Below are 70,286 nucleotides of genomic sequence, written 5' to 3'. Positions count from 1 at the left end.
CGCAGAGTTGGAGATGCAGTGAGTGTGCAGCATGATTCAGAGAGAGGTCTGTCTGCAGGGACAAGGGTGGCCCGCTAGTCAGTATAAATTCGGTGACGTCCTCCCTTGCTTGCTGAAACATTCACATCCACTAGGGCAACCCCCCTGTTCCTGGACAAAAAGGTTCCCCCCCCCCCCCCCCCCCCATCAGACAGACAGTTAGGACTGCACAGGCAGTAAACTTCCCCCTCAAGGTGGCGATCAAACTGGGACAAACAGAAATGAACCAAGCGGAACCCCACCTGCGCATGCCTTTTGTTTTCAGGGCTGGCACTTCCTTTCTTATATATATATATAAAGATGTCTATCGTTGATACCCAGCTCTCCTGTTGAGTCCTGTGTGTCACCCACAGCACCATCCTGTGGCTTTGCATCTACGAGGTCTGTGAGCCGGGGGCGTCTCCGTCCAGGCTGAGGGCAGCGGGGCGACCCTGTGCCAACACTCCGGCAGGAACCGGCGCCTCGCTCACCAGGTTCTCGTACTCGCTACTGTCCTCATCCTCTTCGTCCTCATCCTCCTGCCCTGCAGCTTGTCTGTCCAGAGAGTCGGAGCTGGAACCGTCTCCGTTGCCCAGGTAGGGGGTGCTGGGGCTGGGACCAGCGCCCACGCTCAGGCCCATGCCCATGCCCATACCCAGGGGTCCGGGGGTGGGGTGGCCTGGGGAGCCCACAGCCTGGGGCCTGGGCAGCAGCGCAGCACTGGTGGGAGAGGAAGAAGGCAGCAGCAGCGAGTTGACCTGGGAGGAGAGGTCTGTGTAGGCAGGGGGGTTGGTGGAGGTACCAGGTCTCTCTGGGGCAGAGGGGGTGTGGAAGGCTACCCGGGAGAGGAGGGGTGTGTCTGGGGGCTCCATGTTCTCCTCCGGGCCGGGACGGGCCTCTGCGTTCTGGGCCTCCTGGATTCCTAAAGGTCAAACGGGGAACATTTTAAAAACTGGACTGCATTTATAAAGCGCATTTTAACAGCACCTAATGGCACACCCAAAGCATTTGCCTCTCATTCACACACACAGTCACACACCAGCAGGGCGGGCACTGGCCTGCCCACCAGGAGCACCTCGGGGCTCAGTGTCTTGCCCAGGTAAACTTCGACACATGCCACAGCCGCCCCACGAAACACGAAGAGCTGAGTTCAAAACAGCTGAGGTGAGACTGAACACAGTGTTTGTTACGCTCACTTACTTCTCTCTTCCTCTGCCGTTTTTCTTTTCCTGAGAGCGATTTGTTGTTTGAGTTTGTTCACTTCCTCCTGGCATTTCTCCTTCACACGTTCACTCTGTTCAACCTCTGCACACACAGCCTAGAAACATGAGAAAATTACATTTAAAAAAAGATTTATTTTGGGGTGTGGGGAGCAGACATCTTTTCCACAAAAACAACACTCTACATTTTGTAGAACTATATCTATACTTCCATTATTTTACCTTATGTAAAAAACACAATGTGGAACACATAAGATCTCACCTGTACTTTATCTTGTAGTGCACTGTAGACCTGGAATATTGTTCTGATATCCTTCATCACACCGTCCTTGTCAAAGAATTCGGCTCTGCAAATCAGATAAAGGTGTGAAGTAAGTTTCAGAGCACATGAACAAAGACAACCACAAGCTGTGACTCACTCATGCTCTTAACCTGCACCATGGCAACAGAGTGGCGGAGAGAGCTGAACTGTTGTCAAGGCAGCATATTCGATTTCCCCAGCGGGCCTCTGACCACACAGAGCTATCTGTCAGTGTCTACTGTATCAGCTGGAGTTTAAACAGAGAGCAGTGATCTCATCAGGACTTCCTAGAGAGGATGAATCCCTCAGTCTGAGGACTATCCCACAGCACTAAGCCCCAGTGAGAGTGACACTGAATACCTTCAGATACATTCATTCACTTATTTAACTATTATAAGTCCATCTAATGGCAATTCAGTATGCATAAGCCACTTTATCTCAGTATCCGATTGCACAATGTTGACCATTCACGATGCTCATTATTCTTATTTTTACATATATTTTATTTTACATTTAAATTGTTGTATTCTTAGATTGTTTAGTTCTTAGAAATAGTTAAACTTTTGTACTTTTGCTTAATTTAAGATCTGTATATGTTTAGTGTTTTGCACCTCCCTGCCACAGTAAATTCCGTGTTTGTATAACATACATGGCGAATAAACCGAATTCTGATTCTGATACACACTTAGAAAGAGACTTACATGCACATGCATAGAGACAGTCTTCTGACCTATCACAGGGAGGGAGTGACTGTGTGGGATAATTAACAGTATTCATCGATCTCTGAGTATTTGGGGGAGCCCTAAAATGTATATCTATGAGAAATCCCCCCACACACAACATTTCACCAGAAAACTTTTTTTTTTTTGTATGTAAAGGAGCGGGATGATGCTAAAATTGGGGGGACGATTCCTAAAGAAAGGCTCCACCCCTCCCTCTCCTGAAAGAGCCCCTTACCCGTGCTCTTTGATGACCTTGGCATAGTTGAGTGAGGTGTTGGGCACAGAGGAGACTTTGTACTCCTGCTGGCTGGTGTTGCCCAGGTTGGGGATGCTGAGAGTCACCTTTTGGTTGTACCTGCTGGATGGGAACTCAAGGTTAGCCTAGCCTAGCTTAGCATCTCATAGACTTATCACTGGAAGTGCACATTTAGCATTTACTTAGCATTGCCTGTATCCTCTCCTGGGGAAAATCAGCTTAAAATATTTGTGTTACTGCATGAGGTGCCCTCTGTGTGTGAGGCAGGGGTCTGTCCTACTCACTTTTGGAAAACAGCAGATTCTACACGTTTATTTATGAAGAAAAAACACAAATGTACCTGCTGTTGGGTCTGAACAGGACGTACTCCAGGGCGTGCGTGGAGCAGTTGGCTGTGGAGATGAAGCTGAAGAGGAGGAAGACGAGGTCAGGCATGCCGAGGAGCCGCGTCAGCTGCTTGTGGAGGATCTGTTCCCTGAACGACATCTGCTGCTGCGTGTTCTTCCTGAACCGGTACCAGCCGATGACATTCTGTCCCAGAACAGGAAGTTGTGGTTAAAAGGTTACCGGCAAAGCGTGTCGTTAAGGAATGAATACCCCGTTGTACTTTGGAAGAGAACACTTACTTTTCGTCTACCTTTGAGTATTCTATTAAGGCTTTCCTCGTTGACTTTGCCCGCGAAGTCATAAAAGCTGGAGAGAAATGCAATCAAGTATGTGTGAGAACAAAGTAACATGGCACTAGTGATTGTGATCTTAACTAGCCTGAGCTAGAGAGATTTAGACCTCATACTTAGTGGTAGGAGAGAGCCATCTACTGTTCAATGACAATACAAACACTCATTTGTTTTAGATGAAAGGCATCTGGTAACAAACCACATATCAATCTCATTTTAAGGATGGGTATGTCAATGGACGAATAATTAATGAGTATTTTTACAATATTAAGCCTGTTAGCACTGACTAATGTCTGGGCTGTGTCAAAAAGGTGAAAAGAACCAAAACCAACCTAAATAGTTGTGCACAAGGTTCATGATTATGGATTTCTGTGAAGGAAAGAGAACAAGCATTGGTATCAATATCACAGCTTTCCCTGTGGACCAACTATAGCTGCTGTGAGATAACGACACCTGTTCGTCTAGTTTGACAGAATTACAAAGACATTTAGTAAGCGAAAATGTACCACAAAAGGCTGGTTGACGGAGGTCTTACCTACGACTTGGAGCAGCTCTGCACTGCTGATCTGTGTGTCACTAATACTAACAGTCTCCTCTTGTCTGACTTCACCTAAAAGGAAGCCCTCCTGCAAAAAAAGAAACATATTCAAATTAATTTAACTAAACAGGATTGAGTAATATTGACATGAAACCAACACGTTAAATCCATAGCACATAATTTTTGTCGTCAGATCAAGTAACACGTTTCAGGATATAATAAGTCTTGAACTTCTCGAAAATGTACAAGAAAGACATCGGGTCATATGACCAATGTACAAGGAAAAAGGTGCCTGCTTTGGTATGCAAATAATGCGGAAAGCCAGCCAACGTTATCAAACACTTTCAAATAAATCCGGACACAACTACTGTACTGTATACCTAACAGTTAGCTCTAGTTAGCTAATAATACACTGGCACCACCATTCGACTCACCTTTCTGAAAATAATTCACTAATTGACAAAACTATGTGCTTGTCTACCTAAACAGCTAGGTAGAAAATGCTAACCAATTTGCTAACAGAGCCCCAGTTTGACAGGTTTTAAATCCCTGTTGAAGATAGCTTGCTAGCAGTACTGTACAGTAGTAGCACTGGCAGGCTAATCGAATGCCGAGCCACCAGCCAACTTGGTAGTTAGAACCAACTGACCTCGATGACACAGCACCAACACTACCTACTAAACAAACAGCTCAGTATTCATACGAACTATGGGGTAGCTAGCTAGCAAATAGTTTTGTTAAAAGATCATACAACAGCGAGCTAGCTTTACCAAAATGTTAGCTATATTATCACGGAAGTCAGTTGACAGCTATTTGAGCTAACTTGGCGCTAGGCTAGCTAATAGCAACAGGAAGACAGTGGGATCACCCAACTGAATATCTCCCAAAGACACCACTGTATTCACAAGTGCGCTCACTATCTGGTTACTAAGTAAACGCATTTTTGGTACTTACGTGATCTGAGTTGCTGTTAGCGCTGTGATAACACACAGAGCTAAAAGTATAACCCGAAATGGATGCCGCCATGATGGAAACATCCCCATCTACAGTTTCCCAGTACCCCCTGCGGTTGTCAACGTCAAACTACTGAGCGTCATGCACACGCTGAAGTTCCGGTAGGAACAAGATGAACAGAAACGCATTTTGAAGTGTACAACACTGACTGCATGCGGTTACTCTATATTTACCAGAAGTATGGAGTCCGAAGATTTTAAACCCTCAAAGCTGGGAACGAAGGAATAGTGAGTGTGCTAGCCAAATTCTACTTTTATAACAAGTTCGATCTGGACTACTCAAGCAGAATAGCTTGCTGGTTGTGTAGCCTACTGAAAATAATGCTGTGCTAGAAGAAAACAGATGGAAAAAAACATGTATCCAATGTGGTCATTGTCGCGTACCGTTTTATTCCAGCTGGGATGATGCATATCAAAGAGAGTTGCAGACGTTCAAAGACATTGGAGACGTGGGTGAGATATGGTAAAGATCATAAGGGATTTTATATGGAAGCCAATCAGTGACATAATAAGTGACATTTAATTTTAAGATGTTGAATACTTAATATTTAAATTTAAACACCACCGAATTTGTTGGTTTTGAATGCAGCTCTTTAAAACTGAAATCTTAATTTAATTAAATGTAAAACAAAAATTATACATATATCATCCAAAAATGTAAGGATCGGAAATTCCGGTTGCTCATATTGAACAGTAAAATTGGGTTGGAACATTCAAATATATTCACATTTCATTTTTAAAGAGATGATTTCAAAGCCAACACATTTGGTGGTGTTTGAATTTCAATATTAAGTATTCAATGCCTTTTTTTAATTCAAAACATTATATCACTGATTTGCTTCCATAATTTTACTGCACCACTCTTTGCTTGCCATGATTGACACATTTTATCTTCTGTCAGGTTTGGTGAAGAAAGCATGACCCGTGTTCTTCGGTGGATAGACAGGGAAAATATACCAGAAAATGCGGCCATACTTGATATTGGCACAGGGAATGGTATCCTTTTAGTTGAGTTGGTAGGAATAATTAATGAAACACTTCATGTAATTTTGTTGTGTAACTAGGCTAAATTTGCTATTAAAATGTACTTTAAACTATTACACTTGGTAACACTGAAACTGTAGCGATGGGACTTTTACTGAATGTTGCTTCTACAAGTCGCCAGCAACATGATAATACATTTGTTTTGCTTTTTTCTAGGCAAAACAGGGATTCACGAATCTCACAGGAATCGATTATTCCACAGCTTCAGTAGAACTTGCCAAGAGAGTACTGCAGACTGAAGATATCAATAATGTGACAATTAAGGTTGGTCTTTGTCACTTGTTATGGGTTTTTGGTTAGGATGTAGTTTACTAGTATTATAGTAATACAAATACTATACAGTACAACACTTACATCTACATAAGTGCACTGATCAATTATAGTAAAACTGAAAAACCTGTAACGTGGTGATTTGAAAGCTAGGCCTGCCAATGTCGTTTTTGAAACGGGGCAGTCTGAGACTGTAGAGGAAGTTAACAGCGTTTGCTAAATGCATTTAACGTTTAGCATTTAGCGTTTAGCGTCTGCTAAATGAATAAATGTAATGTAAATGTAACAGGTGGTGGCACTATTGGGCTGTGCAATGTTGAATGGTCTTCCAAAGAATTACATTTAAAAGACCATGTTTTACGCATGCTTCATAAAAACTTTAGTCAAGTCCACCAAATATTTATTCTGAAGTTATGATTGGAATCATGTATGGTATGACACAATACAAACTTTTTTCATTATAACGTTACGTAACTTAACATTGCGTAAAATAGTGTACTGTAACGCTGAACAAATGTAGGCTACATGTGCACAGCTTTAATCAAAACATTTCCACAGTAGTTATATGCATCCACATCAACGCTACCCTGCTCCATCCCAGTGTATATGCTAGTGCTTTCAATTGCTTGGAACCCAAGACCACAGACAAACACTGCCATTCATGGTGAGGTCTACATGAAGTCCCTCAGACAAACTAGCTTTCAGCTAACAAGCAGGTATCGTGTGTAGCTCGGGGCTCTAGCCAGGAGAGGAAACTCCATGTATAGCCGGCAAGGTAGAGGGAAAGCACAGGGGTGTTAAAGGCTGCCTGCCATGTGGATATGACCACCTTATGCCCAAGCGAGCTGACAGGATTTAACACATCTGCTGAAAAGTAGAATATTATTCTATTTCTGTGGATGAATTCAAGGCTTTTCTCCCCCGTGCGCACGAATATTCACACATCCATCAGCACATGTAAACATGCTACCTGTAAAACGTCTTCATAGAGGTGCGTGCTGTTCTCTGGCAGGGTGCTTGCTGTTGAAGTAAATATTGACCCAAGTGTAGATTCAGGGATGTGTGTGTGTGTGTGTGTATCAGATGTTAAACTGGCATCATGGTTCATACCACCAGAGTGGCAGGACACAAGAAAACTGTGTTTAAAGAAGGGAGAGAGAGACAGAGAAAGAGAGAGACACACAGAGAGAGAGAGACACACAGAGAGAGAGAGACACACAGAGACAGAGAGAGACACAGAGACACACAGAGAGAGAGAGAGAGAGAGAGAGAGAGAGAGAGGCTTTTGGTGTGAGAGAGGAGCCGTGGCCACATTCGAATGGTTTCCTACTAACATTCAGTCTGAGGATTCATCTCTGTTCAGAGGGAGCCAATCCCACACTTTGTCATCATTTCAGCAAACTGTTTTCCACTTTCTGACAGCTCACCCTCGAACTGGAGAATGTGACTCCGAGTTCAGTGTTATTGCATGGGAAAACTCAATCAAAAATCCTGGATCATATGCATATACTGTACATTTTCAGCAGTTTTCTTAGCTGATCCCTCATGTCACTCCCCACGACGATCTTACGTTTCTTTGGTGGCTGTTTGTTTTGCTCTTCTAGTCAGAAGTGGATATAGGAGAGTTTTGAATCGCTGCTCCACCAGCCTCCTTACAGATCAGTCTGACTCTAGGTGTGACCCTCGTTCTGTTTGTGATGTGGAATTGAAACCTTAGTTTGACCCTGCTGTAGATCACATGATCAGCTGTGAGTGAGAGTGTGGGCATCCTTCATTAGTCGAAGAACAGATGACTAAGTGGGAGGGAAACCCTAAACCCCCAAGATGAACACTAATAAACTCTTTAATTGTCTGCTCTGTCGATATCCAGGAGGTGGATTTCTTAAGCTGCTCAGGGGAGCTGAGTGGTTTCGACCTGTGCATCGATAAAGGCACCTTTGATGCTGTCAGTCTGAACCCACAGAACACAGAGGAGGGCAAAGCGGGCTACCTCCAGGCCCTGAGAGGAGCCCTGAAGAACCAGGGGCTTTTCTCCATCACTTCCTGTAACTGGACAAAGGTGCAGCTTCTACAAATGTTCAGTGAAGGTAAAGGAAGTTCATATTTACATTTAGTCATTTAGCAGACGCACTTAATCAGAGCGACTTACAGTAAGTACAGGGACATTCCCCCGAGGCAAGTAGGGTGAAGTGTCTTGCCCAAGGACACAACGTCATTTTTCACAGCCATTCTTGTCAGAGCATTCAAGAAGTAACAATGGCAGCCTTGTAAAGCTGAGAATCAGGGGATTGGTTTTTAGAGCTGGAGGTGTTGCTGTGGGGAAAGGCTCATCTGACGCAATGACAACCTGTCATTGCTGGCTGCAAATGCTACAAACCTACCAGTCAACTTTGTATTCTTTCAGTCAAACATAATGGGATGAATGGTGTCAGCCAGGGTTTTCGAAACAGGATCTTGAGGTTCCACATAACCCACAATTTTTATAGTAAAAAAACATTTAGTCTAGAAGACATTGTACTGAGATATGACCAGTTGTGCAGAGAGATAACTACACACTTGGGCTTTGCACTCTGTGTGTAGAATTTGTGTTTTTGTCTTTCATTTTCATTGGCTTGCTCTGCCACTTTCTGTATTCAACTTTCTTATATTTCGTGTGCCTTTTCAATGAAGGTGAGAATTCTAGTGTTTACTTCTGTTTCGTTGGAGCACTATTACGACGTATTACAGGGAGAGCTTGTTTTAACCTCTTCCCTTTCTGTCTTTTGTAGGGTTTGAGTTTGTTCAGGAACTACCCACACCTAGCTACCAGTTTGGTGGTAGAACAGGCAACAGTGTGACAGCGCTCATCTTCAAACGACTACACTGACGCAAACCTACAGATACTTTTGTATTATATGAATTTTCCATTGTTTCTACGGTAGTCATGATTGTTTTTTAAATATTCTGAGGACTGTCAAAATGATAGTAATAATTATTTTTAAATTTTCCATTGACTGTGTTTTTATTATGAGATCCTTGAATTCCTCATTATGCTAATACATTTCGCTGGACTTGCCAACACACAACTTAAAGGGTTTTAAAGAACGAGAAGTAGCCTGCCATTTCCTGTCTAGGCATTCTACCATTTATGTCAAAATCTGCCTTTAATTGGAATCTGGGCCAGTGGCCCAATGGGAGCAGTCCTTGCAGAGGCAGTCATGATGTTGAGTAAACACATGCAATGTGTTAGGAGAATTACTGCCTGGAAATTTACAAGGCACTAGATATCCTGCCTGGACGCACTGCAGAGGCAGAGCCTCCATGAAAACAAGAGGTTTCTCCACTTCATTACCCTCCTCAGTTATAATGTAGACTCTCACAACTTCCAGTCTTAGACCTCATGCTTGAAACATCAACTGCTTAATTTTAAATCACTTTTAATTAAATTATTTCAATTCAAAGGCTTTATATAAGATGACTAAGAATCTTTTTGCATCAAAATGTTGATCTCACTTCCTTTATTGCCTGAATCAGAATGGATTTACAACAAACCTGAAAGATAGGCAACCACTTTTTTTGCTTTGTCTTGATAGAATCACATTGTTCTGCATCACACACACAGTACAGCTTTGGGCTGAATGTATCGAAGGCCCTTGCTTCCTTGGAAGGATCACTCCCTTCCTTTCCACAGGTGCTGTTGCTTAGAGACACCGCCACAAATATGGAGGCTTGGGAGGCACCACAATCCTGTCAGCCTAAGTCATGTCAGGAGTTGTTCAGTCAACTTTTCCGTTAAAAATTATTTTCAGTGTCAGGATCCAAAACACAAAACCGTACTGTGAAATACTGAAAACATTGACCAGTGATGTACAACATGACACAAATATGGCAACATAGTTTTCGGTGAGTCGCTGATTACATTACTCTCGTAGCTTACTAGTTTTCCAGGTCCACGGAGGAATGTGGAAGTGGGGAAGATTCTTTCAAGCCATATTGCTGCCCACTGACCAGATCCCAGGCAACCTTCCACAGGCCACTCATTCAAAGTACTGTAGTCTTATAGAAACTGCCAGTAATGTACACGTCTCCATCTCTCATTTATCTGTTCTTCGTTCAACAATTCTCTATAGTTTCCCTGTCTACTCCAGTTAAAAGGATAATTCGACCGCACGAATGTAATCTGATCCGCAGTGGGCTGTGATTATCAGTGCTGTCCAATGTCTTTGGGAAAGTCATGGTCCACTAAGACATAGTAATGATGCCACTGTAAACAGAATTAACCCGACAGGAAGAGGAATATTCATGAGTACATTATTTTAAATGAACAAAAATATTCCAAAGGCATGCATTTGAATTACTCAATAATACCCGGACGTTTAGTATATTATAAGTTATTCAAACTAAGGACTGAAGAGATGTGAGACGTTAGGAATATAAAATGTGTAGGCAGAAAGCGAATTTACACAACCGTACATTTAGCTTTTACTACATCATCCACTGAGGTTGAAACCTTCTGCAATGTTGGTGTGAACGCTGTTAACAGTTGTTTTATTTAGGAAAATGACATGGGCGATACCACTTTGAGAATTGGGGAGTTAAGTGAGTTTTCGATATTTAAGGAGTAACTATATTCCAAGTAAATCATTTTAGATACCGAACTTAACCATGGTAAGAATGGTAAAGTACTGTATGATTGTAAGTTTGTCTTAGTTCCAGAGGGGAAAATAAAAATGTTTTTGGACGCACCACCCCCATGAGTGAGTAGCCTATGGTTTGGCTGAACGCGGATAATGTTACAATGTTGAAGCTGAATTTCACGGGGATCCGTAGTTTAGAGCATTGCCCAGAGTTACACTTTCAGAGTCGCATGTGTGGACGTGGTCTGTATTTGTCATCCTTTGTTGGTGAAGTTGAAGATGACTTAACTTCAGAAGACTCTGCTGGCCAGGTAACACTCTTATCAATATAAGTTTGTCAATGTCGATGTTTAAGCGACACTTATATAGCCTAGATAAGGGACACTTATATAGTCCTTATCTTGGCCAGCTTTGATGGAAATTGAACAAACGAAGCTGAACTGAAGGGTCTTTATATTGCTGATTTGTAATTGATATTGATACTCACCCAGGTGCCGTGACAGTCGTACCCTGTAAAAGCTTTTGAGGAATAGGCTCATGCGTTTTTAAACTGAAGATACGCTAAGTTTATAACTCCATGTGGATTGCTACAAGTTGCTTGGCACGCTCACAGCATCTACATCAGATCACTACAATGTTCTGTTGGGCAGTGCTGTTACGCAAACCTTCCATTCAAGATTGCACATTAGCTTACTCTACAATAGCAGCTAATGATATTGAGTACAGCCTTAAGGAATATTTAGTTTAACTGAGATATGATTTGCTTTGTCTGCCGCGGTGTGCTTGGCCACTGGGACAAGTCTACAACGCCTCTGCTCTCTTAACCCTGTTCGTTGCGTGCAGCTGACACGCAATCCGTCCTCCACTTTGAGTTCGTTGCCTCTTATCTTTTACCCTTTTCTCAAAGTGAGTTCAGTTTGTACTGAACAAGGAAAATATGAATTGAGCTTTTGCATATCCTGGTCAGGTTTACTAACGTGTGGCTGACTGTTTCACGTACCGGTATTAGTGTTTGAGGCCGGTGTGGTTTTATTATCTAACTACACTGTTATGAACTCTGAGCTGCATCCCACACACACACACACACACACACATCCCACACACTAGTCGTCGATCTTATCTGCAATTTTTAACCTTTCATCTTTATGAGCCCCATCTGTTATTATAATATTTCTCCGTAGTTCTGCTGTGAAAGCTCTTCAGTTTCAGGATGTCTCGATATGAGTCACTTAGTTTGTGTTTCTGCAAACCATAGACTTTTGAGAATAGTTCCTTAGCTATGAAGAGCATGGTCTTGCTCTCATTTAGTTAGAGCAGCCAACATTGTTTGTGCTCTCTAAGCAACATAAGCAGTGAGTGAGATTAACCCAATTGGAAAGCTGGCAGGAGAAAGGTGTATTGTTAGAATATTTTGGAGCAAGGTTTAAGGTGGTGGGTAATGTGTTTTGATAGAGATTTAGGAGTTTATACACACACACACTAAGCATGATGATTGTACAGTCTGACGACTAGTTTGGCACAAATGTTTTCATGACTTTCACTTTCATTCGAACTTTGTTATTAACATATTGATATATTTATAAAACTTTGTTGTTTCCCTTCTGGGACGGTGTAGAGGAGATGGTTTATCTTTTCATAACATTATAAAGAGAATACCAGGAAAAACTGGTTTTGTACCAGAATATCTTAACTGAAATGCTCTGGAAGTCGTTAGTGTAATTTTCATATCCAATCTTTCCTAAGACTGTTGTAGGTCATTCACTGAGTCAGAGACAGACATTTAGGTTTGTGAATTAGTAGTTTGCTTCTGTTATAGTTGCAGGTTACAAGACAGTTATTAACTTCCTTGGAGACTTGGAATATCAGTTCAGCAAGCAACAAGGAGAAAGTTAAGCTAAGATTTGATCTCTACCCCAAGTATCTAATTACAGGCACTTAGCTTTAGCCTACAGTATGTTGTAGAGGGTGAGGCCTATTGGACATGTTTTTGTTATGTTTCATATAGATTAAAATTATCTAAACTCATGCTCATAAACTCTGTCGGATGACTCTGAGCAAAGGATTTGGTAGGCATCTGATTTCCAAAATGAGCACATAATAAAATGTTGTCTTTTATACGTTTTAATTATCTTAATTATATTTTGACTTCTTGCACATGGATAACTTTCATTCATGTTCTTGAGGCATTGTAAAACATGTTACTGTGCAAGTACATACATGTTTTTTTTTTCTTCCTGTTCATGAAAGTAGAATTTCACGTTAGAATCAGCAGTCAAGTTATACTGGATTTCCTCAGATAGATAGAACAGACGATATGATGACAAGAGGGACTTGTTTTGGACATGGCATCGCAGTAATTTATGGAGGCCATTAAAGGGAGTTAGTTTTTAAAGGGGGATCACTCTATGCTGCTGTGTGTGCTTAAGACGTCCACATTTGCAAGGCTTTTGTGTGCGAGGCAAAAGGCCCTATTAGAGCTTCATTCTCTGAGCGGGCAGCTGGGTGCCTATGTGTGAGGCTGTGGCCCATTCTCTTTCTGTCTAAACTCTCTCTCTTTCTGTCGCTCGCTCTCTCTTGCTCTATCTCGCTCTCTCTCTCTCTCTCTCTCTCTCTCTCTGGTGCCCAAGGAGTTATGCAAAGCTTCCAGAAAAAAGAGGATTGTTAGCCATGCCTGTCTGTGCCTATGTGCTGCTCACAACTCATTTTAACGACGGATCATTTCTTGTGTGACCTCTAGTCATAACTGCTCCGCTTCCGCCTCCACTGCCCTGAGCGTCTGAAGCCCGGCAGCAGAAACAAACAGTGCTGATGTTTGTTCCCCAACGTTTGAGTGTTTCTGTGTGTATTCCACCCTCGTTATGATGATGCGTTTGTAAGACGTCTTTCTTGACACCCACAAACCCAAGACCTACTAGTGAGGAGGAGAAGAAGAAGAAGAACAAGAAAGGCATTCTCACAGATGCCAGAGCAACCCTTCTCAACCCCAACCCCTGGCCTGATCTGGACACGAGATGAATGGCATTCTGGGAAGGGCTGCCATTTTTAGTCAGACCATTTTTTTCAGAGCGCTATGTTGGATTCCTTATGTTTTTAGCAAACATTCAGGTCATGTTGTGGGTTAAAGTCCTACTTATTTGTCTTTACATGAAAATGTATACGTTTTCCATTGATGCTTATTGTTTCCAGAATTCAACATTAGCTGCCTGACAATGAAGATGCAAAAAATATAAATCTTCCAATAATATACCTGTTCAGGTGACTGAAAGGTTATTATATTATCCTTTTGACTGAATCCACAGCCGTGGTTGCAAAGATTTGCCAACATATTTGGTTACAACAAAAACTTTTTTTTAAAGATGTAAATTAATAAACAGTCAAAGTTACTTATCAAAGGTTGGAACATCCCCATGGTGGAGCGAACGTGTATGATTGACTTGTACAGTTTGAGTGTGTGTTTCTGGGGACTGCAGGGAACAGCTTGTATGAGAGAGGGTGTTGGTGCAGTGATGTCTGAGGGGAAGAACGTTGCCCTCATGCCGTGTCAGCTGCGTTCTCCTGGTAGGGCGTCTCAGACACTGGGGGTTATCTATTTAAAGGAAAGCACCTGCATCTCTTTCCGTAGTCATGGATATGCATGTTTTCGTGTTGAATGCATGAGTGCGGATTTTGTCGTGTGTGTTGAGGTGGTCCGAAATGACCTCATGTCTTATCGTCGTACACTGTCATAAGAATCCTGTTATGAATGACAAAGGAAGTCATTCTCCTTAATTTCTCAATTGCTTTCAGCCCCTGATTCCTTCTCCATAACCACACTGCATATCTCCTCATCTGAATCATACAGGGTTTACTTAGCCTTAGTGTTCATTGTCTAGTGTCTGATCCCTCCAAAAGCAACGTTTTCGCTAATATGTGTCTTGGCTTTGTGTGGCATGTCTGCTAAACATGCATAATATCCATAGTATATTTACATTTAGTCATTTAGCAGACGCTCTTATCCAGAGCGACTTACAGTAAATACAGGGACATTTCCCTGAGGCAAGTAGGGGGAAGTGCCTTGCCCAAGGACACAATGTCATTTGACACGGCCGGGAATCGAACTGGAAACCTTCAGATTACTAGCCCGATTCCCTAACTGCTCAGCCATCTGACCCCCCGTAATGCTCATCTCAGTGCTCAACAGGCAGCTTCTGGGTTTCTCATGTCATCAGTAGATGCCTTCATCTCACGCAATTCCCAAGTGTTGGAGTGGAGTCAGGCGGCTGAGCGGTTAGGGAAGCGGGCTTGTAATCAGAAGGTTGCCAGTTCGATTCCCGGCCGTGCCAGATGACGTTGTGTCCTTGGGCAAGGCACTTCACCCTACTTGCCTCGGGGGAATGTCCTTGTACTTACTGTAAGTCGCTCTGGATAAGAGCGTCTGCTAAATGACAAAAAAAAAGTGTTATTCCCAGACCACGCTTCCTATTGACAGCTTAGCGCTACACAAACAATTATCATTGTTTGTCTGGAAAGCTGAATCTCACCTCTCGTCATCAGAAACCGAGACTCGGGCTCTCTCTCTCTCCTTCTGGTCATCAAGAAACTCTCTCCGGGTGTCGGGGTTCAAACAGCGGTAGCACAGGCTGTCGTTGGAGGTCAGTGTTCATATAGAGGGTTGTGGAAGGACGCATACTCGTTGTCGTCTAGGAGACGGCCGTAGGAGGAACGCCTGTCATCATCATCCCCTCTCACATGACACAAGTACATGGGAGTCAGATGGCTGAGTGGTTAGGGAAGCGGGCTAGTAATCAGAAGGTTGCCAGTTCGATTCCCGGCTATGCCAACCAAATGACGTTGTGTCCTTGGGCAAGGCACTTCACCCTACTTGCCTCGGGGATGTCCCTGTACTTACTGTAAGTCGCTCTGGATAAGAGCGTCTGCTAAATGACTAAATGTAAATGTAAATGTACATTGTGTTTCTCTCTCGCTTTCCCTCGTCATCCCACCACCTCCCCCTCACCAACTCAGACGAAAGGTGTCACGCAACTTCCTCGCAGTGCTATACTTGAGACGTTGGGTGTTGGATTTGTAGTGGCCATCTGTATAACGTCACCCACTCCCAGGCGGCAGGACGGGTCCCCTCCACAGGGCTGTGCTTGGGGGAGAACCATCACAGACAGGCCTGGAGGCTCTCGTGTTACCTAGCCCTGATGGATTAGGGCCTGGCTAGTGTGTATGGAGCAGGCCAAGCTTCTCCTGAGACATGGGAGACACCACAGCCGGAAGGGAGGGGTGGGGGAGGGAGTGGAGGGGGTGGGGAGGGAGGGAGGTGGGGGTGGGAAGAAGGGGGGGGGGGGAGGGGTATAATTAGTGTGGTACCTGATGTGGAGAAAGAAGTCTCTTGAAATGCAAGGGTCGTTTCAGGGGGCGTGGGGCCCTATATGCTGCCTTCTCAACTCAAACTCTCTTAACACCTGGTTCTGGTCCAGTTGGATCATGAGACTGTGCATGGAGAAGATTAGGACTGGAATGACAGAGAACTGATTGCAAACCTGGGGGGGAGTGAGTAAAGCTGCTGTAGGAGGGCCTTTCCATGTATCAGCGCTGGGTTGATCATTCATGTGTTCAACGTTACCTCTCCAACTTGAGTTTCTATAACCCAGAGATAAGGAAGTGATGAGGTGTCTAGACTTTGTGTAGACCTTTACTATGTCCAGGTCATAGGTTGTGCTTTCCACATCAACAGCTGTTGTGCATGTGTGACAGCCACCAGGTTGCCATGACCACCCTTTTAGAACATGAACGAAGTTGACAAAAGATTGTGCTAAAAAGCTGTTAGATGACAGACCAGAAGCAGGAACTGTATTGCGATTGACTAATATTAAATATTTATGGAGACTAGGAAGCTTCAAGTAACCAACAGGTTTTTCCACATGTTCATAAAGCACCATCAACTCATCTTTAGCTACTGCTAAAGGAAAAATGCGGATGTGAAATTGCTGGGATGTTTCCTTCATGTCCTCACTTCCTCCTGGTTCTGGAGATGGACTGGGTATGTTTGGTATACAGAGACTGCATATTAACTGTCGCCTCACAGTGACTTATGAAGTGCAGCTGACTTTTGACCGCAGGAAAAGAGATGCATAGAAACAGTGAAGGGGGGAAGTGTGTGTGTGTGTGTGCGTACGTGTTTCTTATCATGTGGGGGACTTGTTTTAGACGCAGTAATGGGTCTCTGTTCTACTGAGTTTATATTTTCACATTGTTCTCTAGAAGGGGATGTGTCTTTCGAAATAATCAGTCTTCCTTTTGCCACAGGTCTACAGTAGGTTATGTTAAAGCGACTCTTTGAGTGACGAGTAAGACCCATATAGCCTGACAGTTTTTGGGGAAATTCACAGTCTCGGTTGTTACAGAAACCAAACTGAAAATCCTCAAACGAGGCCAAAACTAAACCACACAGACGAAGGACCTCTGTTTGATGGAATATTCAATGAAACCTGTTTCTTTGTTTGTGGTTCTCTTCTGCAGATCTTATTGCATGTTATTGTGTTATTGAACAAAGCGACCAGCCAGTGGGTGCTGGGGTGATGGCCAGAGGCAGTCTTGGTATGTCTTGACCTCTCCAGTCCAATTTAACGATCTTGTCCTCAGATCACGAGAAAGGCCTGGCTGACTATTAACCGTGGAATGCCCCCGCAAGACTACTGAGACTTGCACCATAGTGGAAGAAAACGACTCAGTCTTTCTGTCCACACAGTAATGGAAACATGTCCCTGGTCATTAGGATGGATGAACGAACACTCTTTCAGTCCATCTGCAGTCCCTTCAACCCAAAGGTCTGACCAGTAATAGTCAGCTGTGAAGTGCCTCTTTCGGGGTTGCTGTAAAACATGCATGTTTATGTCTTCTTAATCTAGAGCTGGCTATTCATTTCCCCTCTTCATCTATCAAGCCCCATGCCATACAAGACTGTACACTGTCAAAGGCTTCATGCTGATTAGAAACCAATAAATACATTTATTTGGCTAATTTGTTTGCTTACATTAGTATAACCTGGGAGCAAAACCACTGCATCCAATCAAAAGCCACCTATCCAGGCTAGGACAACAGACCTCCGCCTCTCACTTCCTGTATGCCGTAAGCAATCACGATGGACAGCACCCTACCACAGGAACTCATGGACCTCTTAGGCGTCCAACTGTTTGCCTGTGCAGATTTCATCCTGGGCATGGAGCCATGTCATCAGCTCTGGCCTTTCAAGTGCTCTTCCCTGGAGTCACCCTGCACTGAGGTTTAGCCAGGCCCTGGCTGGTTACATTTACATTTACATTTAGTCATTTAGCAGACGCTCTTATCCAGAGCGACTTACAGTAAGTACAGGGACATTCCCCCGAGGCAAGTAGGGTGAAGTGCCTTGCCCAAGGACACAACGTCAGTTGGCATGACCGGGAATCGAACTGGCAACCTTCGGATTACTAGCCCGACTCCCTCACCGCTCAGCCAACTGACTCCCTAGGCTGGTTAGCATTACTGGGAGAGTAAGGCCCCTATGGCCACGGATCACATTTAGCTTCCCGTCCTCCAGGGGATTTATAAATCAAATTATTATTGCCGTTTAAGTATGTTTCTTTTTCCTCTAACCCAAGCCAGTGGGACGCAGCGCAGTGTAATTTTCTCAGACTGGAAACACGACGGAACAAGTGAGGGATTACAGGGATGCAGTTCAGGATGTGCAGCAGAAGCACGTCGATAGCCTTTTGGTCCGTACAACTCTGTGGTCATATTCCTCATAGTTTAGCCCCCCCACCCCAACTCCTACACACACACACTCCCACACACACACACTCCTACACACTATAACTTGTGTTGTTTTACCCGTACCTCCTTGTCACATTTAATCAGTAATATAATCTGGGAGTCTGATAAAGAGGAGTGTTCACCCTCCCCTGCCTCCTGCCTCAATCGGCCCTCGAGCACACGGAGGCCCAGTCCTGCTCCACTGGCTTGTAGGCATAAATGGAGATAATGGGAGTCATATGCTGGCTGTTGGTTAGGACTAGCCCACATGAAACATTAGGAGGCTCCATGGAGACACGAGACCACTGACGAGGGGGCATGTGTTTGAAGAGACCAGAGTGAGAGGAACAGAATCTTCTGTGTTTTTATTAGCCTGCTCTGGTTTAGTGGACGTCATAATCTGTCTGTCACAGCCCTAACGAGAAGTATGTTTGCGCTTGTTTCGATGTGTCCTATTATGCGTTTTAGGAAGCAGATATTGTATTTGGAGCTTTTGTTTGTAGTCACTGCAGAGGCCATAGTCATTTTCCTGTTTTATCTGCTAATTGGGCCAAGTCGTTCTCATGGTACGGGTTGGGTTAAAAACATATGTGCACCAGTAGACTTATCTGGGTTTTTTTCTGGTATGCTGCAAAGGCAGACACGTAAACCAACACATAAATACTTACAAGCACGCACATGTGCACACACAAATGCACCTACACAAACCATACTTGTCAGCTTACTGTGGCACTAGTACACTTTTCCACTATAAGCTTTTCCACTGTCAAAGCTAACACCACTCTCAACACGATACAGGTGTCAACCATAGGTGTCAACGCCTGCATGCTGCATGCTCAGTCACTCTAAACCCTCTTTGGTCCTGCGCAGGGATTGGCTGAAGAGTTCGAGACCTTCCCAGACCGCCGCAGGGTCCGCTGCAGATGGGAGGCGGGACTTCCGGAGACCTTTCAGCCCCTCGGCTGACCTTCCTTATGGCAGCACTTCCTCTGCACTGGAAACCACTGGAGCGGAGCTGCGCGTTACCATGGTGATCATCTTCTCAAAAACACTGGAGACGAAGAAGGGGATCGATGATGTGAGATCCGAGGACTCTGAACCGCTTATGGTGAGAGAACCTTCACTTTAGCGACTTTAGCTAGGTAGCTAGCTATCTGACCGTGGGAAAGTACAACTCCCTATACTTATTTGTTTGTTTTTGCTATAAACATTTGTATGCTTTATTAGACAGTTTGTAAGTGAAGTGTGACAGGAAAGACAGGGATGGAGAGAGAGGGGAAGACATGCAGGCCGGATTTGAACTCAGGCTGAATTTTAATTCTGTCCATTGCGGTAAAGCCTCAGCTTGACGCGAACACGTTAGCGATGAGTTGAGTTCGTATCCAAGTGAAGGCAGTTACTTCGCTTTTAGCATGCATCTGCCGTCAAACCATGAAGACATATTCATGGTATGAGGGTGACGGGAATATATTTTTAGGCAGATTTTGTGTTAAAGTTTCAGGAGTTAACCAGATGCTCATTTGAGGTAAGCAGAGGGATGTAGAAATCCATATAGTTGCCTGGCTTGGCAGACATTGGAGCATAATTAGCCCAGGGTCCAGTCTTGGAAACTCCACAATACTACCTATTGTAGTTTTTGGCACCAAACTGGTGATCGAGGATTTACTTTATTTGGGTGGTTGACTGACCCCTGATCCTCCTACCTGCTATACAATTTTCCCTGTGCCGTTAATGGTATAAAAGGGCTGAGTTTTGAATCGGGCAGTCAGGCGAAAATGTTCCTCACTGAAATTGTGCCAACTGAAGCAGTTTAAGATTTTATAGCTCCTAGTGTGTACGTTGTTGCGTTACATTTTGTTATGGCGATGAACTTGGGATGACTTGCTGTAAAACTTAATGAGTTTGCCCCCCTGTTTTTTTCTTGCTTTCTCTGAAAACAGCAGAGAGATGCCAGGCGTCAGAGTTCAAGGGATTAGAACACTAGATGTGTGTGTGTGTGTGTGAGAACACCAAGCTCTTTGTGAGTCAGGCCAGAGTTATGTATTGACGCGTATCTGAGATACAGGCCCTCACGCTCTCTCTCTCTGCCTCTGTCTGTTCCTCCTCAGCACCAGGTCCACAACATGAGTCGAGGGACCACTCTCATCTCCTGTGGGGCTGTGGGTGAGTACCTCCACCCTCCTCAGCCCTCTTCCGCCCTCCTCCACCCTCCTCCAGGGGCTCCAGATCCCAATGATGGGAGATCAGACCCCTCCCTCTCTAACTAGTATTATTTACAGAGGTTATTCCAAACTACTCTGTTCTCTGGCATGGCCCCTACAGACCATAATAGTTGTGTTGCCCAGCGTATCTCCTCCATAACTGTCTTTGTTTACCTCATTCTGTCTGTCTCTCTCTCTCTCTGCCTCTCTCTCTCACTTCCCTCTCTCCACGCAGCACTCGTTCCTCTCTCATGCACAACGTGCACCTGCCTCGTTCTGGCGCCTGTGCACTGCCCTGCATGGCACCGCCCTGGGCGCAGTTTGTGACAGGGTGTTGTGTTGCCAAGGGTGTTGCCAAGGGTGTTGTGTAAGACAGGATTTAGTCAAATGTTTTTTGTCAGCTATTGTGGAATTATATAGCGTTGCCTTTAACAAGATTAACAACTTTGTAGTTACCAGTAATTACAAGGCAGTTCGGAAACTAAGTAATAAACTTTCGAGGGAAAAGTGTTTCCAAGGATCTGAATGTCCAGAGCGAGTCTAGTACTTCAAATTAGTAAAACCTGAAGGTTGAATCATATTTTGTTTATGTTGACACCACCAGTGGATACCCTGCCCTAATTCCTCCAACCAACATGTCTGACAGACTGAGGAACACATTCTTCCTCAATGGACTTCAGCAGCGTAGCTTCACGGTGCGCTTGTCAGAGGAGAGGTGGGGCTGTGGTGTGAATGGACTGGCATCCCTCCAGGCTGTGTCTGGCTCTTACACACAGTAGAGTTCTGGACCCTTAAAAAGCTGTGTTTGATATGGAGCTGTCATCATCGTTGGTCAAACCATACTTCCCTGGAACCACTTCTGGTCCTGGGCTTCTCATAGCTCACCACGTCCAAGCTTCTGTGACGTGTGTGTGTGCGCGCGCCTCGCAAACGGCTAGCAAAGTGTCGATCACTAGTCGTGCTGCACGTTGAACCAATATCGTTAAAGGTATCGTTTCCCTCGTGCGTGAAATCATCATGCGACCCCTCTTGAACAGTCCGTGCACGAGATGGCAGATCTGAGCCCGTCGTTCTACATCATCCGTCCTCCCAGGCAGCAGGGGGCGCTGGGGCTGCTGTCTGACGCTCCCGAGTCTGACGCTACAGAGTCTGACGCTCCCGAGTCTGACGCTCCCGAGTCTGACGCTCCCGAGTCTGACGCTCCCGAGTCTGACGCTCCCGAGTCTGACGCTCCCGAGTCTGACGCTCCCGTGTCTGACGCTCCCGTGTCTGACGCTCCCGCGTCTGACGCTCCCGCGTCTGACGCTCCCGAGTCTGACGCTCCCGCGTCTGACGCTCCCGCGTCTGACGCTCCCGAGTCTGACGCTCCCGAGTCTGACGCTCTTGTGTCTGACGCTCCCGTGTCTGACGCTCCCGTGTCTGACGCCCCCGAGTCTGACGCTCTGGTCTGCCTCTCCTGTATTTCAGAGGCAGACGTGTGGCTGGACCTGGGCCGAGGCTGTGCCATCCAGCGGGGGGCACCGTGCCAGGCCAGCGCCAGCCTGGACAGCCTGTGGGACGCTCTGCCCGGGTACCAGAGGAGGAGCTGGGCTCGGGAGGGCCCGGGCACCGCCTCCACCATCACCAGCCTGATCCACGAGCTCAACCTGGGCGACGCCAAGCTGGGCACCCCGCCCTCCCTCCCCTACGCCAGTGCCACGGCGCCCCCCAGCAAGCGCCATTGCCGCTCCCTCTCCCTCTCCGACGAGTTCGGACGGTGCCGGTCGTCGTGGCGACCGCAGGGGTCGCGGGTGTGGATGGCGGTGGAGAAGAGGCGGTGCTACAGCGGGGGCAGCGTTCAGAGATACCCCGGAGGAGGGGGAGGGGTCGCGGGGATCTCCGGCGGCCATTTTCCTGCCATGCAGCGCAGCTCCAGTTTCAGCCTGCCTTCTCACTCCAGTAGCCCCACAGACAGGCCCCTGGAGCTGCCTTGTTTCAGCCCACACCTGCCCCCCCTGTTCACTGCCCTGCCCCGCTCCCCCTCTCACCCCCACCAGCAGCTCTCCCTACGCCCTCTGTCGCAGTCCCACGAGCAGATCAGTCTGCTGGAGCCCCGGGCCGGGGACGCCCCCGGGGCCAGCTCCCCGGACTCAACCCCAGAGATGGTGAGGCGAGGTGGGCAGAGGCCGGCGGGGGCAGGGGGTCTCTCCAGGAGCAGGTCACAGCCCTGTGTCCTCAACGAGAAGAAGATTGGGATGAAGCGCAGGAGAGCAGAGGACCCTCAGGAACCAAGACCCTCCCTGGACCTGGCCAAGATGACGCAGGTTAGTAGAGGAGATGACACACACACATGCATACTCACACTCACACACAGGAGAAAAGATCACATTTTGAGAACTCCAATCTGACTCCAGCAATTTCAAAGAGCTTAGGCTTGATTTTCCTGTGATTAAAGAAATAATCTGCCATGAGTTTGTCCTAGAACAGCCTGATTCCTTGGAGCCTACCCTAGCATATCGGGTTAACCCAGGGCCAAAACAAAATCACCCAGACAATTAGCTCTCTGTTCTTCCATGAGCAGAGTTCAACAGCTCTTCTAACTCAACCTCCCTCCTACAGTTTGATCTGGCACCAGGTTAAATCAAGAAGAATTAGGTTTTCTGGGCTGCTGGTTAGGAGTACACAACTAAGTGTTTTTTTTTTTTTGCGGCTCTGCGCGCGTGTGTGTGTGTGCGAGCGTGCGAGAGCATTCCTGCTGCTCGGTCACGGTGCACACCGTCTCACAGCCTAGCCTCCTGTTATCATTTCATTGACTCTGTTGGGTAAACAGCTGATCCAAAGGTTGAACCTTCATCGGTGGTTCCTCTCCCCACCCTTCCTCTCTGACAGACGGCTGGCCGGCCAGCAGGGCAGGGGTCACTGACCACGGGACGCTGAGGTGACCTCTTTCCCGGAGGGAGCAGGTTAGGACCTGTATGCGGTCCAGGGAGGGTTCAAGTATTCGGAAGACTCTATTAGTCCTATTATATTAAGATCTTGTTTAGGCTGACATGTATAGCTGTGAGGTCTAGATAGAGGGTCTACAGGACTGAGAGGGGGGGGGGCAGCTGGATGTTCAGCTCTGTGTGGAGACTCACTGTGAGAGAGGGGGGGGCAGCTGGATGTTCAGCTCTGTGTGGAGACTCACTGTGAGAGGGGGGGGGGCAGCTGGATGTTCAGCTCTGTGTGGAGACTCACTGTGAGAGGGGGGGGGGCAGCTGGATGTTCAGCTCTGTGTGGAGACTCACTGTGAGAGAGGGGGGGGCAGCTGGATGTTCAGCTCTGTGTGGAGACTCACTGTGAGAGGGGGGGGGCAGCTGGATGTTCAGCTCTGTGTGGAGACTCACTGTGAGAGAGGGGGGGGCAGCTGGATGTTCAGCTCTGTGTGGAGACTCACTGTGAGAGGGGGGGGGGGCAGCTGGATGTTCAGCTCTGTGTGGAGACTCACTGTGAGAGAGGGGGGGGGGGCAGCTGGATGTTCAGCTCTGTGTGGAGACTCACTGTGAGAGAGGGGGGGGGCAGCTGGATGTTCAGCTCTGTGTGGAGACTCACTGTGAGAGAGGGGGGGGCAGCTGGATGTTCAGCTCTGTGTGGAGACTCACTGTGAGAGAGGGGGGGGCAGCTGGATGTTCAGCTCTGTGTGGAGACTCACTGTGAGAGAGGGGGGGGCAGCTGGATGTTCAGCTCTGTGTGGAGACTCACTGTGAGAGAGGGGGGGGCAGCTGGATGTTCAGCTCTGTGTGGAGACTCACTGTGAGAGAGGGGGGGGCAGCTGGATGTTCAGCTCTGTGTGGAGACTCACTGTGAGAGAGGGGGGGGCAGCTGGATGTTCAGCTCTGTGTGGAGACTCACTGTGAGAGAGGGGGGGGCAGCTGGATGTTCAGCTCTGTGTGGAGACTCACTGGAGAGCTATTGAGTGAATGTAACACTTATAAAAGTACCTGATGGAACTTCTTAAAGATAGATCTAAAGTCTCAACTATTCAGCCTAGGTTCTACCACAGAGCCTTAAAATGTGAATAATGATGACTCAACAAGGTTCGACTTTAGTTTATGAAAGCATGTATCGTTCCTTGTTTCCCCTTTAAAGAAAAGAAAATAACCTTAATTAAACCAAAGATGTTGAATAATGTATCACTCAATTACAATTTACATGTACAGTTACTGTGAACAAGGATACTAGCCACATATCCTGTCCGCAGACAAATACATTAGCTGTTCTTACCAAATTGAAATAAACAAAATAAATGTAGATGTCACAAAAACGCAATACTTCAATTCACAAAGAACACAACAATGACTAGACTATGACAATCATTGTAATTTAACTTAACATGAGTGATGTGGAGTATCGTAATGAAAATACTCTTGATTTGTTGCACTATGTGTTGCAATTGTGGTTGGTATAGATTCCTACCACACCGGAGTACAATAGTTTTTAAGGCAGTCCCTTCCGAGGAAAGATTAATCTTCGCATGCAATCTTCGTCTTTTCTCTATCCTTATGTCGGGCGGATCGCCATCCTTGGAACGGAATCCTACACTCCTTACACTCACAAAAGACCCAACCTGTTTTACAACAGGATCAGAAGACATATATTGAAAAAAGGATATTCTTGAAAACTACTGTCGAACTTATAAGATAGTAAACTGGTCTAGGCATTACAGAAAATGTAACATTAAAACGACTAAACGCACGTGGAATAAAATTGCACGTGGCGTGAACAATGGCTAGCCTGGCTAACACACCGAGCAGGCTAACTTAGACATAGCAACGAAATAGCTAGCAAAAGCTATGATGAACTAGCTAGCAACACATTAATTCCCACTCACCAAATCCCTGAATCAACTACGCAGTTCTTTTCTTTATACTTCTCTTATCTTTTGTCAAGATAGTATAATGTACACTACTTATTATTAAATGAATAAAACATGTATATCACTTGTCTTGGTTCACGTTTCAGATTTCAGCTTTCACTCTTCGTTTCAACTGCTTTTTTCTGCGTGCTCACGTTCGTTCACCTCAAGCGTGGGGAGTGAGCGTACATCACACCGTGAGCTGATTGGCATAAGGTCAAGTGCTCATCATTACATTTCAAAAACGTGATTGGCTTATTCTAAATACTTGTTTAGTTACAAATGAAATATTTTGCTATAATCAACCTTTAGATTTAACCATTCAAAATAACAAATAATTTGTAACCTGGTCCTTTTTTACTGGGTTACATGAACAACCAGAGAGATTCTGGCCACTCTTAGGAGAGGCCCTCAAGCTTTTATCCTCCCTCCCTCCCTCCCTCCCTCGATCTCCCTCCCTCGATCTCCCTCTCTTGCTCTCTCTCCCCCTCTCTCTCCCTTTCTCCTTTTCTCCACCCCCACAGAGTTGTGTTGCTGGTCAGGTCCTCAAGGTCTTGCCAGGGCTGGATCAACAAGTGTTGTGGTAATGAGGCCTAGCTTGTTTCCTCTGCCCCTGCCAGATGCTAAGAGAGAGGGGAAAACTGAACACATGTTCATTATACTCCCACACACACAGACACACACACACACACATTGCTTACCTGACCTATAGAGTCAGGAATGCAGCACACCTCCATAGCTCACAGGCTGGTTCTTTGAAACGGAGACCAGCCAGGTTTGAATAGAGAGGGAGCAGGCTTTGTTGTCCTGTCTTCTCTTTACAACCGTTTTTTTCCTCCCCCAGCTTTGTGTTTAAGGTTGGCATTGCTCGATTTGCCTTTGGCAGTAAGTGTTGTGTGTGTGTGTGTGTGTGTGTGTGTGTGCGAGGCGGCTTGGGTCAGACCAGGGGTATCCATCTCTCCATCACACACACACACACACTAACCACCTGTCTGCATTTGCCCCACTCACCTGCATACGGCCTTGACACGGAAGCTGCCACACGCGCTTAGTCACATGCGCCTGCACGCGCACGCACACACACACGCACGCACGCACACAGCACTTTCTCACAGAGCTGCATTGCACAGCACATGTCACCTATGCTTAATGAAACTTGCGTATAGACTTTGAGTGGCTTTATCTCTGCTGTTGGTCTGTAGGAGGCCCAGAGCAGGATGACAAGTACCAAGCCCCGAGGTGTAGTCACACTTGCACAGCCTGTATGATGCACAGCGCTGCATTCTGGGTATTGCGGTCCTGCAGAGCGATGTGTGGGCTCGAGGAGAGATATGGCTGCTGTTCCACCCCCTGACGTGTGTCTGGAAGGCCTCTGCCAGGAGGGATTAGGAACTTGGACAATCTCAAAATAGAAAATATCCAATTCCTACCCACCTCCGTCTCATTTTGGTCGAGACAATCAAGAACACTCAGTCATTAAAAGCTTAATTGCCTGAGAATGTGGTTCCCTAATTATTTCTGCGGCTGTCTCATGTGGAGCAGGCAACCAGAAGGATCATTCTAGAATTCCAGGTGCCACTGGCAGGAACATGTGTCTTGTTCTGAAGAAAGCAGATTGAATACTTCTCCACTAGCCAGTGGGAACAGTGGGCCTCGCCCACAGATGATGAATGCAGAGATAGATGTGACTCGTACTCACGCAGGTTCACACCCAGGCATGTCTGGGCATGAATGGTCAGGCACACTGCTCACAAACAGGCCTACTGCTTCCTGTAGTGTAGTGCACTAAGTTGTTCATGTACTTCATCACGCAGAAACATTCCTTTTGCCCGGGGAAGAGTCTGGAAGTGGCGAAGTTATGTGTAATTGGAGCATGTTGTTGAACATGCTAGTGATGTGGGTTGGGTTTTACCCTTTAGGAGTCATTCCAGAGCTGGGCAGGACTGGAGCTCATCACAGGAGTTTCACTCTGGGCTGGTACTTATGTAGCAATGAAGACTGGGAGTTCCGTGAATGTATATTATGCTAATAGACTACAGGAACAGCCACAGTTGAGGATTTTGGTGTGTGTGTGTGTGTGTGTGCACGCACTCAGGATCCCACATAGAAGTCCAATGTGCCGTGTGATTTATCTGACCATTCTTCCCTATTCCCTTCCTGCCTGGACTTGGACATGTTTTACATAACGACGTGTTTGTCTGATAAGTTTGTTTATGTTTGCATGTTTGTTTGACGAGGCTAGCTCTGGGCAGGAAGTGGTGTGTTGGACCTCTGTGGCTTGCTGTGTCACACGAGCGGCCGTAGTCCAGTATGTGAACTGCTATCCTCTTCCCTGGAAGTGTTCCTCTCCAGGTCGCTGACCTTATCCGGCCAGGGAAACGTTTTTGACTTGATTTGAGTAGCGGGCAAAAAAACTAAGTGGGGGACCATTCAGCCTCAGTAATGACTGTGTGTGTGTATGTGCATGTGTGAGTCGGAGAGAAATTGCAGGGTATAAGAGGGGTTATTTATTCCTCCCTGTGTCTCCCTACTCCGCTGCGTCGAGGGCTGGCAGACACACAGATTCTGCTCTGGTGTATTAATATCTTCTTCCTGGCTGCTTCAGCCTCGTAAAGTTGTGGAGGGAAGTGTGTGTTGTGTGGGGGACACACACACACACACACACTATCCACCTCTTTCCCTCCTCTCTCCCCCTCCTGTCCTCTTCTTTCCCCCTGTCTTGTCCTCCTCTCCCCTCCTGTCCTCCTCTCCCCTCTCGTCCTCCTCTCCTCCTCTCCCCCCCTGTCCTCCTCTCCCCTCTCGTCCTCCTCTCCCCCCCTGTCCTCCTCTCCCCTCTCATCCTCATCCTCCTCCTCTCCCCCCTTGTCCTCCTCTCCCCTGTCGTCCTCCTCTCCCCCCCTGTCCTCCTCTCCCCTCTCGTCCTCCTCTCCTCCTCTCCCCTCCTGTCATTCCCCTCTCGTCCTCCTCTCCTCCTCTCCCACCCTGTCCTCCTCTCCCCTCTCGTCCTGTTATCCATTTCTCTCCTGCGTTCCACTCTGAAGATGGCTGATGAGCATAGCTGAGCTGCTGGCTGAGCGTGCTTGTGGGACCACCTAGGTGGGTGGAGGGAGAGGGATGGGGGCAGGGAGGGACTGTGGGAGGGAGAGGGATGGGGTCAGGGAGGGACTGTGGGAGGGAGGGAGGGGTAAAATAAAAGTTAAGCTTCTAGTTATGCTGTGACTGTCTCCCTGCACAACACCACATAAGCATAGACACTGTGTACACTAATTGATGGATGGATAGATTGATGTATGTAATCCTGAAATATACTGTATACTATATACTGTATACTACACTGTGTAATAGTCTCCACGTTCCCTGTACTTCTGCACAGTGAATGTTCAAATAGCAAAACAAGTTTTGCATAGACGACAGGAAGACACACATTAAGTCACGGTCACAAACACACACACACTGAAGAGAAGCTGTTGTTTTGTGGTCTCCCTACCAGGAATGGGTTAACATCTACTTCCTCTCTTTTCCCTTCCCTCTCTCACACGTACAGTAAACTGCTTCCAGCCAGCCTCTTTGTTATTTGACCATACTTCGACATGGAGCTAGTAAAAGGAAACACAGACTTCTGGCAGACTGGCTGCCTTGTTCTGTTCACCCCAGTACTGACTGTGTCACCTCTTCAATCCTCGAGGGTTGTGTACTCAAACTAAAAGCCAATCTACAAGAGTGTTAGTTTTTCACCTCAACCCTGATCTTAACCTCACGAGGATTTAATAGGAAGCATATTGTAAACTAGCCTCTCCCTTTCCCCAATCTCTTCATCCACCATCCCCCCCTTCTCTCTCGTCTCCTCTGGGGTGATAATTGGGTGAGGGGGGGGCGAGAGGGGGTCACTGGCTGCAGATGGGGGGGTGGTGGAGAGAGGCCTTGGGCCTCAGAAATCCCCTCAGTCTCTGGTGAGGTAACCACAGAGCAGCCTCTAATCCACCTCGTGCTTCAGGTACATTCTTGTATAGAAAGATTCTTTTTTTCTTTAGATTCCATCTTTAAATCCGAAGAAGGGAGATTGCCACCATGGCCCTCTCCCTGCCCCCTCACTGCCCCCTCACTGCCACCACGGCCCCCTCACTGCCCCCTCACGGCCCCCTCACTTCAACCACGGCCCCCTCACTGCCACTACGGCCCCTTCACTGCCACCACGGCCCCCTCACATATGGCCCTCTCCCTGCCCCCTCACTGCCACCACGGCCCCTTCACTGCCACCACGGCCCCCTCACATATGGCCCTCTCCCTGCCCCCTCACTGCCACCACGGCCCCCTCACTGCCCCCTCACGGCCCCCTCACTGCCACCGTGGTCCCTGGTCAGTCATGTCTTAGTTCTTCAGGGAAGGAAGACCACGAAGACGTTTACTGAAATGAAGCAGCTCAGGATGGAAACACACATCCTGGAAACACACAAGCTGAAAAACACACAAGCTGAAAAACACACAAGCTGAAAAACACACAAGCTGAAAACACACAAGCTGGAAACACACATCCTGGAAACACACAACTGGAAACACACAAGCTGGAAACACACACGCTGGAAACACACATATTGAGCATTAGCATGAGTAGCAGTCTGACAAGGATACACCGGAGTATGTTTTTTATTTTTATTTTATTGTAAGAGCAACCAGCTCCTTAAACATGTTTTTATTAGAGTTGAAACTGGATGCTGGACCTGCTGAAAGTGTTATAGGAGGACATGTGTTAGAGAGCTTAAGGTTGTTGGTTAACAACCAAGCACATTTACACCCTGTTCTCTCTCTCTCTTTCTCCCACACTCTCTCTTTCTCCCACACTCTCTCTTTCTCCCACACTCTCTCTCTCTCTCTCTCTCTCTCTCTCTCTCTCTCTCTCTCTCTCTCTCTCTCTCTCTCACCCTCCCTACCTCCCTCCCTCCTTCTCCTTGCCTCTCCCTCCCACAGCGAGGTGAGATCTCTTTCTCCCTGTGCTACAGCAGGCAGAGGATCAGACGTGGGCATGGGAAACAGGGTCGAGGCCTCTCTCAGAGAGGAGGCTCTCTCTCTCTCTCTCTATGTTATTGAGAGTCAGACAGTGGTTGCCAAGTGTTCCTCTGTAGCGTGGGTTGTCAGTTGGTGGTAGGCACAGCACAGCAGCTCCCTGGTCACTGTGGAGAGTTCAGACCCGGGTCAACTGGGAGCTGCCTCAAGAGTCATCTTCCCTCTCCTCAGGGCTTGTGACTTCTGCCTGCTGTGTGATTACTCCCACACACCTTCTCTCTCCCTGTCGCTCTCTCTTTCTGTCTCTTCTCTCTCTCTCTCCTTTCTCTCTCTGTCTATGTCACAGTCTCTCTCTCTGTCACTCTCTCTCTGTATGTCACTCTCTCTCTCTCTCGCTCTTTCTCACCTACACAGTCATATAATGTAGAAGGTAGTGTGACTGTTGTCTGTATGGCAGTACTTTCACAGCTTGATTACAGGTCCTCTGATTTAGAAACAGAATCAAAGTGAGGAGTCAGTGTGCCCAGCTAAACTCTCAGTGCACGACGCACGTACAGAAATATGAATTAGAATCAACATGACCAGTGACCCTGGGAGGGGGGGGTCATTCTAACTTCTTTCTGGTGTGAGAGAACAGACAGGAGGAATTGGGAAGGTAAATGGGTACATCCTGTAGTTTCCAACTAATCTTATGATTGGTGTGTCCTTTCGCGTTTTTCTAATCATCCAGTTCAGGTTGTGAGCAACCTTGTGAGCAACCTTTTACGTAGGAATTTGCGTGTGTGTTTGTGGGCGAGGGCGAGATTAACTTAGCCTCCAGAGAAACATGAGTCACATTCCCACATGCTGTTCTGCAGTTTCCCTTAACAAGCCTTGCACGTCATTTTATGGCTTCATTAAGTCTATTAGATTTAGATATTAGGAATATAAACATGATGGAAGTCATGCTGACCGGCATTCTTTTTCTTCTTCTGTTCAAACAGAAACTCCCAACGTTCCACAGTCTGAGCTGCCCTTGGATCTCCCCCGGGTCTGGCAGCTGCCAATCAAGCCTTTCCCCGCCCTCCTCTTGGAGCTTCAGCCAATCAGACGCCGACTTCGCCTCTGTGTCCGACCTGGGCGTTGAAACAGAACAGGAAGCCTGTGGGGAGGAGGACTCCTCGTACGAGGAGCTAGATAGCGACTCCCTGTGCAGTGGAGACTCCCGGCCTGGTTCTCCAGGGGGGGTCGGGGGGAGGCCAGGGGGGGACAGGAGCCCCCTCTGGAGGGGGGACTGTGGGACAGGGAAAGACATTTACCAGCTGGGAGGAGAGCTGGACATCGACCAGATTGAGAAGAACTGAACTGAATTGAACCCCACAGTTTTTTGGAGGCGTTTCGCATCGCGGGAAATATTCTAGAACTTTATGAAGGGCGGAATATTCTAGAACTTTATGAAATATACGAGCGAGGAGAAGGACACTTGACTTGAATACGACTATGATAAAAACGCGTGCATCAGAAGAGAGAGAGAGAGAGAGAGAGAGAGGAAGGAACACTTTAATATTTCTGAATGAAATCAGTGTGGAATTTCGAATTATGTTGGATAGACATACTTGAGAGTGTGTGTGTTCGTGTGTGTGTGTGTGTGTGTGTGCGCGTGCCAGCATGGGAGGGCATTGAAGGACAAGCCATGGGGATGCGGTGGTCCTCTTGAGAGATCCTGAAGGAGTGATTCACCCTCTCTTGATACACTGTTGCCTTTTTTCAAAGTGCTTAAGTGCGTGTCTGACAGCGCCGCGATGCCACACAAGTACAACCTCACTCAGGAGTGGAGGGGGTGAGGACTCGTCTTAATCAAACCTCCATAACCTAGTCCTCCTTCTCCACACACCATCGTCTCCGTGGACGCGAGGAAAGGAACGTAAGGTTTTAGTACTGTAACTGTAGCCTTAGTAGCAGGACCCTCATCCAGATCCTGGTAGTCTTTACCGGACAGGGAGAACGTGGGACAGACGGACAGAGACAGACGGACAGAGACAGACGGACAGAGACAGACGGACAGAGACAGACGGACAGAGACAGACGGACAGAGACAGACGGACAGAGACAGACGGACAGAGACAGACAGACAGACAGACAGACAGAGACAGACAGAGACAGACAGAGACAGACAGAGACAGACAGAGACAGACAGAGACAGACAGACAGAGACAGACAGAGACAGACAGACAGAGACAGACAGACAGAGACAGACAGAGACAGACAGAGACAGACAGACAGAGACAGACAGAGACAGACAGAGACAGACACAGAGACAGACACAGAGACAGACAGACAGAGACAGACACAGAGACAGACAGACAGACAGAGACAGACAGACAGAGACAGACAGACAGAGACAGACAGACAGAGACAGACAGACAGAGACAGACAGACAGACAGAGACACAGAGACAGACAGAGACAGACAGAGACACAGAGACAGACAGAGACAGACAGAGACAGACAGAGACAGACAGAGACAGACAGAGACAGACAGAGACAGACAGAGACAGACAGAGACAGACAGAGCAGAACGAGAGGATCGCATATCATTCAGTTGTCCTCAAAATTCCTTTATTTCTTCTCCTGCTCTCAGTAGACACAAAGTAGAACCATCCAAGTGTTTCATTCATACAGTCAGCCACCCTGAATGTAAATAAGCTTTAACAGGGGTCAGAAAGTAACACACCATCTTGTATCCATGGGATTCTTGTTTCACCTCAGTCTGGCTCGAAGCAACAACTCTCTGAACTCCTTAATAGTTTTTAATAAGCAAAGTATATATTTGGATAAACACTGAATTACAAGTTTTCAGTTCTAATATCAATGTATATTTTTCTAAGTGTTCGTTTTTTTATGATCTGTCTGTGAAGGATCAGAAATGGGGCCTTTTCGTAACAGAATAGACAAATAAATATGCAAAACTACATCCTGTGGTCTTTTGATTGGAACAATACAATTAAATGTGAACTCTGTTTGAAAATGCTAAACCTCTAACTAGTGTTTATACCGTCATGGGAATAGGTGGGACGTTTCCTGGTACCATTGAGTGCTTTGCAATAGCACTCACCCACACACTTCCATCCATAAACCACTGCATCGCTTGCAAACTCTGATTCATCCAACCCTCATTGTGTTGCTAATATAGATGTGCTTATGATGTTCTGTAACTGTTTGTTTATCGAGTTATTTAATCTCCATCGGGTTTGTGCTTCGACCCCATCAGCTGTTTATGCCTCCTGATGGCTTCGGCCTCTAAAGTAAACATCCGTGCGTCCTGAGATGTCGTCACATCGCCCTGAGACACCAAACAGGAAGTCTAGACACAGAATATCCTGCTGGGTCTGCAGCCTGCGGCTATGGTGACCTCGCCTCGAGGGGAGTGGGGGGGGGGGAGGGAGAGGAAGTGACATCAGGATGAAGAACTCTTCTTCTGAGTTGGAAGACACATCAACAGGGAAGGGTGGGGCTGTTGGCCTGGCCTGGGGATATCCTGCCATGTGTCCTGTTTCTGTACACGTTTTTGGAAGCAGCAGACTCCTAATGGCACCGTCGTAGTTCAGCTATCAAGTCGTACGACTTGATGATGTTGTTTTTGTATGTTGACGTGGGCCGTGGGGTGTTCCTGCGGTCAGATGGAGGGATTGTGCGGTCGTTTGGTTTATAGATGTTGGGGCAAGGGTGGTGGCTCGCCAGTGCATGTATCTCATGGTAGTGGTCCGGGTTTGAACCCGACCTGGGCCAGTCCGTGCATGTGTTCCCCCCTCTCTCTCTCGCGCTCTCGCTCTCTCTCGCTCTCTCTCGCTCTCTCTCTCGCTCTCCCTCCACTGCCCCTTCATATCTACCTCATATCTTCACTGTCCAATAAAACATGAACAAAATAAATCTATACAAAATGTAGGGGCAGGATGACTTAATTTTTGTGTTGTTGTTGAACTATTTAATTTCATACACATCTGTGTATGAAATGTCCCATCTGGCCAAGCAGCAGCAGAGTGGAAGGACTGGATCAGCTCAGGGTGGAGCTCAGTTCAGGGACGGATGAAAGAGTAAACGAGAAATGAAGGAAAGGGAAGCCGGGCAGCTCTGACTGCTGAAAACAACAAACCAGTTCACAGAAGCACTTCTCTCCCACACAATAGACTGGAAACACAACATCACGTCGCATATCAACATGTCGCACTGACCCAAAGGTCAGCTGATTACACCCACACACGCACTCTCTCTCTCTCTCTCTCTCTCTCCTGAGTCTATAAATAGCGGGGTATTGTAGCTGAGGTTGTGGATGTGGAGAGGGGAGGGACCAGGCTACCTAATCTTCACGGCATCTCAGACTGAAGGCCCCTCGATTGCGTGTGAGAAAAAACACAAGCTGTTTTCAGTGAAAGCACAGGCTGAAACACCGTGGACTTCACAGGAGTCCTGCTCGTAGCACCTCGATGATCACAGGCTCGTTTCTCTTTTAAAATACGACTCATGTCAAGGACAGCTTTTGTATTCATTTCCAGATATCATAAAAATGTGTTATAAAGAATCAGAGTTGAAACGAGACTGGGCTCTATGATCAATGAGCCTTGAGTGTAGGCTGACCCTCTAACTGAGCGAGACAAACCTACCTTGGAAAATACTGTGACTTCACAAAGGTCTCCAGTTCACTGAATCTTCTGAATCATACCGGCTGATTTCACAGACTGGTCACAGACATCTTACATTTACATTTACATTTAGTCATTTAGCAGACGCTCTTATCCAGAGCGACTTACAGTAAGTACAGGGACATTCCCCCGAGGCAAGTAGGGTGAAGTGCCTTGCCCAAGGACACACCGTCAGTTGGCATGACCGGGAATCGAACTGGCAACCTTCGGATTACTAGCCCGACTCCCTCACCGCTCAGCCAACTGACTCCCACACACACACATCTTGTGTGTGTGTGTGTGTGTGTGTGTGCTCAGAGCCTCGTACAGGTGACCAGGTGTTCAGTGTCACATGCTGCTGATCGACTACCACTCCACTCAAAGGTCGATGGGATCTACTGTGCTGTCGCCATGGTTACTTTACTTCCATCTCCAAACTTCCCCGGGTCTCTCAGACTGGCTCCGTTTCCCCTGCTAGGCAGCACCAGAGGACTAAAACACTGTTTGCTGTTGGCTCTTGCTGCTATTTATAGATTGTACAAAGCCCATGCCTATATGTCAGACTTGAAATATAGTCCCTTTCTAACCCTATATAGATCACAGGACCAGCTAATCGTCTTCAGTCTCGGGCGAGGAGAGACGTTCTTCACGCAGGAGGCAGTCAGGTGTCAGGCCGTCAGGTGGCTGAGCGGTTAGGGAATCGGGCTAGTAATCAGAATGTTGCCAGTTCGAATGTCCCTGTACATACTTGTCAACTGTATGTGTGTCTTTAGGGAGGTAATGTCACACGTTCAAAGTTGACAGTTTGGATGAGAGAGAGAGAGAGAGAGAGAGAGGGAGAGAGGGAGAGGGAGAGGGAGGGAGAGAGAGAGAGAGGGAGAGAGGGGGAGAGAGGGAGAGGGCTAATAAGCCAACAAAATAGACACTCAGACAGCCAGGCAGAGAAAGAGAGGTTGAAGAAGTGAGACCGGTTGCTCATAACAGAATGTTGATATTATCAAGGAATCCAGACCAGCTTTACCTGTAACTGTGCTTTCATAAGCAGCATGTAACGTTTCCTCTTTCCATGAAACGAATATTCCCATCTCATCTTCAACTCAGAAACCACAAACGCCCAAGTTTCACCTTCAAACAAGAACATCTGGGTTCTGACGTTAGAACGCATGTTCCGTTCCCCCAAAGTGTGCAGAGATGTGTGTGTGTGAGAGAGAGTGTGCAGAGATGTGTGTGTGAGAGAGAGTGTGAAGAGATGTGTGTGTGTGTGTGTGTGTGTGAGAGAGAGTGTGCAGAGATGTGCGTGAGAGTGTCCAGAGATGTGTGTGTGTGAGAGTGTCCAGAGATGTGTGTGTGAGAGTGTCCAGAGATGTGTGTGTGTGTGAGAGAGAGTGTGCAGAGATGTGTGTGTGTGTGAGAGAGAGTGTGCAGAGATGTGTGTGTGTGTGTGTGAGAGAGAGTGTGCAGAGATGTGTGTGTGTGAGAGAGAGTGTGCAGAGATGTGTGTGTGTGTGAGAGAGAGTGTGCAGAGATGTGTGTGTGTGAGAGAGAGTGTGCAGAGATGTGTGGTTTACCCTGGAAGGCTGGGTGCTGAGAGAGAGAGGAAACACATGTGCTGTGTTTTTTACCCATAAATCCCACTCTTTTGTGAGTGGATGGGGGGGGGGCTGGAGGCAGTCTCACTGTTGACTCTCCGCTAGTGATGACTGAACTCTGAACAATGGAGGACTGAAATAGACATGTTCTGGCAACCCTGTTCCACCTCTATCCATCACGCGTGTCACATGTAGGTTAAGCAGCGCTGTCTGAAGGGTCCTGCTGTCTCCAGAACACCACCTGTATCTGTCTACCACCACCTGTATCTGTCTACCACCACCTGTATCTGTCTACCACCACCTGTATCTGTCTACCACCACCTGTATCTGTCTACCACCACCTGTATCTGTCTAACACCACCTGTATCTGTCTAACACCACCTGTATCTGTCTAACACCACCTGTATCTGTCTACCACCACCTGTATCTGTCTACCACCACCTGTATCTGTCTACCACCACCTGTATCTGTCTACCACCACCTGTATCTGTCTAACACCACCTGTATCTGTCTACCACCACCTGTATCTGTCTACCACCACCTGTATCTGTCTAACACCACCTGTATCTGTCTACCACCACCTGTATCTGTCTACCACCACCTGTATCTGTCTAACACCACCTGTGCTGTCTACATGTCGACTAAATCCATACGTACAGATAAGATAAAACTGATATTTTATGTTTTGTATTGCATGACATGACAACCGGGCAACTGGAGATAGAAATAGAAATCCATAGTTCTGTACATATGAACCTATGAACTGTCGAGCAGATAGACAACTTTACTTTTCTTACTTAAAAATCAGATACATGTGTAAAATCGATGCCAGATTAGAACGAGAGTCCGAAGATGCAGATGAGATGGGTGGGGACATTTTAAAGAAAGAACACACTTTTCCTACTAGTTCACATGCATGAGCAGCACTATCCAGTTTGTATTCAGAACACATCCATGACAACAGCAGTCTCTACAAACAGACTTACGCAACCATTTCAGAGAATATGCTGCTTGTCTGTTGTATCCATATGACCACACTATGGTGGCGTAAACAGCATGATCCCTGGCAAAGTAAAGTACACACAATCTGCAGTATATCACAGGGTTGGGTGGGGCGAACTAAGACTCACATTCAGCGCATGGGCAGCACCTGTGACATAAGACTTGTGAGGCCTCGACTTGGCCTGCCTGTTCAGGATACCACTGTTTGTTTGGCGTGCTGAAAATTGAGAAAGAGGGAGAAAGAAAGACAGAGAGAGAGAGAGAGGAGGGTTAAAAAGGGACGCCTGTAACTGCAATCAATACGGAGCGATGAGTGAAAGAGAGAGGGGGAGAGAGGGATTGCTAGAGCAAGAGAAAGAGAGAAAGGGAGAGAGAGCAAGAGAGAGAGAGAGGAAGTGCGAGAGCGAGAGAGAGAGCTAAAGAAAAAAAGAGAGATCGAGAGAGAAGGAGGGAGAGAGCAAGAGAGAGAGAGAGCGTATGCGAGAGAGATAAACAGAGAGGGAGAAAAAGCCTCCATCAGGAACAACTTCAAACTGGTGAAAACAGCCATCTGCCAGGTGACCTTGACCCCTCACCTTGGGGTCAGGTTGGAGCCCGGTTGCCTGGCAGGGTGATGGAGGTCTGGTGAACATGGAAAGCACCTGGAGCCCTGACAGCCAATTTGCACAAGTTACCAGCGGCTATTCTGATGCGAACACAGTGAATGAGTATCATAAACACATCAGGTGTGGGTGTAGCTCAGTGACAGAGCCTTTGACTGCAAGCCAAAAGGTTGCAGGTTCAAACCACTCCGCCCCTCCCACCCCTCCCATGTACCATGTGTTGCCTCAAGGTAAACGTCTGCTAAATAAATACATTATTTTGATCAGAGGTAGGGAATACTTAACTGAACTAAACCAGAGCTGCGGTCACTTGATGGCCAGAGAAGTACACACAGTCCTCAGCACTGTGTCAAACTGGTGAGTTAAGCAACAGAGCAGAGTGTCAAGTTGAGGTCAAGGCAACTGTCTCTGCTGTACGTCTCTTAATCGGTGTCTTTCCAATCTCTGTCCACTTTCAGTGTCTCTGTGTCCACTCAAACTCCTGACCAGTCTGCAAATTATACAATGAGAATCGGGGAGGTCAACTTCTTCTCCAGAGAGTAAAGTAATATTTACGATTAAACGTAAGAACGATATAAAAATGTATCGACCCCCCCCCCCCGACCTGTTGTTTTTACCTCTTTTGGGGGGTTCAAGTCTTAATTAGGGGGGTCCAACCCCCCAAGCCCCCCCCGTAATTCGAACCCTGAGTGTGAGAGTGCTTGTGTGTCTGTAACACAGTGACAGTAGCCCAGCCCATACACCTCCCCGCGGTTCAAAGAATACCGTCAGCCATAACATGAACATTTTTCATACGTGTTTATACGCAGTGTCATGTCAAGCATGTCATGTCAAGTATGTCGTGTCGCTGTGTGCACTCAGTCAAGCATACACAGCATACACAGCCGTGCATAGCGATGGCAGATGAATCAGGGCTATTACGTGTGTGTCAGCACCAGGAGGAGACAGGCAGAATGCTTCCCAATAGGAAGCCTAGATAAACAGACAGGACGCCACAGCCAATAGGAAGCCTAGATAGACAGGCTGGCAGGATACCTCAGCCAATAGGAAGCCTAGATAAACAGACAGGACGCCACAGCCAATAGGAAGCCTAGATAGACAGACAAGCAGGATGCCCCACCCAATAGGAAGCTTAGATAGACAAGCTGGCAGGATACCTCAGCCAATAGCCCATGGAAGAATGGATTTACCAGCTGATCTACAGTAGGCCTCTTCACATGCATTTTTTCTTTCATTCTTTCTTTACTCCTTTTTCAGGGGGAAACTTGTATCACCCTGCAGACAAAAGAGTTTGACTCCAGCCTGCTGAGATGCATGAATGACGAGTGGTGAAATGGAAATGAACAGTGTTTGGAAATGTTTTCATTTTTCCAAAGTCAAACACAGGACATGATAGCCAGTCAGAGAAGATTCACCCCGTTGTTCCGACGGAGACTTTTCAATCTGTAAACATTCCAGCGGTGGTTTCAGGTTTGTGTTAGAGAAAGGAACTGATATGGTAGGGCTGCTTCTACTAACAGGAAGTTCAATGTTTACGAGACCTTGGTGTAGGCCTGTGTTCTGCCCATTATATCAGACCAGACTACCAATACCCCTTTCGCACCAGCGCTGGGTGTCAGACTGACCTGTGTTTACTGCCTGCTGTGTCCAGAACAGCAGTGGATGTTTACCAGACTGGAACAGTCCACAGGCCCTGATAAAAACTCTAATGAATCCCATTCACACACACATACACACACACAGCAGATAATACTGCACAGACTTCTTAAAACATCAACGTGCCAGAGTGAATGGATCCTTCTAGACACGGTTTCATCCCAGGCACTTCTGAGATACGTGTGTCAGAATTCATAGGGTGTAAACGTTGGACATCTGTAGATATCCGATGCCAGATGCTTATGCCATCACAGAGATGTGAGCCTGTTTAAAATACCTCTGTCACTCGTCCAGAACGAGAGACAGGCCACTACCTGGTGAGGAGAGGACACTGTTGGACGTGTATGTAGAAGCACAGAAGGAGAAAGATACAAAGAGGAGCCAAAAGTGAGGATAAGAATGATGACAATGTGCGGTCATGTCCGCCATGTTGTGTCTACAGCGTTTCTACGCTTCAGAACTCTGCTGTTCTGCACGAGCTCAGACGCCGTGTCCCGGCCAGTCCATGTTTGTTGAGTCAACGGACGCACTTCACGCTTGTCTGCCATTCGGTCATCCCCTCCTCTAACTCCTTCCTTCCTTCCTTCCTTCTTTCCTTCTTTCTTTCCTTCTTTCCTTCTTTCCTTCCTTCCCTCCCTCCCTCCCTCCCTCCCTCCCTCCCTCCCTCCCTCCCTCCCTCCCTCCCTCCCTCCCTCCCTCCCTCCCTCCCTCCTTCCCTCCCTCCCTCCCTCCCTCCCTCCCTCCTTCTCTCCCTCCCTCCCTCCCTCCCTCCCTCTCTCCGTTGATATACACGCTCAATCAGCCAACAGGGGCTGGTCAGGGGAGCATGGCAGGGGGTCTTCATCACCAGGATCATGTCTGACCTCCACCGTGAGAACGCGTGGCAGCATCTCCTTTCCAAGGTCAGGGAGTCAGTTTGGCTCTGAGGGGAGGAAGTCCAACTGTCTCTGCCGCTCCCAGATTTATCAGTTTCCCTTTGTAATTTACCGCCCTATCTGTCTCTCCTCCCATGCACTGGAATCTGCAGGGTGCTGTCAACAAGATTTACTGAGGCGAACACACTCTCGCACACACACACACACGTTTGTTTCTAGAAAAGGGTGAATTGGGAAACGCATATGGCAAATCAGGGGAACACATTACAGTACAAGATAAACTTCAAAGACGCAAACAACGACAATCTTACTAGATCGTCCGAAAACACACTCAAAACGACCCCGACATTTCCTCTAATGTGCCTCTATCACATGCAGAGGTTATGTTGGTTTCCCAGTCTGGGATACATGGGTTTATTTCAGCAGCAACCAGCTCAGTGAATCCTTGTTCAGGGGGCTTGGGAAAGTCCCATGTCAGCTTTACCCTCCAACAGACTGTTAGAGGTGGCTCCCGGGACCCCTGCTACAGACAGACGTTGTTTGGGAAACCCCAGTCGGCGGAAAATGGGTCTCTGAGAAGAAAGAGAAGGAAAGAAAAGAAAGGAGAAAGAGGAGGACAACAGATGCGGTTCCTGGCCGCATCCCGAGGCTTTTCTCACCCCCCGTGAATGTAAACAAATAAAAGCCGAAGAGGGCAAAACAGAGATAAGAAACAAAACAAGGAGGAGAGGAGAACAGACGGGGTCAGCAGCGTGTCTTGTTCAGCAGGCGTGAGACAGAAGCTACCCTCCGCGTCCTGGGTGTGCGTGCCAAAACGCACAGATGAAAACACACTCCGCTGTTGTAGGAAACATCCTAGACTGGCACACACTGGTGTGTTTTGAGTGTAGACACTGTAGGGGGGTGAGATGGCTGAGCGGTTAGGGAGTCGGGCTATTAATCAGAAGGTTGTTGGTTCGATTCCCGGCTGTGCCAAACGACGTTGTGTCCTTGGGCAAGGCACTTCATATTCACCCTACTTGCCTTGGGGAGAATGTCCCTGTACTTACTGTAAGTCGCTCTGGATAAGAGTGTCTGCTAAATGACTAAATGTAAATGTAGACACTGATGTTAGGGTTGGGATAAAAGCTAGAGTTAGGACACAGATAAAGCTAGGGTTGAGGCTCCTTTATAGGGTTGTAGTTAAAGGTAAGGGTTGGGACTGGAGTTGTGGTTGTCAACCTGACAATTTGTTAGGAAACATGGTTTGAAATATACATCCATGTACTGTAGCTGCAATCATACCAGCTTGACAGGTCATGACAGTTTATAACACCCAGCCATAGCTCCGTAATAACTTACATTTCCAGAGCAGGACAAATCGGCTCCATCTGAACTGGGCTGTGTTCTCAAACTCAGCAGAGAGAGAGAGAGGCAGGACGTGGGGCGTGATTGATCTGGTGTCTGGAGAGTATGAGAAAGGAGCTCAATGAGTTAAAGATGTGGTTTCTGTTTTCAACATCAGTCAGAGTCCCTCCACCTCTCTCTCTCTCTCTCTCTCAACTTCTCTCTCTTTTTTTCTCTCTCTCACTTCTCTCCGTCTCTCACCTACCCTCACTCCTCTCCCTGTTTCTCATGAGGGTGCTATTAATAAAAACAAGGAAGTTCTCTCTATTTAGAGAAGATTGTGATTGTACGACAGCCACACCTAGACAAACATCGTTTTGTAAACCCCTCAGAGGAACCTCGGTTCATTTCTCCACCAGATCCACTTCACACGTTAAACTTGTGGTAATGGAGGTTATCCTGACCAGCTCAGGTTTCTCTCTTGTGTACTCTTCAGTTTCCAGACTCCACTCCCTAGTCTGTAATATCCTGTCCTGTAGTAACACATAAGTTACTATACTGTATCTCCCAGAAGTCTAAGCCTACTGAAACGGTTTTAGACTTATGTGCTCAAGGGTTCGTGGCTCCCTGTTTGAATAGAAAAAAATACTGGCTCTAATGGGGGGCCCCAACTAGCCTTCCCAGTAGCAGGGGAACCATCCCTCTAAATGAATTTCCTCACTTTCCTTTCCTGCTTCTCCTTCCATTTGATCTCCCCTTGAAGCATTTTATGGGAGCTGTGAGAGTTTTTCTTCAGCTGCCTAAACCACTGTCAAAACACGGGTTGTCTCTCTCTCTGATCGGTGGTGACTGTTGACATGAATTGTAAGACAAATAAACACACAATTAGACAAACAGAAGTGTGGAACAAAATGTGCCTTGTGACAACACAGCCCACTTCACAGTCTGAAAGTCAACATGTGTGATTAACCTTCGGAAATATAAATATCTTTAATAGGGGAATTACTCTAAATATTTACCTCAGGTTTCACAATTTTTTTAGGTGATACAGGATTTCAGATTCAGGATGTAAGACAAAACTCTGGCACGTTACAGCTCTTGGAAATGGGCCAGTCATTGAGTCGATTGTTTTGGCAGGTGAACAGTAAAACAGCAGGCTGCTAGTCTGGGTCTGTCTGCCAGCTATTAGGCCTACAGGCTTTGTCCGATGAGTTTGCAAAACAAACAGCCGCCCCAAGTTATTAGGTGAGACAGCATGCCACTATTACTACTCTGACTCTCTCTCCATCTCTGTCTCTCTCTCTCTCTGTCTCTCTCTCCATATCTCTGATCCTTGGTAGAGAACATGCCTTATTTTGCCTCTGTCAGCAAAAAAAACACCAGCCTGTTTTCCAAGGTGGCTGTTCTGAGGCGTATGTGGTGTGTTTGTTTGGATTCACCTGAACGGCCCACTGCATGGGGGCCCCAGAACGCTGAGTGTGTGTGTGTGTGTGTGTCACAAAACAAACAGAGAAAAAGAAAGATGGAGGAGCCGGATATTGAGACAAGAGAAACCAACTGTGGCTTTTTTTCTGACGCAAGTTTCTCTTCCCTTGGTTTGTCCAGCTGCTACTCTCAGATCAAGGAGAGAGAGAGAGAGAGAGAAAGAGAGAGAGAGAGAGAGAGAGAGGGAGAGAGAGAGAGAGAGAGAGAGAGAGGGGATCAGAGTGTCTCTGTACAGCCCCCTTCTCGTGGGATGGTGCAGTTCGGTTGGAGAAAGTTGAGAGTTGAGAAGTTGACGACTGATCACATCGGGCCGTCAGTGTGGTGAACGTGGAGAGTCTCCTACACTCAGACACATGTGGGTGTCGAGTTACAGCTGACCATCTGTGAACCAGGGAGACTCCCTCATCCTCTCTCCAAAACTCACCCCTGGAGCACGGCTGACTAACACTGTAGTCTACACTAAGGAGCCTGTTCTGATTAGGGTTAGGGTTAGGGTTAGGGTTAGGGTTAGGGTTAGGGTTAGGTGTGGTAGCATTAACGAGGAAACACCCTGTGGGACCCCGACGGGACCACAGTTAAGGTGAGACCCCACGAAAGCACTCGCGCTTAAATCTCACTCACCCCGTCTCCAAATATAGATATGAGAGAATCGATGATCAGTCCAACAGTATTATAACCACCTGGGTTGAAACTATTGGTGTCCGAAGACTTTGGGTTAGGGTTAGGTTTAGGGTTAGGTTTAGGGTTAGCGTTAGGGTCAGGGCTAGGGTTAGGGTTAGGGTTAGGGTCAGGTTTACCATTCGAAAAGGATATAATAATGATACATAACAGGCGCAAATTCACAATGGCAGCGACCACGTGTTCGCATGCAATGTTTGTGGACCGACCGACAGAGCTAGCTATACATCTGCTAGTAGCACTTAAAAATACACGTGTGTGTGTATCAGTGTGTAAATGACCTTCCCAGCCCCAGTGCTAGGGTTGCTGATGTGATCGTGGACCTTGGTGAGAGACAACCCAATGCTGGGTGTCTGACCATCCCCCCTTCCTGTCTGGTTTCCAGGGCCAGGGGTCTTCCAGAACAGCACAGGGTGATGACAGCCGCCCATGAGGAGCTATTAACCAGTGCACTGCTGTTACACTTAAGAGACTGTTAACCTTTAAGAAACACACACACGCAGACACACTCTTGTACACAGACACACGTGTGGCTGTTCGGGACACAAGGCTTGCCTTTCAAGAACCTGGAGAGAGGAAAAAGGCCCTTTTTTGGGCACAACTAACTTTTTTCCCGCACAAAGCTTTCGAAACACACTGTCCTGCAGCATATATTGAGCCGCAGGTCGGCTGTTCAATACCTCGGTGACGTCGTGTTTGCACAGAGCTCTTTTAAAGGGAGCAGCAAATACAAAGGAAGCTGCCACCTCTGGTCTTAACCCTCCATTATCTGCCAGCCAGACGGAGACATCAGAGTAAACAGACCACGCCTCGAGAGCTTGTCTTGATGCTGTTCATCTGCTGCCAGTACAGTACAGGGATGGGCCAGGCAGACAGGACCAGGGCCTGCATGGTAAATACTGGTGCTTCTCAGTCGCCTCAACTGATGGAACAAGGGGTTGAAGAGAGATGTCTGTGTACTGCTTGAGCAAACATGCCGTTTCGGGTTGCTGAAATAAACTTTAAACGACTTACCAATTAAACACATGCTCACACGAACACAAACACATGCACACACGGAACACACACACCCACAGACTCCCTAGATGCTCCCAACACCAACACCCCTCCAGGACACCTCCTACTAGGACCCCAACGACCTTTCCCCCCTGGTCACACTCCCCCCCCCCCCCCCCACTCCCCCACCCCCACCGCTGTGTTTCACTGGATCTGCACGTCACCGTGGGAGCCACACAAAGCCTGTTTAGCCACACAGGCCTCCGGTGGGTTATTTCTGGTGCTGCGGCACTCGAGAAGGACAAGGGACGGGCAACAAAGGCAGGAATGCGGTTCCTGTTGTGGTGCTGGGAGGTCAGGGGAAAAGCCGGGCGATGGAGGGGTGATTGGCCTGCCTGTTTGGTGGCCCCTGGGTGACTGAGTCACAGGCTTAAGTGATGGTTCTTTAGGTGTGAATGTGTGTGTGTGTGTGTGAAGGTGTGAGAGGTTAGATGGTGATATCCAACAAGAATGAAACCTCAGGTAGTTGGGACAGGCTCAGAGGACACCCGGGAGAGCTCTCCAACAGAACGGCCCTGGATGACGTCTTCTGATAGGGTGTTCCAGACGGAATATTCAGATGAGGAAAAGTAACACTAAATAGATAGGGCTGTTCAAGTTGGCTTTTTCCATTGCCGTTCTGAAGCTTCACTTCCAGGGATTATCCCCCGAGCAAAGACCAGCCTTCCTTGACGTGAATGAGTTGAAGGACAGTGACCTGGCTGGAACGAGAAAGTCCTCAGAGAAGGGGGCGGGGCGATGGTCTGGCATAGGTCTACATGCACAAGAGTAGCTCAGTGGTTAGAGCATTTGAACATCATTTGTAGATCAAGTGGTCACAGGTTCAAATCCCCTCCTGTACATCGCTTTGAATTAAAGAGTCTATTACATTATTGTTACTTCCTTCCCAGGATATAGAAACAGAAATGAACACTTGGATCACTTAAAAACTTTGGCTGTGTACGGGGGTGTTATAGGTGTGTGTGTGTGGGTGAGAGAGTTTATGTGTGTGTGTGTGAGAGTGTATGTGTGTGTCTGGATTTGAATACAGTGTTTATAATTTGGGCTCTGCCTTTGGCAATCTATCATAGAGAACTCCCAGAGTTGTTGGAACAGGATCTTGTTCTCATATCTGTGGCTGTGTGTTTGTGTCTGCTGGTACACTGTGTGTGACTGTGTGTATGTGTCTTCTGGTAGACATTGTCAGGTACACTGTGTGTGACTGTGTGTTTGTGTCTGCTGTTGTGTCCTCCAGGTACACTGTGTCTGCAGCTCTGTGTGTGTGTGTGTGATGTTACGCCACATACCTTTTAGAAATGTCTGCATATCTTGAAGGACATCCTGTCATGTCATAATACACCATTGATGCTATTCAGTTGGTGGTTAGGGACGGTTTATTGACTCGGGAAGAGAACTGGGGCCAAGGCTGCACATCGAACAATGGTGCCAGACAGCTTTACAAACTGTGCTTTTTAGTTTGCTCTGAGAGAAAAATCTGCTGCTGTTTACCCAGTGAGAGAATCAATGTATCTACCATGGAACTCTTATTGTGAAGCTTTAATGTCTTCTGCGAACCCACACAAACATTCATCAGTCCATGTCTGTCTGCAAACTGCAATCAGCGTCCAAACAGGAAGTATTGGGCCTTTTACCCATAGGTATATATATAGGGTAGATGTCTCGTTATGCCACTGCATACTTCTATTTATTTAATTTTTTTAAATAACATAATTATTCATAAGTATGCAGTGGCATACCGACATCTCTGACGTTGATAACAAACCAAACCGTTTCAAAATCGGTTGAAAATTGAGCAAGCTATGGTCATTTAAAAAGTACATGTAGCACCAACACAATGTTATGGGTGAGCAAGTTGACTGTAGAAAGATGGCCGCCATGTGCGGACGTTCTAGACTCCGCCGTAAGACATCTAGTCTTTATATATATCTATGCTTTTACCCCCGACATGGGTCAGAGAAGAGCTGATCTCCACACCGATTCCCATGTGGCCTTACATTCTCCTCCCCTTCTCTTTCCTATTCCTCCTCTTTCCCAGACTCTCATCATGTTGCACATGATGTTTAGTTCATACAAATACCATAGAGATTGGCAGTTCAATCAAGTCGCTGTTCTTTATTGTGGCAAAACCGAAAACATAACATTGCCTCACCGGTTGTAAAAAGTGTGGTGAGCAAATGCTGTTGAGGTGTAATTTTCAGACCTGTCAAATCCAATCAATCACTAATTAAAATGTTATTAACTTGGCTCAGAATGCAGATAAGTGATTTCAGAACAAAACACAGGTCACATGTGTCATCTCTCACAGTGCAGGTCTGGTTTACTGGAATCATTTGGATCTCCTGCTGTAATCAATTCTGGGTTCCTCTACACACACAACATTGAGTTGTCTGTAAATAACTGTGACTGATAATAGTGCAGATGACACAGAAGAACGTTTTAAATCCCCTTTTATTGAGCAGTCTGTCTCTGACCCTGTCTCTGAGTGAGTTCTCTAGGCTGTGGTCTTACTGGGTGCATATTAAAATGCCTTCAGCAACAATAAAAAAAGACCTTGGCCACTGACTGCCTCCTCTTATAATACATCTTCAACCAATCATTATGTAATAATCATATGGGATGTTTCATACCGACACTAGTGAAGGAATCTTCCTCACAGGGAGTTGTCTGATTTATGTATTATGATTTATTGCCCAGTAAAGTTACATGATGATGACATAATTGCACCAATCACTCTACAGAATGCAGAGGCCTCTCCCTAACCCATTACAGTGAGAACAGTCTTTCACTATGCTTATTATCCAAGTCTCTACTGAAGTTCATCAAGGAGAGTTTGACCCCAGTGACTCGAGACTTGCAACCAAAGTGCCAGTTATCCCAGAGAGCTCATCAAGGAACTGTGACTGGTCCCATTCTTGATGAGCGCTGTCACTGGTCACTTGACAATGATTAGCAAATCGTGAAAAAAACAAACAAACCTGGGAGTGTTGGGGAAGTCCACGATGAAGAGAACACATTCAGTTCCCTGCTAGACCATGTGACACATTCAGGCAGCCCAGGCTGTCGGCCCGCGGCGCCCTCCCAATCCCTGGGTCTGGGTGGTGACATCATTGTGATTCACGGCCACACAGGAAGTGTGGTCAGCACCAGTGGTTTGTTTCCCTTCCACCTCAGGCATCATTAGTCCTCAGGACTTGCTCCCGTATTTTATTGAAAAAAACTGGCGTGTTTCAGAAAGGTAATTACCCATGAGCCCTCAGGAGGTTCACAGTCTGGCTACATTATTTAGGAAATGCTACACCAATTAGCCCCACCTAGACAGAGCTACAAAAGAAAGACTTGTCAATTTGACTTTTTCATTGACAGCTTTGGCTGCTGTGTGTCTGTCTCTCTCTCTCTCTCTCTCTCTCTCTCTCTCTCTCTCTCTCTCTCTCAATCTGTGTGCTTGTGTGTACAGTGTACCTGCACATTTCCGTGTGTGTGTGTGTGTGTGTTGAGGAGTGACTAAGCACGAGAGACACACAAACCCCTACATCTCCTATAGAAACATCACACAACTGAATTCCAACCATAACCCTCAACTCAAACAGTGCTGTGCCTGTCCTGAACCACAACAGGAAATCTCTGACATACACAGACAAAAAGTAATGAGAGTTGTGATGAGTTTCCAACACAATAGAAGCCCCCCCCCCCCCTCCCCCTCCTCGCTCCCCAGCAGCTGCTTGGAACTAACTCTTACTCAAATATTCCCCTCTCTGAACACAAGCAGAGCCGGAGGAGGAGGTGTAGATTAGCTTGTAGATTAGTCTGGAGCGTCAGAACAGCAGCTGGTTGGTGGGGACACAAAGTTCGGAGGCTCTGTTTGTTGAAATCGGGGTTGAGAGTGTGTCTGTCACCTGGAAAGTTCCTGGCAGTTAGCTTGACCTTCCCTAGCCCTTTTGTATTTTTTGTAATATTTGTATTTTTGTATTTTTATATTGTAATTTACGGCAACTTATATTTATCCCACTTAGTACTGCTAGTTTATGTACCCTTAGTATAGTTAGTCCACATATTTAAATTTTAGGTATATGTTTATTGTATGCACCTTCCTGCCAAAGCAAATTCCTTGTCTGTGCAAACTTTCATGGCGAATAAATCCCTTTCTGATTCTGATTCTGATTCTGATTCTAAACTGTGTAACGCCTCCTCAAATGGACCGTGGATCCCTGAGAATGGTTAACAGAACAGCAGGTTAAAAGGTGAGAAAGACAGTGTAAAAAGGTAGAGGCAAGAAAACAAGGGAGAGAGAGAGAGAGAGAGAGTTGGAGATTTTTTTATTTAGCAACTTCAGTGATTTATCTTGCATTCTTTAGAGTAATTTAGCAAGACTTAAGTCTCTTTTTGAAAGGCCTTTTGGCCACCCTCGTTATAACCTTTATTAAGCAGTAGTCATGCTGTGTTTTCATAACCAGTAATTATTTCACAACGTTGCACAATGTTTGGCTCACAGGAGCACACTGTGCTGGGGAAGACATCCAAACTAGCACCATCACAGCACACATGCACACACACGGACGCACACAAACACTCATGTGTTCACGCAAGCTACCACTTGTATTTGCCATTCCGATTGAGTGTGTAGCACTGCATGGAAAGGATTGGTGTGCTGAGAAAAAGCCAAAGTTACCTGACGCACACGAAGGTTGTGGTATTAGTTTGGATGTGCCGTAAATAGACGTGGTTATGGTGCTTCCTGACCACACGATGGCGCCATTTCTTCTGTTTCTTCTGTGAAGCCTAAGCGGTTAGGGGGAAAAAACGAACACAAACTGATTAACGTTTTCTGAGATGGGTTTATTCACTTCTCATCTGTAATTTGAGCACGTGGCACGTGCTCTAGGTATTACAAAGTGTGTTATGATTATTTACCATTGACTCTCCCCCTAAATAGGGATGGAACCATTTAAACTAAATGACATACATATTTATGGAAGATATGTCACTGTTTGATTATTTCAAAGCAAGTCAGTGGTCGATCCTAAATACACCCTATATGAATCATATAATATTTTAAAGAGAAAACAGTGGAGTAGTGTATTAAGTAGTCTAGCAGCCGTTTACCGCTGTTTGTTGTCAGCCACACAGGTAGATGGCGATGGCGATGTAATCAAGAGTCATGTGCTCTGTTGACTGAGTTTAAAAGACAACCTCAACTGTCCACTGATCTTATCACTCAACAATGGGTCTTGTCTGATCATCACAGTTATCAGCAGACAGTCAGCAATATCAGAGAGTTCATACCGAAGTATGTATTTCAATGTGCGCGTTGTTGATTAGCCTACTGTAATAAGAAAAAACGAATGAAAACAAGTGAAAATGCAGGAAAACAAATCTATGTTCTCTAAAATAATCTGAGTTAATGACTCATAAATTATAATGACGCAAAAAGTGTTTGTGTGCAACGAATAGAGAGAGGGTGAGACAAGAAGAAAGGTGGAACACCGAGAGCGCTGAACCGTCAAACGGCACTCCGAAGATGATTTCTTCGTCCTCCGTACCTCCATCATCCTGGGCCGAGGATTGGATTCGGTGTGTATTTATGGATGAAGTCGTAAACGTGAAGACTTTGGTAATGGGATCTGTCGATAAACTCCTCCTCACTGCGATGGATGGGAGTTTACTGAGGAGATGAGTGGCCAGGCTCTTAAACAACTGGAATCTAATTTTCTCAATACGCGGCTCTAACTCAGCGAGCTAAAGGTCTCATAAGTCACAAACCCGTGGAAGACAAGCTGAACCTGGCCAGGATAGACAGATTCATCAAGGCTGTATTTATTGTAATGACATTGTGCCAGGCGTACATTAATGATAAGCCTATAACATCTTGTTCCCCAATGGTAAAATGACTCCTGTGCTTGTCAGTGTCGTGATTGGTGGATTGACAACTTTGCCATTGGGAGACAGATCTAGAGGGGGGGGGGGGGGGGGGACGTCCGTCCCAGAGAGGGAGAGATTTAGAGAGGTGACTTGACGACCCTGTTCACCTTGGTGCAGGGTGTCGTTGAATGGTCAGAGTTAGGGAAGTGTTAATACAGGTGGAGGCTGAAGACTGCATCACTGACTCTCAATTCAGATCACACAAACACACACCAAAAATATATAAAAATAAAAAAAATAATTGAAAGGTTGACAAAATAGTTTCTTATAAAAGGTTAAACAAAAAAGGTTTCGAAAAGTTGAAAAGTTTTTTTAGGCGCTTCAAAAAAAAGTTTCTAATGGTTGAAAAAATATTTTCACAAATACAATAAAAATAGTTGCATCATTGATGAGTACTTTATTATGACTATTTTACTCGGATCTGCTTTAATCTACTCTGTTTAGGCTTCTCTGTTCTCCATGGAAGCATATCAGTGACATCATGTTTTTAATTGAAAATTCAGGCTGCTCAATTCGAATGGTGAAATTTAGATCCCAAAAATTTGAGCCAAAAAGATTAGATCCGAAAAAAATCAGATTGCAACATCCGGGATGAATTTTGAATTACCGTTCGAATTCAAGCAACCTGAACGGTGGTGTTTAAATTCCAATATTAAGTATTCAATGCCTTTGAAAAATTCAAAACATTGTCAGTAATTTGCTTCCATAAGGGACACTCCACAGGGCACCTGGAGACCCCAGTCCTGCAGGGTTAGGGGAGGCATATGGAGCGAGCCAGCCCATCCCCCCCAGGGATCCAGAGATGAGGGGGGGGGGGGAGATTTACAAGCAGTGAAGGGCAATAATGGCTAAAGGAGGAGTAATTACACCCCAATCATTTCCAGGGGGTTTTGAGGGAGTCATGGACCAGGAAGCAGAGGAGGCAGAAAGTGAAGGTTAGGGTGGAGGTTAGAGGGTGGAGGTGGTTAGAGGGTGGAGGTGGGTAGAGGGTGGAGGTTAGAGGGTGGAGGTGGGTAGAGGGTGGAGGTTAGAGGGTGGAGGTTAGAGGGTGGAGGTGGTTAGAGGGTGGAGGTGGGTAGAGGGTGGAGGTGGGTAGAGGGTGGAGGTTAGAGGGTGGAGGTGGTTAGAGGGTGGAGGTTAGAGGGTGGAGGAGGTTAGAGGGTGGAGGTGGTTAGAGGGTGGAGGTTAGAGGGTTGAGGTGGTTAGAGGGTGGAGGTGGGTAGAGGTTAGAGGGTGGAGGAGGTTAGAGGGTGGAGGAGGTTAGAGGGTGGAGGTTAGAGGGTGGAGGAGGTTAGAGGGTGGAGGTTAGAGGGTGGAGGAGGTTAGAGGGTGGAGGTGGTTAGAGGGTGGAGGTTAGAGGGTGGAGGAGGTTAGAGGGTGGAGGTTAGAGGGTGGAGGAGGTTAGAGGGTGGAGGAGGTTAGAGGGTGGTGGAGGTTAGAGGGTGGAGGTTAGAGGGTGGAGGAGGTTAGAGGGTGGAGGTTAGAGAGTGGAGGAGGTTAGAGGGTGGTGGAGGTTAGAGGGTGGAGGTTAGAGAGTGGTGGAGGTTAGAGGGTGGAGGAGGTTAGAGGGTGGAGGGTAGAGGGTGAAGGTGGTTAGAAGGTGGAGGTTAGAGGGTGGACCCGGAACTCTGGTCTCCCCTTACTGGGAGGATGGGGTGAAGGGCGTTTCCCTCTCAGGACTGTGAATGTTTAGGATAAACAACTGCTTCATGAATGTGTGGCTGTGATGTTATTCATTGACAAAACATGCAGGCACTCAAGAATTTCCACAACAACGTTCACAGGGTTCCAGGCGTGTTTGGATGAAGTGGATGAAGAGCGCCCCCTTGTTCATCCGTGAGGGATGATTCCCCTGTCTGTGTTTCATCCTCAGCTGAATGTCTCATGTCACATTTACATTTACATTTAGTCATTTAGCAGACGCTCTTATCCAGAGCGACTTACAGTAAGTACAGGGACATTCCCCCGAGGCAAGTAGGGTGAAGTGCCTTGCCCAAGGACACAACGTCAGTTGACTTGACCGGGAATCGAACTGGCAACCTTCGGATTACTAGCCCGATTCCCTCACCGCTCAGCCACCTGACTCCCCTGTCGAGTGGAAGGCCTCAGTAATCCATTGCACCGCTGAGGTCACAGGCTAGCTCGGAGGCTAAATGTTCTCTCAGTTGGTTGCTTGCAAAGTTCCAGGAGCAAGCTTCTGCAGTCTTTTGAGAGACACACACACCAACACATGCACACAAACACACACCTTTTTTGATGAAAAAGAACAATTAGGGGAGAAATGAGGGCGAATCATCAGGGGAAATGGCTGATGAGGACTGTATTGATTAGATCAGCTTCACTGATCCAGCGCTCAGTGTAGCAATTACAGCACTGCTAGCAGTGGGGGCTGGCCAGCACAGGATCCCACTGTGGGCCAGAGAGAAGAACAAGCTGATACAGAACATTCACAACGGTACACACTCCTTCAGATCTGACGTAGCGTTTACCTTAATGTTGCATGAAATACGACACACTGCAAGATAAATATTTGATACCGTTTATTTGTGCTACTTGTTCTCAATGAGAGAGAGAGAGAGAGAGAGAGAGAGAGAGAGAGGGAGGGAGGGAGGGAGGGAGGGAGGGAGGGAGGGAGGGAGGGAGGGAGGGAGGGAGGGAGGGAGGGAAAGATAGAAAAACTGAGTAGAAGTAGAGAAAAGAAAAAGAGGGAAAGAGGAAGAGAAGAAAGAGAGGAAGAGAAGAGAGAGAGAGGGAAAGAGAGAGGTAGAGAGAAGAGAGAGAGAGGGAAAGAAAGAGGTAGAGAGAGGAGAGAGAGAAAGAAGATGAAAAGAAAGACAGAGAGGGAGATGAGTAAGGGAAAGGTAGAGTGAGTGGGAAAGAGAAACATGAAAGAGAAGAAAGAAAAAGAGAGAGAGACACCCACTGAGGCACACGACAGAGAGAATTAAGCATTCAGTGGCTGTGTTCCCTCCAAAGGCCCACACAAACACACACGCACCACCTTAAGAACAACAATGACTCATTCAAACCCCTTCTGAATGAAGCAATAAACCTTCCCAGGCATCACATGCGTGTGTACTTACCAGTGGGACATGGCTGGTCGTCTCAATGCGTCTGTCTGCACAGCCACCCTGACATGGTATTTGTATTTAAATTAGACTTCTGTCCCGCCTGACAACAAAGAGAGAACAGGGATATCGATACTGTTTGTCTGTGTCTTCTGTAAGGCATGCGGGTCGTATAAATGAGCTTCCTGCTTCAGGGCGAAGGCCCTTCATGTTGTGTTAGAGGCACGTGCCTCGGTAAGGCAGCCGCCAAGTGTAAAGGTCAAATACATTGACCTTTAGAGAACACCTGGGTCAGGGGCAGAGAACTCATTAGAACTTTGACCCCCGGCCCAAATGACTGATGACATAGATGACACTTGGTGAGTAAACTGTGGGAGCACATCTCCACGGCAACTAATCTGGGCCAACAGTCAATCACAGGAGTTTACTGAGCAGACCAGTGTGTGGCTGCAATCCCAGCAAGACCAGACATGGAACTGGCTCCATGATACACTAACCAGGACAGAGAATTACAAGTCCACACCATCTCTCAAAACACACTGTACACCAAAACACGCCTTCTACCGAAACACATCTTACATCAAAACACACAGAGAAAGGAGGTCAGGTGGCTGAGCGGTGAGGGAAGCGGGCTAGTAATCCGAAGGTTGCCAGTTCGATTCCCGTCATGCAAACTGACGTTGTGTCCTTGGGCAAGGCACTTCACCCTACTTGCCTCAGGGGGAATGTCCCTGTACTTACTGTAAGTCGCTCTGGATAAGAGCGTCTGCTAAATGACTAAATGTAAATGTAGAAACAGCCTTAACCCTGTACATCTTAGTTATTCAGTAGTTGCTTTATGTGACGTGACCAGCTTTGAGTACACAGTCTGGAGCTGAATGTTGTAGCTGACTGGGTAGAGTGCGCTGTGGTCTGTTGTTGGCAAGGACACAGAAACCAGGCAGAGATAATGGTCAATGCTGAAATATAAAGGGACAAACACAATCTGTATCCACACTAGATGGAGATGAATAACACATCATTCACCTCTTTGCTTCACTCACCGCTCTCCCTCCACCCCCCACCCCCGCCCCCCGCACCAAAACGATGATTAATCCCATCCACACTATTTATATTTCCTAATTGTAATTAGTACGAATTATCAATTATGGTTAGTGCCTAATTGCCCTTCATAAAGACAGCTCCCCAGGTTTAAACGGGTCCATTTAAATAATGTAACTAATAGCTCTTGCTTTTACGCGGCGGATGCGTCTTCATAGCGGGGCGCGCCGGTGTGATGGTTGCTCGTAATTTAACGGGCCAATCGTGTGACGGAGTGCAGGTGGCACCAAGGGGGTAATTACTGTTAATGAATTATGATGTGACCTTCTCAGAACAATGGCTAATCAATGCTAGCGTTGAGTGACAGTACGCCAGGCACAGATGCCTCAGAGTGCAATTACAGGCCTCCGTCAGGAGAAACCAGGGTGGAGGCTCTCCCGGAGTGTGACAATGGAGGCCTGTTGGGGAACACACGGCTTCGACGCAACCCTGGAACCCTTCCGACGGTTGTAGCTTGGACTGGTGGGCGCGCTGACCTGATCTGAGAGGAGTTGAGAGCTGGGGGTTATCACACACCTAAGCTGGGGGGTTGCTATCGATCGTCGGAGGAGCTGGATGTCCTCTGGGCCGCGCTGAGGGGCGGGAGAAGCCCGGGAACGGTATGCATGCGTCTGCTTTCTGAGACGGACGGGAGGCTAATACTAATGGGGGTCTTCTGCCCCGCTTCACGACTGCTCCTCAGGGCGAATGTAAACACAGATGGGGACTGAATGACGCCAGCCCTTTTCCTACATCTCTCTTGGAGAATGTTTGGAAACAACTTGTTACTTATTAAGATGTCTGACCCACTTTGTCAGCGTCTCCCTGAGGGCTGAAGATCCGCCCTGCTGGATGTGTGCTTCCATCTTCTCCACCCTGCTGGATGTGCTTCCATCTTCTCCACCCCTGCTGGATGTGTGGTTGCATCTTATCCACCCTGCTGGATGTGCTTCCATCTTCTCCACCCTGCTGGATGTGTGGTTCCATCTTCTCCACACTGCTGGATGTGTGGTTCCATCTTCTCCACCCTGCTGGATGTGTGGTTCCATCTTCTCCACCCCTGCTGGATGTGCTTCCATCTTCTCCACCCCTGCTGGATGTGTGGTTCCATCTTCTCCACCCTGCTGGATGTGCTTCCATATTCTCCACCCCTGCTGGATGTGCTTCCATCTTCTCCACCCTGCTGGATGTGTGGTTCCATCCTTTCCACCCTGCTGGATGTGTGGTTCCATCTTCTCCACCCTTCTCCCCTCGGTGCCCCTAACGATGGGTGCTACTTTCAGTTTTGGTGACCTGCACTGTGTGTGTGTGTGTGTGTGTGCCCGAGACTACAAGGTCAGTGGCGGTGCCCAGTAATTGTCCTAACGGCCTGCCTGCCTGCCCGCCCGCGTACCTGTTGGGTTCTGGGTAATGAGAGTTTTCATTACCGTGGCGACGGGTGAGTGCCTCTGGCAGATGCTGACACCCAGCAGATGTGTGAAGTTGGGGGTGATTTGTAAAAAGGGTTGACTGGATGGTGAAGGGGTTGGGAGAGAGGCATGGGAGGTGGGGGGGTGGGGGTAAATGAGACTGAGGGACGCTGTCAGTCACGATGCCGTACCGACACGGTGAGGTCGAGCTCAGTTCAAAGCGATGCGGTTGGAGACCTGCGCCTGCTATACAGGAACCAAATACCCGTCTGACAACAGAAGTGCTCTTGGTTTCCGTATCTAACCAATCCGTTGTTTGACCTCCTGTGTAGAGAGGCAGGACTGCCTCAGACAGACATGGAGCACTCTGAATGGAAGCCCACCTCACAATGAGACTTCAGCCATTAGACAAATTATCCGACATTTAGCAGACACGGGAGCAGCCTCCCTGGAGATGGAATTACTTTATTATCTCTGGGGCCCCAGGAGGGGAGTCCTGGAGGGAAGTGTGCCCCCTGCCCCCCCCCCCCCCCCAGGAGCTCTGGCCATGCACCCCTCCTCTGATCTCTGGTTCTGCCGTCCGAGGACCCAGAGAGGCCTGCTCCCCCTGTTCTCTGATGTCTACCTGGGGTCTCTTTGTCTACGGGGCAGCCTATTGTCCTCCAGACGAGGCTAAAGCAGATGTCCGGCCACAGGGCTCTTTCGCAGGAAGTGGTAAACCCTCCACCGTGCAGCGTTTCATTCATATGGAGTCTGCAGAGTAACTGCCATGAGAGTGCCTTACACATGCTAATGTAGACAAACAAGGTCCCCAGTAGGGAAGGGTTCTACAAATGTTTGACCACGCTGCCACACTGGATCACGCCAGGCCACCGGACTGGGACAGACAGCAATGAAACAGCCTTGAAGAGGCTAAATCGCCCTCAGTTGTAAAGTAACTTAGAAGTGGGGAGGAAATGGAGGATGTGGAAGGATTTGGGAGACTGTTTTAATAGAAACTGCAAGTGGCAGCTCGGATCTAAGACGGATTCGAGAGACCGCAGATAGAGTGCGGCTAGTTTGTTTTGTTTTTAGATCAACACTTGTATTATTGTTTTTGTTGATTTTATGTAAAGCACTTTGAGCTGCAATTCTTGTATGAAAAGTGCTATATAAATAAAGTCTTACTTACATTTACATTTAGTCATTTAGCAGACGCTCTTATCCAGAGCGACTTACAGTAAGTACAGAGACATTCCCCCGAGACAAGTAGGGTGAAGTGCCTTGCCCAAGGACACAACGTCATTTGGCACGGCCAGGAAACGAACTGGCAACCTTCAGATTACTAGCCCGATTCCCTAACCGCTCAGCCACCTGACTCCCTACTTAGTTACTTACTTACCAATAGTGTGTAAACTTGATACTAGCACCCCTCTCTTCAGGAGCCACTGTGAAGGAGGGTTATGAGCCTTCTGTCTCCCTCACATCCCCAATGGAAGACCTTGGGACACACACATAATGCATGTGCACACATGTACACATACACACTCATACATATTTTTAAGAAAGATTTTCCATATAACTGATTGTGTATGTAAACAACTGAGGAGATATCCTCTAGTGTATTTTTTTTTTTTTTTAAACGTATTTCCAAATAAAAAGATTGGAAGTTGAATTTTTATTCTGTGCATTTTTTTTATACAGTAGGCCCACGTGAGCACGGAGTAAATCAATCAAGCTAAAGAAATTGAAAGGAAACGTGATTAGCTTCTTTCAGCCTGACAGTCTGTAACTTACAGCTGGTCACTTTTATCAGTGTTGGACACCTGCTGGAAATATCGATCCGGCACTGCTTTCACCGGCTCAACTCTGCTTAACCATCATGGTCTTAAACAATCCTATGTCGTCTCACATTGACTTCTAATCCCATAGACTGAAGAATTGATCGACTGATTCGAACATAAATTTACATGTGAGAAAATAACAGCCTAAAACATGTCCGTGTTCGTATCACAAAGTGGTGTAACTAGCTCATGACAGAATGCGTTTTAACAAACTGAAGAGGACGAGTACAAATTCGTTTATATTTTCGAGATGAGAGCAACATTTGTCGCTTATTTTAACAAGTCGGATTAATTTAATAATAGTGACCGTCATCAACGCTTACGCCCAATTAGGAGGTCGTGTTAAACGCTTAAATTGTACTTTTGTCACGTGGTCACGAAAAACCGCGTCCCTTCGAATGGAGCGGAACGGACAGACGCTTTAAAGACCGCTCTCTTTAGTCATCGACCGTCACTAGGAAAACAGAGAATCCGAGGTGGAACAGTATACGAGCAGACTCTTATTGCACCGGCGGTTCATTGAAAGCATAAAAGCAGTAGGAAAGTATGTCAAGTGCCTTCTAAATGCGTAAAGGCGCATGCGAGTGATCTCCATCGTCTTCCATTCCCGCTTTGGAGGTATTTCAGCTAGGATGCTGGATTCCAAGGAGTCTGGAGTGAGAATGTCCGCACATAGGATTTCGTTTTCCATCATTGATATATTGGATCCACAAAAATTCAATAGCAAAAGGATAGGCGCTGCCAAAGAGAAGTTTTGGTCACCAAATGCAGAAGACGCAAGTTTGAAAGCGGACGGTGGCTCAGGTGGAGAACTGACGGTGGAGCGCGTGAAAACAGGTATGGAGGATAGGATTATGCTAAAATATAAATTATGAATGAAACTTTCTTCTGTTATTGTTATGTAAGAGGGGATGTTTTTCGTCCACTTGGAATGCTAATTTATCATTAACGTGTTTGGCTATCCATTTGATATTTAATTTATGCACACTCTACAGCATAGGAATTTACTAATAGCATCCGTAACTAATATGTAGATTTGAGGTTAACCAAAAAAAGACACTTTAGGCTACAGTATTTGCATCGCATTGAACCTAGTCAGCCTAAACATTCCAAAACTGCAATGACCAACAGAGAGATCAGATTTATGTCATCTCTATATGACCTTCCTGTACTTTCCAAGGCTGCGTTTCCTTTTAAGAAGCCACAAAAGGCTTGCTCTCACAGCCAGCGAGTGTGATTGGCATTGGGACAGGCAGGCCAGATAATTGTTTAAATCGTCCCATTGAGGATGCCTCCGCGCGCTTTGATCGATATCCCATTACTGCATCCTGCATATCTCCCTCCAGCACCTTGCAGGTACAAACTTCAAACCCCTTCCATGTCTGATCCTAAATATCGTTCGATTAAAACCTCCCTTTAAATAGATGACATTTATCGATCCTGAGACAAATATGAAACTCCATTAGCACGTCACGGGCAGATAGTGGAGCTGGATTTAGACGGGATTTCTTTCCGCTACATGACATTTGAGACGATTTGTGATTTATAAATCATTTAGGATTAGAGACCAAGCCATCCCAGTGCCCCTGCGCTCTTGCTTCGTTCCACCCCTAAGGCCTGGTGATTTTAATCAACAGGAGTTTACAGTTGTTCTTCAACTTGTACATTGGCCTATATTTTCATAGGACCTGTGAGGCAAGCACCTGTAAATTCTTCGTTTTGTCAAAACGTGAATGGAGCTGTCCTTTCAGCACCACACTCAGACTAACCTGAGAGTACACAAAATATCAATAGTTTTGCATGTATCCTAGCTTAAAGTCTTTCAGCTGCATTCCTTTAACTACAATGTTGATTCTTTATGTTAGCAGAGGAAGAAACGCAGACGGACTCAGCAACGGATGCCACGCGCCAGGCTGCCAACGACTGTACACTTTCAGAAGGTCCCACGAATGACCCAGCGCCTTGTCTTACAGAAGATCTGGACGATGAGGAAAGCGGTGGCACCGGAGCCGTTAACCCAGTATCACCTGACCCTTCTCACAAGCGGCGGCGCTCTGACCACGGCAGCGCCAAGCCGCGGCGAGCCAGGACAGCGTTCACTTATGAACAACTGGTAGCTCTGGAGAACAAATTCCGCGCCACGCGATATCTGTCCGTGTGCGAAAGACTCAACCTGGCGCTCTCCCTCAGTCTAACCGAAACCCAGGTTAAGATTTGGTTCCAGAACCGAAGAACCAAGTGGAAAAAGCAGAACCCAGGCGCAGACAGCACTATGCAGCCCGTCTCAAACTCTATAATCAGTGTCAGCCCAAGTCCAGTAACCTGTGGGTCGAATCCTGCCAGTTACCAGACTTTTCCATCCTTCAGTTCTGGTAATATAATTTTCCATTCGACGGGTGCAGTTCCCCTATCGTCCACAGGAGGGCTTCTGCATCCCTTTATGCACAACGGATATCTACAACCACCCTACTTCACTCCACATTTATAAAATAAGTATGTTATTATGTAGTGACACACAGCAACAACTCGTTGTAACTGTGTTACATCCTATAAATAAGAATTCCAAAATACTTAAATAATAAATGTCGGACATACTGAGTAGACTGAATGATCAGATGGCGCTTCAAAATCCCTCCGCGTTCAGTTATATCCCTATAAAGTGATATTTCATCCTCTGTTGACGAAACCGATGTACATAATGTAAAGAAAAAACGAATACCATATTATAACGTCTTTCACCGCTCAGTGGTGTAGGCTAAGAAGAAATACCGGTTTGAATTGTTTCAATATGGCGTTGTTTAAACCATATTTGATTGTGTCTGGATAAAAAGTGCAAGGGCACCTATCTATCACCTTCCTCATCTCTTTCCATGTCTGTTTGACAGTCTTGAACTGTTAAGGTCTGATTTCCCAGCTAACTCACCATATAAATTAAACATTAAACAATATACATCATGGTGATGTTGTTGATCCTTGCTGTATCCAGGTAGTTACAAGGTGTTTGTGCAGCTTTACTGACTTGAGATTAAGAAATCTGAAATGAAAATACGAACGAGATACATTTAATCGTAAATCCTTTTTTTTTGTGTGTAAAGACTGCTCTTCTGTTTGACTTGGCTTTAAAAAGCACAGTTAACACAATCCACTGACATGTCCTGGGCGTTAGATACAGCACAGACTACTCTCACTAACAGCATGCCTGCATGACAGAACAGCAGGGCAGATTACACCATTAAATAGTTTAACATCTAAGAGCTACATCTGCCACTCTCCTACTTTAAATAATCATTATCAAAAACTATATTCAGACTACATGATTCATACTTTGTAAAGTAAAGGTTTTCACACACAAACTACTTATTCGACACTGTAACAAGACTTGCTTCCTTGTCTGCCATGCACACTGCAACCACTAGATGTCCCTTCCGCATTTTTATGTTTGTCATAACCTGACAAATGTACACGACAAGACGTTGGACTGCTAAAAGGTCACCGAAGGATTTGAACAGAAAATTAACAGGAAATGTCATTCCTCCATGGGCAAAGTAAGAGACAGGGCCTGTCTTCATGCCTGTAGATGTGACCGTGTACGTGTGTGTGAGTGTGTGTGTATATGTGTTTACACAGACACGATGAACACCATCACCTCGTACTCTGCAACTGCTGCTGCGACCTGTGACCAGCGATCCATCACCAGAGGACGACCCCTCCTCCTTTATTCTGATTTCACATTCCCATCATTCTCTTCACTGCCAAGCTCCACAGCAGCCTGGTTCAGCCCTGGTCCTTGGGCAAGGCACTTCACCCTACTTGCCTTGGGGGAATGTCCCTGTACTTACTCTAAATCGCTCTGGATAAGAGCATCTGCTAAATGACTAAACGTAAATGTAGTCGAACGCCCACAACCCCTGACACAATTCTGTTGGTTTGTACCCTCGTTTCACTCTGGCACATCCTAACACCTATAGGCTCAGAACTTTCCAGTTCAAACCTCTGATCAATATTAGATGAAACCCATCTTATTGCCCATAGATTCACTGGCTTTCACCCACAGGCATTTCTATGACATTGTGCATTTAAAAAAAAAAAATTCACGAGGTTTTGAATCTGTTTGGTGGGTCGTTTGGGGCCGGGAGAGAGGAGTCCTGTTTAAGATTCATGTGTGACAAGCTTCAATGAGGGAAGGTCAGATACTGATAGTACCTACATGTCCTGAGGTGGAAGGAAGAGGAAAATGCTTTATTTATCTATTCCCCAGTAACAATGTGACATAAATACTTTATGACTGAGGGTGGCGGGTCCAGTCTATGCATTTACATTACATTTAGTCATTTAGCAGACGCTCTTATCCAGAGCGACTTACATTAAGTACAGGGACATTCTCCCCGAGGCAAGTAGGGTGAAGTGCCTTGCCCAAGGACACAACGTCATTTGGCACAGCCGGGTAATCGAACTGGCAACCTTCAGATTACTAGCCCGCTTCCCTAACCGCTCAGCCACCTGACTCCCTATGCCTGTCTGCTTCTCTGCTATGAGGTCCACAGTGACTGGTACCATCTCCGCTGGGGTCAAAGGTCAGTAGACGGGAAAGTGAGATTTCAGTCACCGATACTTCACTGGTCTGAGGGATTTGAGTACATTGTTGGATAATGCTGTGGTGGTAAAGCATATCTGCATCTCATCCTGAACTGAGGCATGCCTCCCAGACTGATTTTTGAGTATGGAAGGTTTTCTGGTTGTTATGGTTACTTAGCCTTTTGGTTGCTTTAATGAACGATCAAATATAGGCCAGCGGGTTTCTTCATTAGCATAGGTCAGTAATCACAACAAAATCAACAAGAAGAAGCATCTGGAATACATCTCTCACACTTGAGGGAACCATGCACAAAACTACAAGGTGGGCAAGAACCATGTGAAAAATTCAGCTCCTAATATCCTCAACTTTTTAAATAAAAGAGTGGGTTGAAAAATATTTACATCCTGTTGGATGTAAATAAATGGGCCCAAACCAGCTAGTCTAGATTTGTGTCCCCCTACACACACGACCCAGGTCATCACACTGTATGTAGGTATTTCCTTCACCAAATCTGCATTGTACTGCAGAGGACTGGAAACAGGAAATAAGTCCGGTATTTTAGGGCCAAAATATCACTAGACACACCCTTTCAAATGGTTGCTAAAAAACAGGAGTGCATGCCAGAGAATCACTGTGTATTGTTTATGAGGTGACATTTGAGACATATGACCAGTCAAGAAACGTCCTTATAAATCAACAAAAGGCACTACTTTACATAACACTTCAACTGAGAACAATACAGACATGCCCTTGATCTGTACTGCCTCAGAATTGGAATGTTGTTCCGAGATTGTTTACAACACCAAGTTAAGGCTTTATCTTAAACTCAAGATAATATTAGACAGGAATCTGTGTAATGCAGCTAGACAATGGAAAGTCTCCTTAGTTAAATCACGAATTTTCCTGCCTCTCGTGTTTTACTGCTTTTGAGACAAGAACGTTCCAAGCGTGTCGCAATTCAAACAGTTTCCTGTCTGTGTCCTGTCAAGTTTCAGCTGCCCAGCACAGATGCCATGAACTCCACTAATTGGCCACCTCTTACGATGCTATCAACACATTCCCCAAACTCATCACAACTAGGGATGTTTAATTTTGTTTTAATGATTAGTTTCCCATAGCTGCTCTGTGTCTGACTTGACCGCTAAATAGCGCAGATAACGTCTCAGAGGATGAAAGACGTGTGTAAGAAATCTTTCGTCTGTATGTCTGTTTCCAGTCACTTTGAGGAGTGTGTTCTGAAACAGTGTCTTTACAATAAAGGGCTCTCAAGTCTCACACATTCGCCGTGAGACTCACGCATTTCAACCATTTCTTACGCAGCATCTTGTATTACATTTTGTAACTGTAGTTTGTGTTATGGTAAGTGATAATATGACTATGAACATAATGAACTAGAGAAAACACTTTTAGAAAAAACAAAATGTAATGAATTCCAAAAATTTGGGAATATTTATATATTTAAGTCAAATGTAAGTGGGTATCTGACTTTTGGGGAAATATCTGGATGGTTTACCAGGCCAGTTTCAGCTCTGTCTCATTTAGGTAGGCCTACAATAAGTCTGGAAATTGCATGTCTGGGACCATTATCTTTGTTTACCTTAGATGTACTTTCCATCTATTTTTAGAGATTCATGGTTTGGACATTGACTCAGTCTCATAATCGTTTGCTGAGGGTTTTAGCAGTGAATGGAAATAGATTATATGACAAATCTGCTCCACTGTGTCAAAGATCTGTGCTGTTCATGCAGTCGCCTCCACATAGTTTGATCGGTCATTAGCAACTGGTTGGTTGGTCATTGGTTAATGACAATTAATCATGGTTGGTTAAGGTCCTTATGGCAATATACTGTTCTGGTTTCAATATACTCGACAATTTCCTGAAATTGTCCATTGATTGGTTTCCTGTAAGAGGGACCAGAGAGAAAATAAAACGGATTCTGCTGTTTCTGACTGCAAATGAGTCAAAACCCATGACTCAAACCTCAGCACTGCTGTGTTGAGATGGGTTGCCTATATTGCTCAATCTTTCTAAGTAACTAATATGTATTTAAAAATAAATCTTGAGGAGGAAAACGGTTAGGCTCAAATAAATGAACAACTGCAATAATCAATAGTTCAAATGACCCACACAATCTGTCAATCTTTACCACTACGACAGATTCAGTAAAACCGCTAGTAAATATTGATATGATCTGATTAAATAATGAAAACTATGACAATTTTGGGATTCAAGAGAGATGACAAAACCCATTCGCATTCACATCATGAGTCGCATGCGAGATGTGTATAAATCGCTATCGCCGAAGCAAGGAATTATCAGCAATTAGACACAGCCTCTCATAAATATGGATGTTCTCTGAGGGGGATACGATTTATTCAAATGAGTCTTTATCTCACTTCGCAGCGGTGAAGACGTCCCGGGGCGAGCTCTTTCACTTGTCAGGAATAAACTATCTCACCTTTTAATGTCGAACATGCTGGAAATTGGAAGATGATCATTACGCAACTCTTCAACACATTTTATAGGCTAATGTTTTCCTCTCGAGCAACATTTGTCAAGACGAATCGTCAGGCAGCGCTAACTGAATCGATGATTCACGGAGCAAAGGATGGGAGAACTTTCCAGACTTACTCTCAAATACCGAAACCACTTTATAACAGCATAACTCAGCAAATAATGATACGCGATATAAAATATCTCATCAGAGGCGAAATTGACTTTTGTCATAATTGCTTTTAGGGACTTACATTTACATTTTACATTTATTCATTTAGCAGACGCTTTTATCCAAAGCGACTTCCAAGAGAGAGCTTTACAAAGTGCATAGGTCACTGATCATAACAACAAGATAGCCAAAAAACATCGCGAGTAGCCAAAACATGAAGCACACATTGTGAACAACCAAAGTAAGTGCCAAAGGGAAGAACCATAAGAGCATGTAGTTAAACAAGTCACAACCAAACAACATGAACAGCTATGACTTACTTTCACATAGTCCTACACAAACACACGCCTTTGCTCTCTCTCTCTCTCTCTCTGTCTTTCGGTGTTTTTTGTCAACCTCTTTATTTCTATCCTCCAATATTCCTCCTCCTCTATTTTGTCCCTCGTTTTTTTTTTTACTCTCGCTTTTCCATACCGGAGCCCAGTAGCTACAGTCAGTAGCAACGCGAGTAAATCACAATGTATCAGTTCCCCGTCGTGCTTTGCAATATGCGCTTATAGGTTACAGTATTATGCTATACATGTTCTGTTATATTTTTTTGCTTTTTCCAGTTTGATACCGGTAGGATATTTTTTAAGGAGACATAACTTAAGAGGCATAACGATTCATCTCAACTTCAATGTAAGTATTTGCTCATCACTATTATTGTTATTATTTGACGTGATTAAATGTTATATATGTTGTGCATCTTATTGTGTTGTCGTTATAAGAGTATCTTAGCATATATAAGAAAACTATAAATGACAAATTATTTTGGATGACACGTTTCTGCCCTTTGAACATACAGAAACCATTCACTCAACGTTACATCTATTCACTAAACCTAGATTCATCTGACTGCAGCCTACATCACTGGGTCGATGTTGATTACAAAATTGCACCTTTGAGTTTACATCATGGATAAGTGGTTTGTGGGTTTGCCAGGAACAGCTCTGTTTTTCCTCCAGACACAGTTCTTTAGTGGACAGCTGCAAAACATCTCAGTTAGACCTTTAGGGTTGAGGGAACTCTTGCTTAAGTTTCCTTAGTCTCAGTGACCAAATGACAGAAATAGATTATTTGTAAATATTTGAATAATCACTGCCACCACTATCCATTATGTTTATTATAATGATTTTGCCATCTGATCTTGTCCAAACCCTTCAGTTGTCCTACCTGATTGACTGTCTGAATCTCTTTTATTGACTGAATGACTTTACTTTTATGCCTGAAGTTTCCATACACATGAACATTTATAAAACGTTGCCTCATAGCTTGCTCTCTGTCTACACAAACCCTTGCTAGGGTATTCCACACTGTAAACACTCCATAATTCTTTTGTGTGACGAATTCCATTGACTTGGACGGTGTTGCTACACCCATAGTGTGCGTTTGCCAACTCCTTGCACACGCACACAAAGGCACACACACACACACACACCTTGTGTACCCCTGCTCTCTCCCTGCTCTCTGACAGGGGCTGTGGCAGGTAGACAGATGACCTTTGGATAAACCCTGTCTCAGTAGACTCAGCTGGCTTTTTCTAAAAGCCTTGGTGTCGGAACAAGGAGTGCGGGGCAGGTGTGTGTTTGTGTTTTTGTCTGCACAAAGATGGGTGAGTGTTTGTTACTTGAGGTTGGAGGCTGCTGCTTTAACCCTTCCACTCTCCTCACACCCAAGTCCTGTTTCACAGTTCTTCAGCTCTTCCCTGCCAAGTCTGGTGTGCGATGCTGGGCGCACAGGCTGGGTCTTAGTTCTTAAGATAAGCAAAATAGCTGTAGTTTTTCATAACCTGCGACTGTATCTCTATTTGGCTCTGCGTTCAAAATGTACAACGTCACACGTAAGGCAGTTTAGGAGACTTTGGAACGGCTGCATTCTCATCCAAAGTTGTCTGAGAGTGGTGCCTTCTTGTTTTCGTAAGAGCTCTCCATTTTTGCTGCACCAGATCGGAGGAGGAGGAAAGTGACAGGAAGATAAGAGAGGACATAGGAGGTCACGGGCGGGGGAGGGGGGGGGGGGTCAGTTGATTTATTTGTTACTTAGTTGTGATCTCCAGTAGAGACTTTACAAAGCTGTAAATAACTCTGACGTCGTAAGACAAACTACGACTTCAGTAATATCCCTGTGTGGCTTCTTGTGGCCCTCTGTCATGACTTCCTCATCCAGTCGTGAAGACCACCCAACTTGTCTTCAGATACCTCTTTGTGTCTTGTCTCTCTCTCCCTTCTCTACATTTACATTTAGTCATTTAGCAGACGCTCTTATCCAGAGCGACTTACGGTAAGTACAGGGACATTCCCCCCGAGGCAAGTAGGGTGAAGTGCCTTGCCCAAGGACACAATGTCATTTTGCATGGCCGGGAATCGAACTGGCAACCTTCTGATTACTAGCTCGCTTCCCTAACCGCTCAGCCACCTGACTCCCTCCTCTCTCTAAAACGACACCTCTCACACAGTAGGAGACACCCGTCGATGTCTCTCTGGGTGTTATGAAGTCAAAGAGCTTCGAAAGCCGTGAAACAACACCACCTCAGCAGTCACACGCTCCGCTCGGCTTGACAGCACATCTGTGTTCCAGACATCCCAGCGGTGGACTGCCCTGACCTGGACTTATAAAGACCTCCCACTGTCCAACATGATCACTTTTAGGAGACGTATCTCCACAGGGGTCGATGTCCATCTCAGTGATGATTCAGCCATTTATTGGGGTTTCTGTGATTTAACAACCCAGCACAAGCCACCTCTGAATGCCCAGGTCAGCCATTAAAAACAATGCACTTGTCTGAAGGCATGTGGAAAACCTTGTGTGCTGCACCTAGACACACACTCCATCAACAGAAAATAAGACACGTGGATGCTGTTCGCATATTGCGTGTATTCTCCTGCCTTTTATTTGGAGTTCTGGGTTCCTTATCCATCATCAGAACGAGTTGGCCAATGTGTCCTGTACTCCCTCTCATTCTGGGAATGTGGCCTGGAGTCTTGCCATCAGCCACGGCTGAAATGAACCAGGATGCTGTAGACGAGTTGGTAAACATGAGAACGGGAGGAAAGGACCTCCCCAACTGTCACCCTCTTCGGACAGCCCCTCGAGCTAAGAAATGAGGAAACGTGTACAAGGAGATCAAATAAATTGGAAGAAAAAGGGCGTAGGGAAAATTGAGAGCTGAGATTTTGGAAGGAGAAGGTGTCAGAAGTCAGATGTTTAAGAAGATAAAATTCCTGAAGATTCAGGATCTTTCATATGTTGAACAATAAACAATAAAGTCATTTCGTATCTGCTCTCCTGTGTACATTTCTTCCCTCTGAGTCATGTTGTCCTCTGAATGCCTTTGTGAGTAGGTTTATTCCTGTAAGAATGTTCTCCTTTGAAGGAACGTTTTTTTTAACTAACTTTCAGAGTTTAGTGGATCAAAGCGTAAGAATGAGATCCCCTCTGATTTCATATTTAGACTTTCAAAAGACTTTCTAGGATTCCTATAGGCGATGTTGAAACACTCACGCCAACCCACTCAGCCTCCCACTCAAGCGCACACACACACACACACACACACCCAGCCACACACACACAGATGTGTTATACTGTTTTGTTTTTAATACTTAACGGTTGAGCCTCTAACGCACAATGTTTTTAAAACATAATAAGGTTGGTGTGGCCCCAAATGCATGAGTCCCATTTGTGACCCTCACAACAGTATCTGGTTAGGAACAACACAGTCAAATGAGATAATGGCTAATGTTATTTTTCCAAGGACCAAGGTTTACAGTCATTTTAAGGCTGAACTGGAGCTGGGAAAATAAAACAATACAGGGTAATTGATGGAGTCAGGAAGTGTTTCCTAAATCAGTTTTCTTGGTCGGTTATTCTTCAGTCTACGATCACAGAAGGGTATATACACTTGCAATTGTACTTATGTTTGCCCACCACAGGTAGTTTGATGTTATAAATAGTAGTCATTTACATAAAAGTATTTACCAACCAAAACAGTCAACAATACCAAACTCTACCACGTGAAATATGTGACACATGAAAAAGCTTTGCAACCTGCTATGCTTTGTTTAAAAAAAGTCTAAAATGTTGTGTTTTTCTTTAACAGGTATAAACTGCTGAGTTTCATAACCTGGTGTGATACTGACTTCCCTGAATAAGATACATGTCAACAGTCCTCATATCTGGATGTATAAATGTATGTTGAATGCCTCTTCAAGTCAAGCCTTGTTAGTGCTTCCCTCTGCCCCTTCCCTTCATCACATC

General features: G+C 46.2%; 5 protein-coding genes across 8 annotated transcripts in view; 4 read left to right on the top strand and 1 right to left on the bottom strand.

Annotated features, from left to right (window-relative positions):
• Positions 1 to 196: 196 nt before the first annotated feature.
• abraxas2 (abraxas 2, BRISC complex subunit) lies at positions 197 to 4,880 on the bottom strand. 2 transcript variants are annotated; one of them, XM_067236958.1, is made up of 9 exons: positions 4,687 to 4,880; positions 3,730 to 3,820; positions 3,527 to 3,563; positions 3,144 to 3,210; positions 2,858 to 3,048; positions 2,497 to 2,616; positions 1,501 to 1,585; positions 1,219 to 1,336; positions 197 to 940 (listed from the first exon to the last, which is right to left on the bottom strand). In XM_067236958.1, the coding sequence occupies exons 1-9, from the start codon at positions 4,756 to 4,758 to the stop codon at positions 414 to 416; spliced, it is 1,308 nt and encodes a 435-aa protein (XP_067093059.1). In that variant the 5' UTR covers positions 4,759 to 4,880; the 3' UTR covers positions 197 to 413. The 2 variants fall into 2 exon arrangements, with proteins under 2 accessions (XP_067093059.1, XP_067093058.1); XM_067236957.1 differs by having other exon boundaries at positions 2,497 to 2,619; positions 4,687 to 4,878.
• Positions 4,823 to 9,046, top strand: eef1akmt2 (EEF1A lysine methyltransferase 2). Of its 2 annotated transcripts, XM_067236959.1 has the most exons (6): positions 4,823 to 4,973; positions 5,143 to 5,208; positions 5,647 to 5,761; positions 5,946 to 6,053; positions 7,930 to 8,146; positions 8,828 to 9,046. In XM_067236959.1, the coding sequence occupies exons 1-6, from the start codon at positions 4,927 to 4,929 to the stop codon at positions 8,923 to 8,925; spliced, it is 651 nt and encodes a 216-aa protein (XP_067093060.1). In that variant the 5' UTR covers positions 4,823 to 4,926; the 3' UTR covers positions 8,926 to 9,046. The 2 variants fall into 2 exon arrangements, with proteins under 2 accessions (XP_067093060.1, XP_067093061.1); XM_067236960.1 differs by lacking the exon at positions 4,823 to 4,973 and having other exon boundaries at positions 5,143 to 5,198.
• A 1,818-nt stretch (positions 9,047 to 10,864) lies between these two features.
• Positions 10,865 to 32,626, top strand: LOC136942982 (protein FAM53B-like). Of its 2 annotated transcripts, XM_067236079.1 has the most exons (5): positions 10,865 to 10,986; positions 19,322 to 19,559; positions 20,560 to 20,614; positions 22,120 to 22,955; positions 31,510 to 32,622. In XM_067236079.1, exons 2-5 carry the CDS (start codon positions 19,479 to 19,481, stop codon positions 31,867 to 31,869), a joined length of 1,332 nt encoding a protein of 443 aa, XP_067092180.1. In that variant the 5' UTR covers positions 10,865 to 10,986; positions 19,322 to 19,478; the 3' UTR covers positions 31,870 to 32,622. The 2 variants fall into 2 exon arrangements, with proteins under 2 accessions (XP_067092180.1, XP_067092179.1); XM_067236078.1 differs by lacking the exons at positions 10,865 to 10,986; positions 19,322 to 19,559; positions 20,560 to 20,614 and having other exon boundaries at positions 21,142 to 22,955; positions 31,510 to 32,626.
• Positions 32,627 to 59,380: 26,754 nt separating this feature from the next.
• nkx1.2la (NK1 transcription factor related 2-like,a) lies at positions 59,381 to 61,236 on the top strand. The gene is made up of 2 exons (XM_067236976.1): positions 59,381 to 59,585; positions 60,617 to 61,236. Exons 1-2 carry the CDS (start codon positions 59,381 to 59,383, stop codon positions 61,234 to 61,236), a joined length of 825 nt encoding a protein of 274 aa, XP_067093077.1.
• A 5,266-nt stretch (positions 61,237 to 66,502) lies between these two features.
• LOC136943338 (carbohydrate sulfotransferase 15-like) overlaps positions 66,503 to 70,286 on the top strand; it is an 8,626-nt gene continuing 4,842 nt past the window's right edge. Inside the window, exons 1-2 of the mRNA XM_067236614.1 lie at positions 66,503 to 66,671; positions 70,129 to 70,286. The exon at positions 70,129 to 70,286 is cut by the window's right edge and continues 485 nt beyond it. Of these exons, the coding sequence (XP_067092715.1) occupies positions 70,217 to 70,286 (70 nt within the window). The 5' untranslated portion in view covers positions 66,503 to 66,671; positions 70,129 to 70,216. The remainder of the gene's footprint in view (positions 66,672 to 70,128) is intronic.

Source organism: Osmerus mordax, chromosome 5 (assembly GCF_038355195.1).
Source record: "Osmerus mordax isolate fOsmMor3 chromosome 5, fOsmMor3.pri, whole genome shotgun sequence".
NCBI lineage: Eukaryota > Metazoa > Chordata > Actinopteri > Osmeriformes > Osmeridae > Osmerus > Osmerus mordax.
The sequence above is the reverse complement of the archived record's forward strand: the minus strand, read 5'-3'. Positions and strand labels throughout refer to the sequence as shown.

Excerpts from the sequence above, each read along its gene's own strand:
- LOC136942982 (XM_067236078.1), top strand. The coding sequence starts at position 21,702 with ATGGCAGATCTGAGCCCGTCGTTCTACATCATCCGTCCTCCCAGGCAG. Across the intron at positions 22,956-31,509 it reads ACCTGGCCAAGATGACGCAG|AAACTCCCAACGTTCCACAG; the intron begins GTTAGTAGAGGA and ends CTGTTCAAACAG.
- eef1akmt2 (XM_067236959.1), top strand. The coding sequence starts at position 4,927 with ATGGAGTCCGAAGATTTTAAACCCTCAAAGCTGGGAACGAAGGAATA. Across the intron at positions 6,054-7,929 it reads TCAATAATGTGACAATTAAG|GAGGTGGATTTCTTAAGCTG; the intron begins GTTGGTCTTTGT and ends GTCGATATCCAG. Across the intron at positions 8,147-8,827 it reads TCTACAAATGTTCAGTGAAG|GGTTTGAGTTTGTTCAGGAA; the intron begins GTAAAGGAAGTT and ends TGTCTTTTGTAG.
- abraxas2 (XM_067236957.1), bottom strand. The coding sequence starts at position 4,758 with ATGGCGGCATCCATTTCGGGTTATACTTTTAGCTCTGTGTGTTATCAC. Across the intron at positions 2,620-2,857 it reads CTGTTCAGACCCAACAGCAG|CAGGTACAACCAAAAGGTGA; the intron begins GTACATTTGTGT and ends GTTCCCATCCAG. Across the intron at positions 1,337-1,500 it reads CACTACAAGATAAAGTACAG|GCTGTGTGTGCAGAGGTTGA; the intron begins GTGAGATCTTAT and ends TCATGTTTCTAG.
- nkx1.2la (XM_067236976.1), top strand. The coding sequence starts at position 59,381 with ATGCTGGATTCCAAGGAGTCTGGAGTGAGAATGTCCGCACATAGGATT. Across the intron at positions 59,586-60,616 it reads GGTGGAGCGCGTGAAAACAG|AGGAAGAAACGCAGACGGAC; the intron begins GTATGGAGGATA and ends TTATGTTAGCAG.